General features: G+C 51.8%; 1 pseudogene across 1 annotated transcript; it reads right to left on the reverse strand.

Annotated features, from left to right (window-relative positions):
* Positions 1 to 35,855: 35,855 nt before the first annotated feature.
* On the reverse strand, positions 35,856 to 39,164 carry LOC308566295 (protein Daple pseudogene; annotated as a pseudogene). The gene is made up of 2 exons: positions 38,904 to 39,164; positions 35,856 to 36,584 (listed from the first exon to the last, which is right to left on the reverse strand). The product of its transcript is annotated as a protein Daple pseudogene (transcript).
* Between the last annotated feature and the right edge of the window lie 32,259 nt (positions 39,165 to 71,423).

Here is a 71,423-nt window from a genome sequence, read left to right on the forward strand (position 1 = left end):
GGCACCCACTTTTCTCACCACCCTGGCGGGGTCCTGGGCTGTGGCCGAGCATTTCACCTTGGAGCTTCTGTCACACTCCTCCGTCCCCCAGAATGCACTTATCTTATCCTTGAGGCCGCAACTCCGGCCTCACCAGCCCCACCACCATCCTGTGCTATGAAGAACTGAGTTTTCCCTGATAACCTGTAGTCAACATGTGTGAGGACATTTGGAGAGACTGCCTTTTAAAATCGCTCCCTGGTCATCTTCAACAATGGAGGATTAGATCTCTTTTTGGGCTTTTTGTTTTGTTCGTTGCCTCCATCAGAAATCAAGTGTCTTTTTGAGCTGACCTGATAAAGCTGCTTGGAGATGACGCACCTGAGAGGCACCTGCAGGGCGTTGGTGAGGGAGGCCCCAAATTACACCATTTTATCCATTTGTTCTTAAAAAGAAGTCCATAAAGTGAATTTCACAAAATGAAACATGCTCACGGTAGCATTTATTATGAGAGCTATTTTTAATTTTTGTACTATGTTTTTAAGAACTATGAAATATTCTAGGTGCTGTTTCCTGCATTCTTAACATACCTTAAAACACCTAATTAGAAACTGTGTATGACTCGTGTACCTGAGAATTCACAAGCTGTATAAATTGTGTTTCCTTCACAGACCATCACATAACTGATCTTCAGTTAGTCTACAGAGCAAATCCAGACAAAAAGAGATTAATAATATTTGTAATGTTTTACTTTTACAAAGACAAGGCAAGAAACGGGCCGGAATGTCCACGGGGAAGAAAGTCTCAGTTCACTGCGGTGTGACGAGTTCAGGCATCACCTGAGGCATCTGTCAGTGTCCTCGGATAACGAGAGGACACGGGAGTCATCAGTGTTCTATTTCTGAGCATTTTTCTGAATGAAGCCAAAAACACGAGATGAGATGTGTTTGTTTAGCTACCTCAACAATCATTTAGCTACTTCTTTGTCCCCTACTACAGTGCTGTGAGGTTCAAAGGTGCCGATGCCACTGAGATGTGAAGTGTCCTGTTTTGGGGGACTTATGAAAACTTTCCCTTAACTCTTGCTCCAGTGCTGCAGAAATGCACCTGAAATGCACACACATGTGCACACAACACAAGTGCACATTCACACACACACCCACCTGGGCACATTCAAACACACACAAACACTTTCCCTACTGCAAAAAGTATCCCCCCCCCCCATAGAAATGAGCAGGAGTATATTAGAAACAGGGAATTTCATCTACCCTCTTGGTGCCTGCAGCCAAACCCTCCTGAACAGAGGGAGATGTGAGTGTAAATAATGCCTTAGTGTTAGATTAAGTTTAAATCATGAGGAGAACCCACTGAAGGAAACCAAGCCTAAGAGTGCCCAAGTCAGCGTCCAGAGAACTGATCAGACAGAGGAGGAGACGGCTCTAATTCCACCTTGCATAAGTTAAGTTACTTTTGTCATTGAAAATCATATCAAACCACAATTTCATGACAAAAAAATAAACAGCCACAACAGTAACTTCGTGAATGCCCGAGGCGCACTGCTTCTGACATCTTTCTGGAGAAATTGATGCCTGAGCCTTGCTCAGCACTTTCTTACCAAAACAACCAGTTGCTTTTTGAACCCAGACCCAAGACTCCTGTTATGTAGAAGGACTTTCCTTCTTATCAGACTTTCGTATTAACCACCCACTCGGTAAATGACCTCCTTCTAGAACAGGCTGCCCAGGAGCCCACAGAGCTGAAGCTGAAGCACAGGGCGGTCAGGCACCCTAAAGGCAGGCAGGAGAGGAAGGGAGACGAAAGAGGGATGGGTGGGGACAGGCGGGGCAGGGAGTCAGGGACTAGCAGGCAAAGCTCCCTAGAACACATTTGGCTGCTCCGCATTTTAGAAATCCAGAGAGGTGTGTTGACCTTCCTCTCAGGTCACCAGTTGCCTAACCTCTGGGCCCACTTTGCTTTCCATGTGGCTGCCCATTTCTCTTAAGCCAAAAAAGGGTACCAAGCATGCTCAGCACAGCAGTCACATGCCTTCACTCCAATTCACCTTAAAATGTGTTTGCAAATTGCAAAAGAAAGTGCAATTAGCACGAGTATGATAGGAATTTCTAAACCCAGTGCCATTCAAATGTGGAAGAAATTACTAGTTCTATAAGAGGTGAGTCATTCTACTGGATTCCCTGGCCCAGCGTCCCAAAGGAAGTAAAGCGACTACAATGGGGACAGGCACTCGAGATTTCAGATTTAAAATGTTCAATAATGCAGTGAAACTATGATGCAAAGATTCAAACAATTCAGAGTCCTTTATCAAAATATTTCTTTTCCAGAAAATAGCTTTTAGGTCACTTTTTCTGATGTGAAATGCCAAGAATAATCATTTCTGGATGAAGAATTTTAAATCTATTTTGCTATTTGCAAAAGTAAAATAAAGGGCCAAGTGGTCACCATGTACCCTCTGGCTTCCTGAAGTTAAACCCCACCTCACAGCAAGTGCGTAGTGACTAGGCCATCAGACTGCATCGTTGGTCTCTTCCCACAGAGCCAGCTCTCCCTAACCAAGCCCAGTTATGGTACATTGAAGAAACTTTCAGTCTTCTTAGAAAAATGTTTTAGAATACTTGATGGTTGTATTAACATGTTCTAGAAATGATGTTGGACATTGTCATATAGTAAGTCATTTTATTATGAACTACTGCGGAAATAGGACTTCTCAGGTTACCGAAACCTAAACAATCTTTGCCTAATAAGAGAAATTTTAAATGTTTTCCTAAAACATTCATTATAATGGAAAGCACAAAAATCCAATGAAAATCTCACCTTTATTTTTTTGACTGTCATTTCTCCACTTAATTCCAATCTATCGCCCTAGGCAATAACACAAAGAGTTTGACTGCGATCATATATTATAAATTTTTCTCTACTTTGAGACATTTTATGGTAGGTTTTCTACCCCTCAACTCTTCTAGCTCAATATTTAATTTACCATTACTTGGGATTTCACTCACCCTCTAGACTACATTTTTAATGTTAATTCTCTCTTTTAACCTTCACCCTTCTAGTAATTCATCATTTTCACTGTATACAGTATGGTCCACATATTTTTTAAAAATCATCTCCAATATGAACGAGAATTTTTTATTTAATTTTTATTTTTTTAATTTATTTTTTAAAATTGATTTTGAGAGAGAGAGGAAGGGAGAGGGAGAGAGAGAGAAACATAGATGTGAGAGCAAAACATTAATCGGCTGCCTCCTGCTTGCCCCCCACCAGGGATTGAGCCTGAAACCAGGGCGTGTGCCCTGACCAGGAGGAATTGAACTGGAGACCTTTCTGTGGATGAGATGATGCCCAACCACTGAGCCACAGCAGCCAGGGCATGGCCCATAGTTTTTATACCTTTCTGTATTCCATGAGTTCCTTACACCTCTCCTAGAGATAAGACTAGGTGAGTGAGTCAAAAAATCTTCCATAAAACATTTCCACCTCTGTACTTTGGGGGTACCTGACTAGGAGACAATTTATAATTTTCATGCCAGTTTTCTAATTCAACCCACTACTCAACCAGTTCAGTGAAAGTAATAGCTTATTCTTCAGCAGTAGGTAGGCAAACCACTGGGCAGGTCCCCTTACCTTGCAGGTGTGGATTTAAGGGTGAGCCTGCGTATGTAACCTACCAAGGAAGGCTCTGTCACGTGTGACCGTAACAGTCATTCTGACTTACAGGCATTGCCTTGTGATCAGGCCTCCACACCTAAAGAACAGCCATGCCTGCCCTTTCCCTGCCTTGCCCTCCCCCCTGCATTGGGATTGGGATTGGGATGGAAGGCCTCCACGTGGGCCCTGGACCTCTCTGGGGCAGCCCCCCCACCGATAGAACCACATTTGATGGCTCTGCGTCTCTTGATGGGAAACACAGGATGTGCCTCTGGAAGGCCAGGCCTTCGCATACTTTACACAGTAGTTTAGTCTAATGGTTTCCTGAGACCTGATTCTTGACAAACTCAAAGGACCCCTGAGGCATCTGAGTGAGAAATCTCAAAAGAGAAAAGGGCATGGCCCATCCTTCTGAACTGGCCTGACTCCACTACCCTGTTTTGGAGGGAAACAGCAAGATGTGATGACTTCTTTGTAAAGTTTTCTTTACACTAAATCCAAGAATTCCACACTGAACTTCCCAAGTCTTCCTCAACACAAGGAAAATCCATATGACCAAACAGAACTACGACATGGAACCTGATGCCTTTGGAAATCAGAACAAGCTATAAACATTGTCAGTGTTATGCAGTTTCCCCGTTAAAATCTAAGGTTGGTCGGTTAATGACTACTCACTGTCAATGACTAATGGGATAAATGGGGTAGATTTTGTTACTTGAGGTAACTTAGCTGTCTTAAAACTCTCTCAAGCAGCAAAATAGATCCAGAGACATGGAAGCAGGAATTCAGGAGAAGACAACTTGGTTCTCTTTGACAGAACCAATGGTCCTATTTCAGAATCTCCCAGGTCGGTATACTTAACTATAGACAGGCTTTCCAGATTATGATGGAAAAGTCTGATGATCCCTTTGAAGCTATTCACAAAGTACATTCAGGTACAAATTTAAATTTAAGTCAGAAATAGATTGCTGTAGGTACACAATATACAGTCCAATTTGTGTCTAAGTTCCAATTGTTTTCTTAAATAAGACAATGCAATTTTATATTTGGAGCAATATTGCGATTCCCAGCACATTTTCTGATGCATTATCTCATGTCATCCTCATAAGAACCTGAAGGGCTAGACAGGCAGATACTGCCAACCCTTTTCTTATTTAAGTGGAGATAGAGGTTCAAAGAGACACAGGGTCTTGCCAAGGTGCCCAGATCAACTGCCAGCTTTCGGATGACTGCTGCCACCTCTGGTACTGAGAAGAGTCTGTAACTGATCTAACATATTTAACTTCAGGTTCTTTCATTTGGGTGTTGAATATGTTTAATTTTTCTGATGGCTGCTCCTTCAGAGACAACCCAATCTATTCATTGAAAGAACACGGGTAACTACTATACAAAGGATGTGAACTCGCACGATCTCCAATCTCAAAGAGTTTCCAGTCAAGGCAAAGGACAGACGTGTTTAGGACCTACTGTAACACAAGGCACCGGGTGCTGTGGGACAGAGCAGGAGGCAATCTGCCGAGAACACGGGGAGGAGGCTGCATCTGGAGGGTTTATTGCGGGAGAGGCGGGCATCCAGCTCACGGAGAAGGCCTGGGAGCCTCCCAGGGGGTGCAGAAGAGGAGAAAGGCACCTATGTCCTAACTGGTGGTGGGGCGGAGGTGTGGCTTTAATGCAGAGAGCACGTTAGGGAGGGGACCACAGCAGCAAGAGAGGAGGGAAATACGGCTGCACCAGCACATGGGCCTCAGGGGGGGTCACTGCGCACAAGCGGGCCACCGGCAGGGCTCAGTGAGGACACCTCTTACTTGCAAGGCAGCAGCGGGTCATCCTGAAGGCGTGTCATACATTTTAGAGTGAAAGCAGCACGTGGAAGTGATCTGGGTCATAGGAAGATAATATGAAAATAAGGGAGGAAGTCCTTAAAGACTCACAATCGCAGAGTTTTAAGAAGGAAATTCTTGGAAGCCTATAAACCATTCTCTAACTCATAGCATGAAATAGTTTGTGAACCAGAAAAACCACCACAATTTGAAGAGATTTAAAGAAGTAATTTCTAAGCGATTACGTGAACATCTATTTGGTTATTCGAATCATCCCTCCAGGTTGGATTATTTCATTATTCATATTATAGCAGACTTCAGTAACTGGTGGGGAATATATATATATTCATCTGGTTCAATAGGTCTTTTCCCATCACCTCTGGCCTGTTGACCTCTCTGTCAAACAGAGAAGTTAAAGATGTCCACTGAAAACCACATCTTAGTAACCTCTCCTCATCTGACTGACTTCTGCAAGCAGCTTTCCCTGTACAATCAGGATGTCCCTGTAACAGCCTCCCCAGCCCCCTAGGGTCCATGGCCCACCAGCTCCTTTCTGGGATGCAGACCTGAAGTCCCAACCTGTGTGCTGGGGCCTTTTCAGCTGCCACCAGACAGCTGCCCCTGGCCTTGGGACCCGCTCCCCCAGTCTCTGCTTGTGGCTGTGGGTAAGTTACTAACAGACTGAGGAGCAGTTTGTTCATCTGTAAAATGGGGACAAATGCACCCGCCACATAAAGAACTGTAACAATAACTGAGCTGTGAGCTGCACAGCACTAACCCCTGTGCCCGCAATGCCACAGATGCTCCCAAATGCTGGTTTTCTTGTACATAAAAAATCAAGAGGAAACAGTTTTAAAGAAATGCAAAGCCCTGGCTGGTGTCGCTCAGTGGTTAGAGCATAGGACTGCAGACTGAAGGGTCTCGGTTTGATTCTGGCCAAGGGCACATACCTCAGTTGCAGGCTTGATTCCTGGTCCTGGTTGGGGCATATGTGGGAAGGCAACCAGTCGATGTGTGTCTCTCACATCGATGTTTCTCTCTCTCTGTCTCTCCCTTCCACTCTCTCTGAAAAGCAATGGAAAAAGTATCCTTGACTGAAGATTAAAAAGAGAAATGCACAGAAGCCAGGAACAGGATGCTCTGCAGGCAAACTGGGAAGTGGGGGAGGCCTGTTCTTTGGTTGGTCCTACTTTCCCTTTTCCTGCGTGCAGCCTCAGGAACCCAGTGCTCTCGTGTTGGGGTGCCATCTGTCCCTGTGTTGAAAGGAGACCCTGATTCCTAAGAATAGAGGGTGGGAAACCAGGGAGACAGAAGAAAGGAGCAGAGACTGCTTTGTTGCATCATATAGGCCAACACCTGCCATGCTCAGGTGCATCGCTGAGGCTGACCAGGAGCCCAGGCGAGCAGGACACACCAGGGAGGAGCGAGTGGCCTGCAGCATCATCAATGCGGGATGCGGTGACACAGAGGGGCACGAGGAAGAGGCCTGGAGGGGGCATGAGGAAGTGAGGCAGAGAAAATCGGGGAATAGCAAAGAGCAGGCAAACAGCAGAAAGAAAACAGTTAAGAAAGCATATGCTTGTATTTTAAAATGCTGCTCTCCTTTCCTTCAGGAATGCACAGGCCACTCACATTGGTCTGAGTGCCCCTTGCTTGACTTGGACAGCAGTCTGAATCTGCCCAGCTGCTCCACAGGCAAGAAGGGATTGAATGAAGGCAGTCACAGGGGAGCCTCGCTCGGGGCTTTTGGGGGAGCAGAGCAGACAGTGAGTTTTATAACGCTCTCTGCTGGCACAAACAGCTTTGCGCATGAGGGTCTGTACTTTTATGAATGAAAAGCATCACATCAGCAAGATAATTATTCAAAACAAACCAAGACAGGCTTCTTAAATTTAATTGTTCACAGAATAAACAGAAAAGGACATTTATAAGTAGGTATGCATTCATGGGCCTGCCCCACCCCACCAAGTACTCCTTGAAAAGGAAATGAACTTGAATAGACAGAATTTGCTTTTCCTGGGTCATTATTCCAACTAATATTATCGAGAAGTATATCAGTTATGGGGGAAAATCAAATAAAGTTTTTCATGATTTTTCAAGGCTGCATATGAGCCACTACAGGCACCACCTGTCGTTTCATCCAGGGCCAGCGGCTGTTTTCTGGAAAGACACAGGTAACACGTGTGTTCAGCCCGCAGGCCGTCCTCTGCTCTGCTGTGAGTGAGCAAGGCTGTGCTCCAATAAACGTTACTTATGGGCATGGAACTAGAATACAGTTTTATGTCACAAAATATCACTCTTCTTCAAAATTTGTTTAACCATTTAAAAATATTTTAAAAGCCATTCTTGACCCACAGGCCATCAGAACCAGGCTGGGGCCATATTTGGCCCTCAGGCTCTGGTTCACCCGTCGCAGATGTAATCTGTTCTTTGTATTTCCTGCTAACTTCTATTTATAATGTTTGGAGAATTTTACTTTTGTCATTCACTTCTGGCTACTAATACATTAAGTCTATGAGAATGGATGCTTTAAAATTTATTTTATTTTAATTGCAATAGAAATTCACTTGTAGGGAGGGAAAAACTATTAAAGGTCTCTTGTACAAAATTCATAGTTAAGGCATTCCTCTCTTGGAGTGAATCTATTTTAATTTCTCTCTGCATATATTTCTGAAATTAAATGAGCTGAAAATCTAAAGATCTAGCCCTGGCCAGTGTTGCTCAATGGTTAGAGTGTGGGCCCTCTCACCAAAGGATCCCTCAGGTTTGATTCCCAGTCAAGGGCACGTACCTGGGTTGCAGCTTTGTCCCCAGCAACTCCAGGCCCCAGTTTGGTCCTTGTGGGAGGCAACTGATCTATGTGTCTCTTTCACATATCTGTCTCTCTGTCTCTCTCTCCCCTCCCTCGCTTTGTTCTAGAAAATCAACTGAAAAAATATCCTCAGGTGAGGGTTAGCAAGAGAGAGAGATCACTGGAAGGTTTTAAGACAGTGAATGACAATGTCTGAATTTCCTGTCATTTCAGCCTCTTAAAGGTGCAAACTTGAAAGTGAGGCCAAAGTGGGCAGTGACTTCCCCAAGACCACACGCTGGACCCAGGCCTGATTTGCAGGAGGTTCCTGCCACGTCCCCTCATTCTTGTCCCTCTTCCACCTCTACACTGTGCAGCAGGTTCATGGGAGGCCAGGTGTTAGGGACATTGTGTCATCCACACCTGATGGTGTCCTTGGGAAATGGTGTTTAGCGTCAACCTCATTGCGTGGGTTGGCAGACTGGGGAGGCCCTGAGAGGCACAGAGGCTTCCCCAGGACACGGAACTGGGGGGCAAGGGGCTGTGAGCTCAGCTTTCCCCTCCCAGCGGGGCCCTGGCCCATCCCCAGGGAGCTGTGGGAGGGCTGGGTAGCTGCTGGGGTGCAGGTGTGGACAGGTCCTGTCAAGGAGGGTGAGCTGGCAGAAGCCCAGAGGGGCTCTGGGTGGCTCTGATTGGAGGAGGGGGCCCAGGTCACGGAACCTTGAGGGGCGACCTCACTTCCTTGGTGACAGATCCCCAGTAGAAATTAGAACTCCGGTAACCGGGTACCCACATTCTAGAGAAAACCGCCTTTCCTGCTCACTTGACTGGAGTCGGTCAGGAGACTAGGATGTCTCTCTGTTGCTACACTTGCTTCCAAGGCTCTGGGCACAAAAAAGCCCAGAGTGAGAGATGTTTCTCTTTCTGTAGAAATCGGCGCAAGGGCCACAGCAGACACTCCTCGCCCTCTGGCCCGAGGCACCCTCAGGTAGCCAGGGGCAGCCCAGGGCAGGCCCATCCAGGCCAGGCCCCAAGTGGGATCCCACCTGGGGGGCCCCACACATCTTACCCCTCATCCTGGGTATGTGTGTGTGTGTGTGTCGGGGGTGGTAAGTGGTGCTCATCCTGGGCAGGAGCAGGTTGTTAGGTGTCAGAAGCCTCGAGGGTCTGTCATGTTCATGGCCCAGGTCATGGCTGACAGGAAGAGAAGCTGAGGGCTGGGGACCAAGCTCCTTTACCTACTTGTTACTCAGGAGTCCTCCAGGGGCCATCCTGTTCCCTCCCTGCCTGGAGGTCTCTGCAGATGCCCCTCTGTGCCTGATCTGGGGAGTAGCATTTGTGGTCCATCTCCCCCACTGACAGTGCCCAGGGAGGCCTCTGACTCTCCTGGCCCAGGACTGGGCCCTGTCTTTGCAGAGCTCCAAGGAGGGTGTCACAGAGGAGCTGGCTGACGGGTTCACTTATGCCATCAACCGGTACCAGGTGCAAGGGCACCAGGCCAGGAAAAGCGTCCAGTTCCAGTGCCAGTGCCGGTCTGAGGTGAGAGGTGGCCCACACCCAGGGCCCCCAGGTGACTGGGGTGGGACCAGAACCCAGGCTCAAATCAGGGGCCTCAGTATTTTCAAAGGCCCACTCCCAAAGACATCTGTACCTCCAGCCCTCCCGACCAGGTCCCTGGTAGGGTAGAAATCCAGTCTTGATGTATCTGCTGGAATAGTGTAGAAAATATTCTTGCTGTCCTTGCGTTTTGCTCCTTTCATTGTTTAACTCTCTGCCCCAGGGATCCTGAGGAGCAGTCAGCTCGACTGTCCTTGGAGACCTTCTCCGAGACTCACACATCATCACACTTGACTGGGTGGTTTTAAATAAATGGGAAGGGATGAAGGTACTGGACACATTTCTTTGCCACTTGTCCTCTCAGAGAGCATGGCCAACCAGTGTAGGAGTCAGGTCAGGAGCTGTGGCCTCACTCACCGCCCTCTATTCCCATAAAGGAGCAAGTTTTATTCAGTGACCCAGCCTTTCACTGTGGTTGGACTGTGACATGGTTCAGTTGTGCTGCTAGCTCAGCAGGGCTGCTGGGGACATCCTCACTGTGTGCTAATTGACAGCATGCTAGTTTGCTAGGCCCCTCATAAGATAGAACCGCAGGCGGGGTGGAGGGTTCCTGATGCCTCCTCGCTCAGTACCCACTCTGTGTTTGCAGAGCTCCCAGGAGGACATCATTGAGATGCTGGTCCAAGGGCCCCACTACGCCACCTACCGGGTCAGGATGCAGGTGCACCTGGCCGAAAACCCCATCCAGCGCTGGTCTGAGGTGAGAGCTGGCCCAGGGTGGTCTCCTCACCCAGGACCCCAAAATGACTGGGGAGGGCCAAGAACCCAGACTCATATCTAGGGACTCCCCCAGGTCTCTCCCAGGGCTTTCCCATTCAGTGTCCACAGTCCCATGACAAAGGAATCCCACCAGCTACCCAGGAGAGTAAAAAAATCACTCCTCACATGCTTGTAGAAATATTAGAGAGAGAAAATCTGTCGTTTCACTTGCCAGGAGGCCACGAGCACATTTACATTTGCTGTTTTCTTGTTTGAACTCCCTGCCCGGGTATCCTGGGGAGCAGTCAGCTCCACTGTCCTTGGAGACCTTCTCTGAGCCTCACACATCATCACACTCAACTGGGTGGTTTGTCAAAAAGATGGGAGGATCAAAGTATTGGATACCTTTCTCTGCAACTTGTCATCTCCCAGAGCTCAGCAAAGCTTTGTAGGCCAGCTGGTCTGGAGCGTGGCCTCACTCATCTCCCTATCACCCCGTAAAGGACGTAGTTTTCCTCAGCGACCCAGCCTTTCGGGGCTGTTGACTGTGACATGGTTCAACGGTGCTGCTAGTTCAGCAGGGCTGAGGGGAGCCTCCTCACTGTGTCCTAATGGACTGTATCAGTTTGCCAGGGCTGCCCTGAGATAGACCCACAGAGGGGGTGGAGGGTTCCTGACGCCTCCTGGCCCGGTGCCGGGCTCTGTCTCTGTAGGGCTCCAACAAGGACATTGTCGAAGAGCTGGTCGGTGGGTTCAACTACTCCACCTCCCTAGACCAGGGGAAGGTGCATCTGGCCACAGACACCATCCAGTGCCGGACTGAGGTGAGAGCTGGCCTCCAGGGTCTCGGCACCCACAACCCCGAGACGACCTGGCAGTGCCCAGAACCCAGACTCAAATCTGGGGGCTCCCTGGGGCCTCCAAGGGCTCTCCCTAGAGTGTCCACAGTCCCATGCAAAGGAATCCGGACCTCCACTCCTCCCTCCAGCTACGCGGGAGGCTAGAAAGACACTCCTCACGCATTTGTAGGAATATTAGAGAAAAAAGTATATTGTTTCACTTCACAGTAGACCACGAGCGCATTTGCATTTTGCTGACTGTGTTGTATAAACTACCCGCCCAATATTCCTTGGAGCAGTCAGCTCCACTGTCCTTGCTGACCTTGTCCTGTCACGGAGGTCATTTGTCACAGCGATGCGGCCTTTCAGTGCTGTGGACATCGCCCTAATTCAGTTCAGCTGCCAAGTCAGCAGTGCTGCTGGGAACACTTCAGTGTGTCCCTGTGGACTGTGCTAGGTGCTCGGGCTGCCAGGACACAGGACCACACTGGGTGGTGTGAACAGACATTCATTTTCTCACAATTGTAGAGGTTAGAAATTAGGGCTGAGGGCATCAGCAGGGCTGTTTCTCCTGAGGGGTCTCTCCCTGGCTTGTAACTGGCCGTCTTCTCTCTCTGTCACATGGACTCCCCTCTGTGCTTCCGTGTGCCCCCCTCCTCTTCTAAGGACACTGGTCATATTGGATTAAGACCCACACCACTGAACCCACTTAACCTTAACTATGTGCTCACATACAGGCACATTCTGAAGTTCCAAGGGTTCCAAAGTCATGGAATTTGGGGGACACAATTCAGGCCACATTGTGTAGTATCTCCCGCTGGAGACAGACCCCCCTGCTGGTGGTAGGACATGGACATATAAATTTTTTTTTGTTAATCGTCACCGAATATATTTATTTCATTGATTTTTAGAGTGGAAGGGAGGGAGTGAGAGAGAGAGGGACAAACATCAATGTGAGAGAGACACCTCGATTGGTTGCCTCCCACACATGCCCTGACCAGGGCCAGGGATCGAACTTGTAACCTAGATACGTGCCCTTTATTGGGATTTGAACCCACAACCCCTTGGCTGGTGCTCCAACCACTGAGCGCACCAGCCAGGGCTCACATGTAAAATGTTAAGATCTGCAGCCAGATTCCAAATGAAAAAGGCTGTAGCCGTGAGATTGACAACGGCAGTCTCTGATGGTGGCAGCCGCCTTGCTCCTGGCCTAGCCTGGGGGTTTCTCACTCACGGAAGGTTTTACCTATCCGATGTCAAGTTGCCCAAGCCCATCGCAGTGTTCCCCATTGGCAGTTGCCTCTCGGGGACTTTGGCTCACCTGGCAGCTTTGCACAGGCCGCCTGGATTTGCTCCGTCCTGAGTCATCCGCTCAGATTCCTGCCTGGTGATCCGCTTCCTCCAGTCCGGGGTCTCCAGGCATTTGCCCCTTTGCAGAATCTGAGGTCTCCATAGTGAGGGTCTCACAATGCCCTTTAGTGTAAAAGGAACAAACATAAGTGTCTTTTTTGAGGTCAATGCTTTTCATAGGCTATGTCTACCCTGTACACTGTCCAAAACTGGGGAGGGACAAGGTTCCCAGACCCTTTCCATCCATGTCAGGAGCAGGGAAGTGCCAGGTAGCTGAGAGGGAATGTCATGGAGCCCTAGCTCTGGACAGTTCTCAGTTCTCACCTGCATGACCTTGAGCAGACATTTGACATCCCTAAGCCTCTGTGTTCTCATGTCTATAATGGGGATGTTTCTTGAGGACTCATGGGGACAATGCTCTCTTCATAGGGACTATTAATACAAGGAAGTCTGATGTTCCTCAGCTAAAAAAAGAAAACATGCCCAGAATGTTAACAATTGTATGAACATCCCCCCTCCACCCACCAAACTTAAATGATAATTTTATTTTTTTTCCAAAAATTTTTATTTTTTGATTTGAGAGAGAGAGAGAAAGACTGATTTGTTGTTCCACTTATTTATGCATTTGTTGGTTGATTCTTGTATGTGCCCTGACTGGAGACTGAACCTGCAACCTTGGCATATTGGGACAATGCTCTAACCAACTGAGCTGCCAGGCTAGGGCTTTAAATGGAACTTTTAAAACCTAGAACTTCTTTCGGCCTGGGCACTGCTGTCCCTCCCCTTGCACACGCCCCTGAGGGGCAGGGACTTCCTGGGTGGGCTCCAGAATCCTCCTGGGATTCACGGTGGTGCCACTGACTGAATGTCCCTCCTTGTCCCACCCAGTGTGCGGCTGAGCTAACTTTTAACCTACGTGAGGCCTGCAGGATGCGGGCCCTCCAGGAAGGCTGCCTGGGGAAGGTGGCGGTGTCCATGGTACCAGCTTTCCCCGCTGGAAACATCTCCCACATCTGCAGCTTCATGCCCGTGCACCCGGCCTTCTCCAGAGCCCAGCAGGTCCTGGACCAGCTGTTTACTAGGTGAGCACATGCCCCCTCTTCTGCACACTGGTGACTCAAAGACCACTTGAGTGCTGTCCAACACAATCACAGCATTACTTGATTGTCAATTGTTTCAGGAGGACTTTGAATCCCCTGGCAGCTTTTCACCGGCCACATGGGTTGGCTCCTTCCCGAGTCATCTTCTCAGATTCCTCCTGGTGATAGCCTTTCTCCACTGTTAGCTGTGTATCCTGAAAATATCACCACATCTGTCTGAGCCTCAGTTTGTTCCTCTGACAAGTGGGGTGGTAGAGGAGAAATCTCATAGGGTTCTTGTAGGGACTACCGTGGGGACAAGCCATGGCTGGTCTTACCTGCTGCCTGGCTCTGCAGAAAGGGCTGCTGGACATGCTGCGATTGTTTGTGTCAATTATTTCTCTCTGTCCCATGAATAGTCCCCTGACTCACCCATCAGGCATCTGAGTTTGGAAAAGCACAGGGAAAACAGCCTGTCAAGCAGTTTGAGATTTCACCTAGCTGGTCCCAGTCCTGGTCCTTGGTGTAACCAGATTAGAGACCTCTGGGGACAGATAGCAGGGGGGGCCAGGCCCAGTCAGGTATCTGGGATGGCTCTGGTTGGAGTTCATTTACAATCCCTGGGCCTCAGTTCTAGTCAGAGAGTCAGACAGTCACATTGCATATCATTCTCAGGTCCTGTCCACCATCCATCAGGTCTGATGCCATCCAGGTCTTCTCCACATCTGGAGGCATGCCTCCTTATAATGACCAGGAGAACACACCGCAGAACCAAATCAAAAAGTGAGTGGCCTTTGCATCCAGAGAGAGAGAGCCTCCTGTGTCAGCAGAGTGGGCACTGTGGGTTAGAAGAGCCTGGCAGAGCCCTGATCTTACACATGTGCTAATTCCCAAGAGAGGCCTGAGCTCTGGTGGCTTCTCTCCAGGAGGAGAGGAATCAAAGAGGACTGTGGATGGGGTCCCTGCCCTCGCAGAACCAAAGGGGAGGTTGGGCTGACTTGTCCGCTAGAATCCCAAACCCACCGCAGTCCCACTGTGCTGTTCCTGCCCCGCTCCACAGTCATCTCTCCTGACCACCATCACCAGGGTAAACAAAAGCTGTGCTTGCTCCCAGCCCAGCCAAGGGATATCTCACTCATTTACATTTATACCAATCTATGTCAAGCTGTCCAAAGGCAATCACAGAGTTCCCTCATTGGCAATTGCCTCTCGGGGACTTTGACTCACCTGGCAGCTTTCCACAGGCCACATGGATTGGCTCCGTCCCAAGTCATCTGCTCAGTTTCCTGCCTGGTGATCGCCTTCCTCCAGTCCGGGGTCTCCAGGCATTTGCCCCTTTGTGGAATCTGGAGTCTCCATAGTGAGGGTGTCACAACACCCTTTAATGTAAAAGGAAGAAACATAAAAGTGTCGTTTTGGAAGTCAGTGGTTTACATAGACTGTGTCAACCTGTACACTGTCCCCAAATTGGGGAGGGACAAGGTCCCAAACCCAACACAGTCCCGTCCCGCTCTGCCTGCCCCCCTCCACATGCATCTCTCCTGAGGGCCATGGCCAGGCTCAGAACAGGACTGTGGTGCGCAGGCTGCTCACATGCCGGTCTCAGTCCTCAGCCAGATGCCCAGGGGCACGGAGGGCTGGGCTGGGCAGTGTACAGGGCCTTCAGCAGCGATGTCAGTGGGAGGGAGAGACTCACACAAACTCCGTGTTAAACCTGCTGGATCATCACGCCTGCTACTCCCAGGATAGCCACACAGGGGTCGGGGGTGTCATGGGCTGGCCCCTGGATGGGCAGGGGCATGCACAGTGCCTCAGTCACAAAAAAGGGTGCCATGGGAAGGCAGTGAGCAAGGAAAGACCAGGACTCTAACTCTACTGCCCACCTGACTCTCCCCAGGGCCATCACTTCTATGATGGGAACCTGCCCAGACCAGGTGCAGGGCTTCGGCCAGGCCCTCAGCTTCCCCTGGTTCGAGCTGAAGCAGGCCCTGGTGCAGGTCCGCCTCTCTGCCTCACAAGAGGTGGGCCACACTCACCTCCTTTGGGTAGAGCTGGAGCGTCTAGAGCCCACTGAGGCAGTGCCACAAGGTGAGGGGACCCCAGTCTGGGATAATAACCTGGGAGAGGAGGCTCATGAGCCGGAGTTCCCTTAAAGACAGTGGCATCTCTCCTGTCTCTGGGAAGGCACAGGAAAGGGAAGCATGTGGTTGAATCTGTCTCTTTCTCCTGCTCCAGATCCACCTGCAGAGCTCCAGGGCCCTCTGGAGCTAGAAGAAAGACCTGCTTGTGTGCCAGTGAGAGGCCTCGCCCTGGCCTGGCCTGGCCTGAAACACTACCTGATGCCACTCTGGAGGTGGCTGCATTCTGCCCTCCAAACCTCCTCTCTTGCTGTCCTAAGAGTTCTAGGCAATTACCCTAAATAAATAAGAGGAATACACCCCAGCAATATATTTATAATAGCAAAGTATGATAATCTCTGTTTATATAAACTATAATTCATTAAGTACTCTGGAACAAATAGAAATAAAGTTGTGCATTAAAAATATGTGTAGCCCTAGCCAGTTTGGCTCAGTGGTGAGAGTGTCAGCCTGAAGACTGACGGGTCCCAGGCTCGATTCTGGCCAAGGGCATGTACCTCGGTTGCAGGCTTGGCCCCAGTTGGGGTGCTTGCTGGAGGCAACCAATAGGTTTGTGTCTCTCACATCGATGTCTCTCTCTCTCTCTCTCCCTCTCTCTCTCTCCACTCTCTCTGAAAAGCAATGGAAAAATATCCTCAGGTGAAGATTTTAAAAAGTTATAATAACAATATATGTAGACAATACTTACTCATGTACAAATACAAAATATAATTTTATACATATATATGGTAGATATGGAAGGATGCTCACTATACAATACATTTTTAAATAACTTCTAAAACATTTAACATTTCTGGTAATTAAATATCAAGTGATAAAATGGAGAAATAAAATTTGGAAATGGGTTCGCCAGCATGTTAGTGTTAGCAAACTCCAGCAGTGGGCCTCCTAGAAGGGACGGCTGCTTCTCTTTTTACTTAATCTAGGTTCTGGGTTTTGTAGAACGATCATATATTCATCACAAGACCTTCGAAAAACTAAATACTTTTATATAGTACACTTTGAGTCTTTCAAGTTCAATAATCTCGACATTATTAATGTCTTTCTAAACTTTCCCAAGCACCATTTTATATCTTGAAATGGTCTCACTAAAAGCAAAAATTACTTGATGGGCTACATTCTGCTTCCCTCAATGTTTAGTTTGTTATTTGAGCAGCGATAACCACTGGAGTAGCTATTAACAATATTTAAAGTTACCAGAGATAGAAAGAGCATCGCTTTGGTTGCAACTAAAATAATTCCAAGGACTCCCTCCACTAAACAGTTATTCACCCTTTTCCTTCCTCACTGAGCCCAATTTTAACAGATGGTTTAACTCAGCTCAGGAACAGATGATGGTTCCACTGGCCCAGGGCGGGATGGAAACGAGGTCACATTCCCAGTCCTACGGGAAGGGCCCTCATTCACTGGCACAACTGGAACCATCTATAATTAAAATTAAAACCAACATGTCAAAAAATTTGAAGCAGAAATATATATTGGAATGCAACCTGCAGTTGAGTATACTTCCAAAGAAGGCTGCTTGAGAGGGATCTTGCAAAGGTGTGGCCGAGTCACCCAGAGGGGCCACTCTCCTGTTACACTCTGGCTCTGGGGGGAGACACTTCCTTCCCTTCATGTCACATTTGTGTAGAATGAAAACCAGCTGTTCTATACCAAGCCAACACTCCCCAGGTATCCAGAAAAAGTAACCTAAAGCTCTAAGTGACTTTTAAATTTTACTTAAAGTAAATTTAATTTTCAAAGCTATATGTGGATAACGGTGACCATAGTGGACAGAGTGACTCAAGACACTAGCAAATAGATTTGGAACAGTCATCCCTGAATTTCAGGAACCTTCCCTCCACAAGTCCATACGGAAGAAACGGCATGGCCATCAGTGCTCACAGTAGACACGGGAAGGTCACGGTCAGCGCCCCCGACGGCCACTCCCCTCACCGCCCCTCGTGGGCAGAGCAGCCGCCTGCAGCAGCGGTTTGATGCCAAACTGCCCATGTCCCTCGCAGTTGGGACAGTTCTGGCCAAGGGCTCATGAAAGAGTCTCATAGATGATTTCTGAGGTAATATTTTCCTTCCTGATGAAAAGCACAATAGTGAAGACTTTTTTCCTTTTAAAAAACCACACGTGTTTTTGTTTATTTCAGAGAGAGGAAGGGAGAGAGAGAGAGAAACATCAGTGATGAGAGTCATTGACCGGCTGCCTCCTGCACACCCCCGACTGGGGATCGAGCCCGCAACCCGGGCATGTGCCCTGGCCGGGAATCGAACATCGACCACTTGGTTCATAGGTCAACGTTCAACCGCTGAGCCTCACTGGCTGGGTTCTTCTCTTTTTGATGCTGGGAGCTGTTGCCACCTCTTGTTGCTCGCAGCCATCTTGTGACCTTGAGGGAAGAGTGAAAAGAGAGAAGCCGACCCTGACATCACGGAGCGGCTGATCAATCCTGGATCCACCTACCTGTGGCTCTGTTCTTTTGGGAGAAAACAAATCCCTATTGTTAAAGCCCCGTTTCATCAGTATTGTGTTGCTTACAATCCTCAGCTTCACACTGAGTGAGATCCTTAGAACTCCTGAGGGTGTGATACCCTAGTAATAGCCCAGTTATGAATGAAGGAAAGGAGCCAAAGGAAGGCCAAATAACATAGGCATTCAGTTGTGCAGCTTTGCCGGGAAGCTGCAACTTACCACGGCCCAGGGAGCCACTGGTCTGGGGAAGGGACTGGACAGGGGAAGAAGAGGCGCGTGCCCGGGAAAGTCCGGATGACACAGAGAAGCACTTGCCCGTCAGTCACACCTGGGAACAGGTCCCTGGCTAGAGTGGGTGTGGCCCCTGCTAGCAGGGGAAGATTTGAGGTACTTAATCTCCTGAACAAAGGAGTCAGCTCTCTTGGTTCCTGTGGGACTCTTAAGACTCTTGTTGCAGGGGGTTCACTCTCCTGGCTCCCCTGCATTTGCCCACATGGGCCCCACACGATGCACTGATGGACTGCAACCAGCCTGGTGTTACACCGGACTCAATCCACCATGGATTGGAAACTCTGGCCTCTGATTCTGCTTCTAGCTCTACTAAATGCCCAGCTGCACATCTCCTAGGACTGGATTAAGGGAAATGGGACTTTGGAAAGCCAAGGATGTAATCCCACGGCAAATAAAGCTTTCTACCACTCTCATCCTCCAGTAGGAGCCTCTGGAAATGATTATTCCAATGGCACCCAAAGAACCCCACTCCCACTAGCAATGGAGAAAAGCTACCATGCATTTCTTCGATAACAGGTGTGCAAGGTTGCGTCATTTCATAGTATTTCAGGAAATGTTGAAGTGTGGGAGCAGAGAGCACAGAGGAAAATGGGAGATGCTTGAAAGAAGGTCTGCAGTCTTCCAGCTATTCCACAGGGCAACTTTGGGTCACAAGGCATGTCACAGCCCTAAGCTGAAGGGGAGGATGATGCCAATGAGAGTCCCTAAGTGTGACCAGAGGAAAGGGGTGAGGGAGAGACAAGGCTGGAAAAATAAGCTAAGGTCAGATCATGGAGGGCCTGGAGGGACATGCCAAGGATTTTGGACTTATTTCTAAAGGTCATGGGATACCATTGTATGTTTTCAATAAAAGGCATGATCATATTTACATTTTCAAGAGATCCTTCAGGCTGCAGGTCGAGAATGTTTGGAATGGGGCAATACTAGAGGATGACAGATCACAGAGAACACGCCTATCAAGAGCCCATGATGTCAATATGGCTTAGTGCTCTCAGTGCCAACCTTGGTCCCTTCAAACGAGAATCATTTTGTCAGGACAGTCAATGTTGAAATCTCTGACACACGGGGTTCCCCATGGAGCTGGCAGGTTAAATCTAGCAGTTACAATAAAGTAGCAAAATATGCCCTTCTTTTCTCAGACCAAGATACTCTAAGAACAAAGTGAGAGAGCTTGCCAAATACCAAGATTTACTAAAGTGATAAGGAGAAGGGTGTGGAGTCAGCTTAGAGATAGAAACATGGGTCAGTGGCACATAACAGGCTCCAGAAACAAACTCACCCACATCTAAAAACTTAGAAAACAACAGGTGGTATTGCCGACTACTGCTGCAGACTAGGGCAGTCACTGTGGAAAACAGTGTGGAGGGTCCTCAAAAAATTAAAAATGAACTGCTGCTTTGGATTTAAAATTAAAAATGGATCTGCAATCCCACTCCTAGGAATATATCCAAAGAAACTCAAAACACCAATCAGAAAGAATCTATGCACCCCTATGTTCACTGCAGCATTATTTACAATAGCTAAGATCTGGGAGCAGCCCAAGCGCCCATCAGTAGGTGAGTGGATAAGAAAACTGTGGGACATTCACACCATGGAATACTATGCAGCTGTAAAGAAGAAGGGGCTCGTACCCTTTGGGACAGCATGGAGGGAGATGGAGAGTATTATGCTGAGTGAGATAAGCCCGGCAGACAAAGACAAAGACCATATGATTTCACTTATATGCGGATCTAGTGGACAAAATGAACTAACAAGGAAATAGAGACAGACTCAGAGATAGAGACAGGCCGACAGCTGTTGAGGACGGGGTGTGGGGGTTGGAGGCTCAGGAGGTGGAAAGACTGAACAAAAAAAGAGAAAAAAAGAGAAAAAATTCATGGACACGGTCAACAGTGTGGTGGTTGCGGGGGGTGGGGGGAGGGATAAATGGTGATGGACGGAGACTTGACTTGGGGTGGTGAGTAGACCATGGTGTACATGTGCTTTGTGGAATTGTGCGCCTGAAACCTGTACAGTTTTGTTAACCAGTGTCACCCCAATACATTCAATAAAAAGGGGAAACAAGAGTAATAGGTTCTGAGCAAGGAGAAAGGGCTCTCATCCCTTAATCAACTCATGTTTATTGAGAACTTGCAGCATGTTAACCATGTGGATTCTTTAGAAAAATACCAAGAAGTATGTTATAATACCAAGCCAACATTATTTGTAGAAAAATTGAGAAGATTAAGTTGATTATTTCACCCTTCATTTATCCATCCATCTTGGTCCATTTGGGCTGCTATAACTTAATACCAGAGACTTCGTGGCTTATAACCAACCAAGATTTATTTCTCTGAGTTCTGGAAGCTGGAAGGCCAGGTTCAGGCGCCAGGGAGGTGAGGGCCCTCTCCCTGGTCCACAGCCGGTATTTTCTCCCTGTGTCCTCACAGGGTGGAAGGGCTGAGTGTTAATCCCATTCAGGAGGCTCCACTGTCATGACCTGTCCACCTCCCAAGGTCCCGCCTCCAAATACCATCACCTTGGGGGTTAGATTTCAGCAGATGAGTTTGGGGGAGCACATTCAGTCTATAGTGCCTCCTTCACTCCACACACCCCCATCCTTTCCCCCTCCATCCCCCACTCCTGCCTTAGTCTAAAGTATATTTTTATATCATTATTTTCTGAATCGCATTTGTCTTACTGGGATGCTTGACTGTGGGACTACGCACTTCGTCAGGAAAACGCCACTGGAATATGGTTTTATCCTATGGCCCCAGCAAGACAAATAAATCACATTGGGACAATATAGCCCAACTTCAGCGTGGGCTTTTAACATTTTAACTCCAACACTCCCTCTCACACTACTTGTTATTCTTGTCTATGTTGTGTTCTTGATTTTACACTCCCACAGTTTCTGTTTTAAAATTTTATATCTGATGCTTGCTTAGATTTTTCTGTGGTTTGAAAGAATTAGGTGGGACCCAACAAATAGCATCTGCGTGCCCAGAAAGTCAGCCAAGACTTTGTGGCGGCCATTAGAGTTCACTACAGATAAGCCGGTGTTGGAGACTGTGCTTGAACAAAGGGATCCCAAACACCCACCTGATCGCACCCCTGCAACCCGGCACCAGCCTCCCATGGGGGCCTTCTCTGAGTCACCTGCAGGAGGACCAGAGAGCCTGGGGCCAAAAGCTCAAGGAGGCAGGAGCCCGGAGGTTCGGCTGCACAGGACGAGTCTCTTTTCAAGCCCCCAGTCAGGTCCATCCCCAAGGGAGCGACTGGAGTGTGAAGGGAGGCCTGGTCTCTCTCCCATGTGGCTGGGCTCGGCAGTGCCCCAGTTCTTCTGGGAAGGGGGGGTTCCTCGGGCAACAGACTTTGAGTTCTAAAACCCAGACAGTCCAGGACAAATGGGGACAAGTCTGTCACCAAGGCTTCAGAGCTCCCTCCCTGTGCAGGGGGGCATCAGAGATGGGAGAGAGCGTGCCTGTCCTAGCTACCCCTGCATTTCGTCTTCTAACTTAGGCTTCTGGAGCCTTAGCTGCACCCTCATCCCCTGGGAGCTCCTGAAAACACCGCCGGGGTGGCCCACTCAGAGGATCTGAATAAATTGGCCTGGGCTGGGGTCTGGGGGTCCGCATGTCTAACAGGTTTCCGGGGATGTGCTCCCTCTGGCCTGGGCTGCGCTCTGAGGACCACTGCTCCAACATAGCGAGAGGTGACACTAACGTCCCCACTGTCCCTGCTCAGGAGCTCTTCAGGGCAGCCCCCCATCCTCGTGAAGCTGATCCCCAACTCTTGCTCATTTTTTTTCCTCCTGGACCTGCAATTTTACCCCTCAGAATGTTCTAGAAGTGTCGGCAGAGTTCAATAATTAAATTTATGGACTAGATATGAAATAATAAAATATAGTAGTAGAAACTGACTTTTGATTTTATTTCCTGCCCCAGATTATGACGTCAGATCTCGGGAATGTGATTAAATAGCAACAGTGGTTTTCCGATAATGCATGCTCAAAGCTATTCCAATACTAACATTCCAAAGGCAGAGAAGCCTGCAATTCAAATATGTTCATTCCCAGAGACAAGGAATGAAATTGCTGCAGATCCACATTATAAAGTTCAAACTCAAACCCTCTTCCCTGTGAGCTGTCTGAAGGCATCGGGGTGAAAAGGCATCGTCTTCATTTCTCATTTGGCTCCATCTCAGCCAAGGGTCTGTGACGCTGTGAAATTGGGTCCAAGGGGCTCCCAGCACCTGCTGCCTGGACTGCTTCTTGAACTGCCTTCAGGGCCTTCGAGAGGGATTAGTTCAGCCCCTAGGCTCTGATGTCTTCACTTTTGAGAGGGTCAAGGAGCCCCTGGGACTCAGGAAGCACAGCACTGGCCTCGCTCAGCACCTACAAAAGAGGATCCAATTTCCATCCTGTCTCGGTTCGTTCGGGCCGTTGTGACACATGCCACAGGTTGGGTGGCTTTTGAACAACAAAAATGTGTTTCTCATGGTTCTGGTGGCTAGAAGTCCAAGGTCAGGCAGAGGAGTGGTCGGGTGAGGCCCCAATTCCAGGCCGCAGACCTTCCTGGGGTCATTTTTATAAGAGCACTAACCCCATTCATGAGGCTCCACTGTCTTGACCTGCTGGCCTTCCAAAGGCCCCACCTCCTAATGCCATTGCTTTGGTCATCAGCACTTCAACACAGGAATCTGGGGGGCACCAATGTGCAGACCGCAGCACATTCCCCAAGCAGTTAATTCAGGAAAAATTTTTTACTTAGATTTGCAGACCCCTGCAGAGACCCAGTGATGTTTGGGTGAGAGTGACGTCTGGCTCCTAGCTCTTCTCAATCTCAGGCTCTCCACTAGTGCTTGGAGCCCGTGGTTTAGGAAGACACTGTGTGGTGCACACAGGAACTAGAGACACACACCATGGCTTAAAGTTCTGCTATCACTCTCTTAAAAATCCTGACTTTTAAACCAAGGGTCTGATCTTTACATGGACTGGGCCACATAGTGGTGTAGTCTGTCGACAGATCACTGAGTGAGCAGGCCAAAAAGAGGGTGACCATGCTGGCCATGGTGGCTGGTCTTGATTACCAAGGAGGATATTTTTTTTGCCATGACACAGTGCAGGCAGAGTGTTCCTGGAACTCAAGGATCATCAGCATGGCTCTCAGTACAGCAAGTCCACTGACCAAAGCTAATAAAAAATTATAGCAACCCCAGTGAGTGCTCGCACCCTTGAGGATGAAGACCAGCCCTGGGACCACTGCGCTCTCATACCCTTGAGAATGAAGAGCAGCGCTTGGACCACAGGGTTGTAACACCCTTGAGAATGAAGTCCAGCCCTTGTGGGTGAAGATCAGCCCTGAGCCCACTGGGCTCTCACACCTTTGAAACTGAAGACCAGCCCTGGAACTAGTAGGCACTCACACACTTGAGAATGAAGACCAGCCCTGGGGCCACTGGGTTCCCACAAACTGGAGAATGAAGACCACCTGGAGGACCACTGGGCTCTCACGCCCTTGATAATGAAGACCAGCCCTGGGACCATCGAGCTCTCACACCCTTGAGAATGAAGGTTTCGGTCATGCCACCTGATCGACAAGTCTTGGCAGCTGAGATGCTTTCAAGAAAATGGAACTGGAATGAGAAGGAAGATAATGAATAAGCCAGGCCTTGCTGCTAGTAGGACGGTCATAGTCACTGCTGAACTAAAAATACAGGCCTTGCAAAGTAAGAAGAAAAAAAAAGAATAGCTCTTAGGCAATCACTGCGTCCCAGTTAGGAGACAGAGGCAGTGGGTATTTAGGAGGAAGGGAACGGAGCCATGGCATCAGTGAAGGAAGACGCCTCTCCCGGGCAGGTAACATTCACACTGATGCTGATTCTAAACGACGTCTTTAATCTTCAGTCCAGTGGTCTTCGGTCCAGTAGTCACAATGCCGCTTTCTTATCTTTGCAAAGAGTTCTTTGGGACACAATGTGGCCCTAGGCCCAGTCCAAAGGTGAGTTTGCCCTGTTTTAACATTCAGGGTTTTAGGTGTAAGACAGGCAAGGGGATGGCAGCCTTGAAACCATTTGAAAGCATCGGAAATAAGTGACAGCACAGAGGGAAACCCCTGAACCAGAGGAGAGGCGAGGACACTAGCCTTGAACAGTCAGAAACCTGAGGGACGGTTTCAGTTTCCACAGGCCTTGAAATGAGGTATTTAGCCAATTTAACATACATTTCAAGTAACAGAGCCTCTACCTAATACCAAAGGGTCAAGCAGCAGAATTTGCTCTGTAGCTCAGACCAGGGGAGCTTTGTGGGCCGTCCAGAAAGCGATTTCGTTCATGACACCCCCGTAGGGCAGGTAAGTGCTGAGTGTGCTCCATGGCGGGGATCCGAGTGAAGCCTCTGGCTTTGGCTTTGGGAGATATTTCAGTAGGCCTCGCCTTCTGGAGCTTTAGAAGCTGAACTGGGGTGTGCCTCTATTTCTGTTGTAGTTATCGTTTCTCCTGTAACACACAGGGAGCTAATCAAAGCTTCTAAAGGGACCTGCCGTTCCCTGCTCTCAGGGCCCAAGCCATGAGATTGCTGTGGGGGGGACCAGTGTGGTGGTGTAGGCAGGGCCTCTGGGCTGGTGCAGGCCCCTGAGGTCTGGGTGGGGCGTGGAGGGAGTCGTACGTCCCTCACTGTCAGATTCCTCCTCCTCCTCACCCTCGGTGGTTACTGATGCCACCCCCAGTGCCTCGTCTCTTCCCTGCCATCTGAAACCCCCTCAGTGGCCTGCCCCCAACCCCCCACCCGCAATCAACCAGCCCAGTGAGAACACCCAGTTCAGATCCTTGAAAATACTTGGCACTGACTGTCGAGGCTGACTGAACGGGAATGGGAAAAACACTCACGGGAGTGTCCTGATGGAAACCCTAAAACAGGCTGAGAAAAGAGAGCATGTGTCCTATTCCTTAGTGATGTGTGGGAGGAAAGTCAACTTTTGGGATCTGTTCTTTATGTACATGATAATTTGTGTGTCATTTATGCCTGAGTCAAAGCTGCCCTCTGCCCAAACGAATCAGAGTTACTTTAAATTATTCCATGATTCCCTTTTCTTCCCAGTCCCATGACTAAGCAGTGCTCTAACCTCAGTCCCTGCCTCACAGTCACCCCGGTTGCTGAGCGTGGTTCCAGTGCTTTAGTTATGTGGACATTGTGACTTACTCACCCTGGAGCCCACTGGGTACAGCAGTGTCAGCTCCTTTGCAGCTTGAAAGTTTAAAGCACCACCAGCCTCAATGTGCTTGGGAATATAGGGTAGATCTTTCTTCCCAAAGTTTCAGCAGGTGCCTGGAGGGGAGATTAAAAATGAGCAGCCAGGCAACAGGCCACGATGGAGAGAAGAAAAGGAGAGATGTCTGGGCCACTGTCCAAGAAACTAGCTTTGATGGAAGCCAGGGTGGGGGACCTGGTCGTTGTTCCTTAGAGAACTGTGTAGGTTTACACATATCTCTGTCTCCAGGAGCTTCTGGCCCCTAGACAAAGGGGACCTGGAGGTGCAGAGCCAGATAATGGCTGTGCATTAACTCCTGACAAGCTCACCTGGGCTCCAGGGCAAAGTGGTACCTCGATCTAGGGAAGGAAGGAGGGAATCATCCTTTACATCTGGCTTAGGCTCTGGGAAGGATCTAGAAGGGCTAGTGACTCCAAACACAGTGGGGCATTTGCGAGGTTAGACCCACCCAGGAGTCTGGTGGAGACCTCACCAGTCAAGCATGGAGTATACCCAAGGATTTGGCAGGCAGAAGGCTTAAGGTCACCATGTGGGAGTGTTTCCAGGGTCCCAGCTTTGTTAGCTCTTCCATCCATCTGGTCTTTCACCTGGTCTCCATGCATACCCTGCTTTCAGCATGAAGCAGACATCCCTGAGTGGACGGCTGGTAAAACTCGCTCTCCTCGCTGAGGCACAGCCTCTGGGCTGGGTTAGCTAGGACTCTGGTGGGAAGAGTTTGCTGCTAATGTGTTTATAGAGTGAATGTACTTCATTCAAATCTGTGTTCCTCTAGGAAGGATTAAAATAAAAACTTAAAAAAAAAAAAAGCCAGCCTGGAGGGGCTCCGTTGGTTGAGCATCGCCCTGTAGTCCTGTGCACCCCAGGGCTGTGGGTTTCATGCCCAGTAAGGGCCCATATGAAGGCAACCGATCGATGTTTCTCTCTCACATCGATGTTCCTCTCTCTCTGTGTCTCTCTCTCCTACTCCCTCCCTCTCTCTTCCTTTCTCTCTAATCAAGTCCTTGGGTGAAAATTTAAAAAAAAAAAAGGTCAATCAGACTAAGACTGAATTCCAAATTTCTGGAGAATAGGCTCTGATTGGCCCACCAAAAAATAAAATAAAATACCCTGGCACTTCCCGCACCAATCTCTTCCTTAAGGCCTTGATGAAGGAGACTGTGGGGAGCAGAGAAGACTGGGGGATGTGGGCAGAGCAAACAAGTCCAGCCCAGTATTCTTGTCTCCCCCGCTGTTTGATTTCCTTCACTCCCATTATGGGAGAGGAAGCACGGCCTTTTGGCGTCAGTTCCTGTGGCCAGCTTGCCGTCCAGCTCTGGACTGGCCATCCCGTGAAGTGCTAGAGCTCTAGCCAGCTGTGCCCGCTGTCGACAGAACACAGCCTCTTTGGGAAATGCAGCCATGCCATATATTCAGCCCAATCGCAAATTATATTCCATACTCATTGACTGAGCACTCTCAAAATCCACTTCCACAACATTTCCCAGATTTGGGTGTGTGTGTAAAGAGCACATTTCTACATCTCCTTTTAGACGTTCTGTCCTTGGAGTTTGAATCCCAAAGGGCAGGTTTTCGTAGGAGGAAAGATTGCTGGAGCTGAGAAACCTGGTTCCTGGTCTCCCTGAACTTAATCCATAAGCGACACAGTCCCCTCCATAGACAGTCCTTTCTAGGAAGTTAGCCAGGATCCTAACGAATGCAGAAACCGGAGCTAGCAGGTAAGCTGCCTCCTGTAGACTCTCAGAGGAACAAATGTGAGTTTCTTGGAGTTGGGCCCAGATGGGAGGGACAGTGAGACTCAACCATTGTCTGAGATGTGAAGCCAGCGCACGTGGCCTGTAGTAGCAAAAACCACCCATCATCTGTGGCCCCGTGGGTGAGGAGCCCACTGAGGGTGAAACCCTGGGAGACCAGGAACTGTGGTGAAGACCAAGGGAATGGACTGAGCTGCCCCCGAGCAGGGCTCATGAAACGCCCAAGTCTCTGCTCAGGGAGCAGGATGACTCAGTCCCTCTGTGACCATGTTGGGGAAGCTCTCACTGTGCTGCTAGATGTGTTCAGGCCCTGGGCAGCGCTCCATATGGGAGTCAGCACAGGTTAGGACAGTGGAGTCCTCCCTGTTGTTTTCCTGGCCCGTCTTCCGCTGCTTTGCACATGAGAACAGCAATGTGAGCTCAGCTTGGCCAGGGCAGGAAGGGGGAGGGAGGGTGGCAGGGTGAGTAAGCCCAGTGCTGAACTGGTACGTGGGAAAGAAAACTAAAGCTGAAAAGGAAATGTAGGATTTTCTCTCATCCCAAATCTGATTGGCTTAGCGTGGGCCACAGTCCCACCCCAGCTCTGAAGGGGAATGGGTTCTGTGTTGGACAGCCCACCAGGGTCACCAAAGGAGAGAGAAGGGCAGTGCCCCAAGGGACAGTGTCTGGCAGACAACATAGACAGTGACCTCCTTGGGGAAAGAGCACTGGGGTATTTGCTCCAGGCGGCCATCGGGCAAGTGGCACCTGACCCTGAGGTAACCAGTCCCAGGCTTGCTTGGGACCCATACTTAAGACTAAGGAAGAATGGCTGATCTTCATTGAGCACTTACTATGTGCCCTCCCTCCTGCAGGTGCTTTGCATAAGTCACCATGTTTAATCTTCATCAGATTCTGGGATGTAGGTGCCCTTGAGAATCACAGCTGACAAGAGAGCATTTAGTGGTGGAGCAGCCCCGGGAGTGGGCGCCACGACGCCCAGTGCACGAGAGGGGAGGTGCTGCGTTAGCTGAGAGGGAGGCTCGGGGTCTCCAGTCTAGAACCCCACTGGAGCATCGGGAGAGACAGGGCAGTGCTGAGAGGGACAACACGGACATGCAGATATGAGCAGGGAGACAGGCACCAGCTGCCCGCGGGAGCATTAAAAGGGTCCTAGAATCACACTCTAGTCCCCCTATAGCCTTGAAATAAATTGGCCAGCAGAGAGAAAGACAAGTGACATAAAAATAAAAAATAAATAGTCTCTAATCGAAGGTGACTTAATAGAATTCTGTTCATTGTAACAGAAAAAGTAAATGAGGGGAGAATGCATGTGCTTCCTGCCCCAGGAGAGGGACTCAATGTGGCCCTGATGGTGAAGTTGACAGCAGAGAGCAGGTCCTCGGTGGCCCACAGGGGGATCTTGGTCATCCAGGGCAGGCCCCACTCTTGCTATTTAATAACAGGAAGAGCAGCGGGGAGGCCGCCCGAGGCAGTATTGACCTCAGGGGCTAATGCTTCACTATTGGGAAGCCATGGGGACTGAGAGCTGACATGCGAAACACCTGGCGTACCATTTTAAAACCCAGAAACTTTCTGAGACATGTGGTCTTTTGCATCATGCCCGCAGAGAGCCTTTGTGAAAAGTGTTGATGTTCCCCTTCCTTTCCATTTGTGGCACTCGGGTGCCCAGACTCTCATTTGGGGACAATCACTTAGGGAGCGAGTCAGGCGTCAGAACACAACACATTGGAAACTCAAATTTTCAGGCTGACACACACCCCATCAAGCGGCCAGAACACGTAGGCTGTTTGCCGACGGCCAGGGTGTCCTCACCTTAGAGGAAAGATCGACAGACACAACATAGGGTTGAGGCTGACAGAGCGAGTCCACTTAGTAGTGAAGTCCTGCCTTCCCCAGGACACGCCAGCCAGAGGGCACCCTGGATCTCTCTGAATGGCAGCCCAGCCTAACAGGATGTGTTCACACAGGCGTCCATGCCTGAATAAACCACTGATGACACTGTGTCCCCTCCTCAAGACTCCCAAGCTGCCCAAGCTGCCCAGCCCCCGCTGCCAACAGTGTGCACTGCCTCGTCTGGAATGGGGAGCCTTCCTCTGTCCAGGGCCAGGGACTCCCTTTCCCTCCTCGCTGGGCCTTTGGGACTGCAGAAGCTGGCTTCAGGTTGACTCAAGTCACTGAGCCCATGTCCCCCATGAAATGCGTGCTCAGGGAGAGAAAGAACAGCCTGTGATCTACTCTGGTGCTAGGATTTCATCCTTGATCTAAAATGGGAAGGTAGGATGAGAAATGGTGATAACACCAAGCACCAAGCAGTTGCCCGAGGGGTGCTCAAGACCAATAATCTCCACCCCTGCCACACCCCACCCAACCTCTCCAAGAAAACCTGTAACTAAGTCAAAGCAGTGACTTTGTAATCAAAACATAGCCTCCAGAGAAGCCCCTGGGCCCTCACCCCATTCAAACTGATCTCCTTAAGCTTAAAGTGCCAGAACCTTGGGGCCCCCACGGAGCAGAGAAGGGCACTTAGTGAAGGGGAAAGGACCTCACGGGGCTGCCAGGACCACTTCTGTGGCTCCTTCCATCCTGCAAAGACCTAAGGGCCGAAATTGGGCCAAGCCCACCACCGGAATTCATTTCCCCACCTGTCTCTCAGCAGCAGTGACAGTGTCATGAAGCACTGCAGACCCCCTGGGATGACAGACCTGAAGGCTGCCTGAGCCCTTGGCGTCCCTGTCTGCACCCAGTGTAAACGTTTGCTCCAGGGACCTAAGCTCTGAGGGGCCGGTGCACTTTCCTGAACTGTTCTGGAGGCCACTTGAGGGTTACAGCCCCAGGCTACAAAGCCTTAGGGAACCCACAGGCCCCCAGAGGTCCAGGCAGCCTGGGTGACATCACAGGGTAGACTCTGGAGTCTTCCCTGAGCTGGTGGCACCACACAAGGCCTGGTCACATGGCTGCAACCCTGTGGTCACAGGATAGAGGTTAAAAGCAGAGGATGTGGGCCAGACTGAGGAGGCTATGTCCCTGAGCTGCCACAGGCTATGTGACCTTGAGAAATCGCGTTCCTGGAGGGCCAGGGCACTTCTGTGGGAATCAGAGAAATGAGGTCCAGCAAGTTCCTGGCACTTACTAGGTTCCGGATCAATGTTAGTGAGGACGCAGTGATGACAAGGATGGCGGTGGTCACCCAAACAGGCTCTGTGATTAGGCCCTAGGCAGGGATAGTTGTATGTCTGCTGGTCTTTGAGCAAAGATGACTTCATTTGTTACCATGGCACCCAGGAAAAAAGCAAAAAGCAAGGCTTTCAAGTTTTGGTAGATTCAAGATGGTTGGAAACTGATGCTCTTCTCACTGAGAGATTGTTCTAAGTCCCCTCCCCTTGAATCTAGGGGGCTCAGTGACTACTTGACCAGAAGAATAAAGTGGAAGCCACACCGTGCCAGCTTCAAGTCCAGGTCTGAAGAGATGGGCAGCTCCCACCTCCTGTCTCTTGGGATGTTGCTCCTAACACTAGGCGCCCTGCTGGGAGGAAGCCCAAGTGGCCTCTTAGAGAGGCCACACCAAGAGGAACCGAGACCCTGGCCAGCAGCCCCCGCTGAAGCCAGGATCAGGGCCTCGCCATGTGTGGTGTGACCCTGGAAGAAGACCGAAAGGCCCAGCTGGACCATCTCAGCTGATGCTGCAGGAGCAGAGAGAAGCCATCCCCACCAAACCCTGCCCACATCCCAGGCTCATGAGCGGAACAGACGAGTGCTTAGCCACCATCTTCGGAAGCAACTTGTTATGAGGCAACAGGTAACTGGGGCACAAGTATTATTTTTCTCCAAAGTTACTTAAGGGCTTGTCATGTGCTGCATTCATTCATAAGGTCATTTTATTTTATGTTTATAGCAACTTTCCCAGGTGGGTACAATGATTTCCATTTTTTTCCATGAGCTAGTCAGAGGTAAGGCACCTTGTTTGAGACCAGCCAGGTAGGAAGGATGAAACCTGTTTTCCACTCTGTGCTTCCTGTTAGCTGAGTCTTCTCTCCCTGGAGAGTGCACTGTACCCAGAAGGGTGCAGCAGGATCAAACATCAAGAACCCCACAGCTGACATTTAGGGGGCACTGCACGGCTTTCAAGGCAAGACTTTTACCTGCATGATCTCATAACCACCCTAGGAAGCAGGCTCCGCCATTATGCCCATTTCCCAGGTGACACTGAGGTTTCAAATGAGGGTAGGTGGTTATCTCAAGTTAATAGCTCTAATAAGTGGAAAAGCCAGGATTTGGAAATGGGGTTCACTTTCTTCAACATGCTTATAAGAGTTGCCTCCTAAGGGGCCCCTACTGCTTTGGCATGTGGATGCTGGGGGAGGAGAGGGTGAGTTTGTGGTACTCGGCATCCAGGACCTCCGCCTCGAGCCCCTACAGAGAACCCCTGGAGGCCACTGGAGTTTCCCTGGATAAGCGTGAGGCCTCTCCTGGGGTGTGGAGGTAGGATGGTGAGAAAGAACTGAGATGGGGGAGGCCTGGCAAAGCTCTGTGACCTGGACAGTGGCCTCACCTGGACGTCTTGGTGAATCCCCGCTCTGTGCTGGGCCTCAGACCTCGCCTGGCCTGCGCAAGGCTGTCAGCCGCTGTCTTGGGGCGAGAATGGTGCTGGAGAGCAGCGTAGCCTCGGAACCCAGACTGCCTGGGTTCTCGTCCCAGCCCCGCCACTTGCCAACCTGACTCAGCTCTCGGGACCTCACCTGCCAAGTAGAGCCGCGTGACATCCGCAGAACAGCTCCTCGCCCAGAGGCGGGCTCGGTCAGTGTCGGCTGTTGTTCATATGCCGCCGCGACGGTGCCCTCTGACTACGGGGACAGCTGTTGTGGTGGCCTGAATAGTGGCGCTCTCAAAGATGTTCAGGTCCTAATCCTGGAGCCTGTGAATATGTTGCCTGACATGGCAAAGGGCCATTGCAGGTGTGATTACGGATCTCAAGATTGGCAGATTGTTCTGGGTTATCCAGGTGGGCCCACTGTCATCACAAAGCTGACAGCAGCAGGCAGGAAAGGGAGAGAATCTGAGACTGAACCAGCCACTGCTGGCGTGAAAGATGGGAGTTGTCAAGTTTTATTGCAATGGCGTATCAGCTCCACTCCAGAAGATGAGCCAAGAAAGGCAGGCAGCTTCTAGAAGCTGGAAAGGCAATGAAATGGGTTCTCTCCTAGAGTCTCCATAAAAACTCAGCTGTACCAACACCCCAAGACCCACTTCTAAGCTCCAGAGTTGTAAGATAATAAAACTGGATTGTTTTAAGCCACTAAGTCTGTGGTAATTTGTTCCGAGCACAATGGGGAACTCACAGAGCTGCCAAGACCCAACACGGCTGCATCCTTGCAGGAAGAACCACAGTGAGTCACCCCACAGCAGTTATTGAGCCCGTCACGTCACCCACACTGCTCGCCCTGTGGACACGTAGGAGCGCACTAGACCACGGAACTGAATGTCCCCTGGGCACAGGCATGGCCAGAGCTGGGACATTCAGGGCAGGAGAGCTCAGGGTGGGCTCATGGGTGGAAAGAGGCCTCCTGGAGAAGCTGGGCCCTCGGCAGGGCTTTAAAGGGTGGAGGGTGTGGGGTTTGGACAGGGAGGAGGAGGGAAGAAAGGCATTGCTGGAAGGGGCCCAGCAGGATCACGTCCACCCTTGTGCTCCAGTCCCTGTGGGAAGCCCCTGCGCAGCGAATGGAGTAAGATAGAATGGGTGGTTTTCTCATGGAGCTGACACTCTGCAGTGGAGGCCAATACGCCATTGCAATAAAACTTGACAAGTGTTACAGCAGACGTATAGCTTGTTAAGGGGGCATGTCAGGATGGGCTTCCTGGAGGAAGTGGCCCTTCAGTTGATACAAGATAAACTGAGGGTTTGTTCTGTATCACTTTGGGCACCGGTGGTACTTTGCATTCAGTAGGTGCTGACAGGTAGTTTAGCCATATAGTCTGCTATTCTCTGTCCAATTCCTTCTTAATCCATCTTCTTACACTAAGGAGAAAGTCTCATTTGGGGGCTAGTATGTCCTGAGCGCCACGTTAATTCTTGTTAATCTTCCCTTGTAACCCAGAGTCTGTTCTGCAGGCAATTGGTGCTAATTAAAATTTAATAACACTCCTTGATTTTCTATGTAGTTGTTTTCATTTAAGTACCTTCCTTTTGGGGCAGGGGGTACTGATTTTCCACTCTGGAAGTGGAACAGAATTGCCTTTTAAATGTAAGTGAACTTGCCCTGGCCAGGTGGCTCAGTTGATTGGCCCATCCTGTACACCAAACGGTTGAGGGTTCCATCCCGTCAGGGTGTGTATGGGAGGCAACTGATGGATGTTTCTCTCTCACATCGATGTCTCCTTTCTCAAAATCATCAAAAAAACATGTCCTCAGGTGAGGATTATAAATGTGTGTGTGTGTGTGTGTGTGTGTGTGTGTGTGTGTGTGAACTTAAGTGTAATAGAACCAGGAGTGAGCATGTGTGGAAGAGGGGATTCCTCTTGCCCTGGAATTGCCCACTGTGTCCAGTTATGGACAAAGGGGCACTAAGCGCCAGCCCCTCAGCAATGGGCCTGATCACTCCCTTAGGGCTTCTACATCCTAATCTCCACCCCCAACACTCACACTCAATAGTGGGGGGGGGGCAGGGTGGGAACCGACAGGGGGAGTAGGGTGGGGTCAGCCCTGAAGGGGGCATGGAGGGAGCTGCCTGGAAAGTGGAACCCAGGAGTGAGCTCACAGGACTTTCAATGAATGTTTGTGGGAGGAAGGAGTGAATGGCTGAGCGACTGGCAAGTGTGAGCTCTGGAGAGCTGTTCCAGAGGGGTGAGAACCATGAGAAAGAGGCTGAGAGCTCCAAGGAGTGACTGGCCAGGGGTCAGATCCTGCAAAACCTGCATGGGACACAGCTTGCAGGTGCCGCTGCTCAGTTTGGCTCAAAGCATTCTCGGTGGCAGCTCCCGCTGAGCGGTCGGCTAGGACAGACTGCAGAACCTCGGGAAAGGGGAAAGGAGGCAGGAGGGGACACTTGTACAGAAGAGGTTTGGTGAGGAAGGAAGGGACATGGAGGCAGCAGCTGGACAGAAAACCATTAGAAGATTGGGCCCGGTGAGGATATTTACATGCCTTCCTCCCACCCTCACCTTTGAGCATCTATTCTGAGAGGCCTCCAAGGCCTAAACTCCAGATCTAGCTCTCCCTGGTGGAGGAGCCTTGGAAAAATCCAAAGGATGACTTTAAGCTGAGCTCCTGTTGTGATATAAATCCCGTATCAAAATGGTATTCGACTTACAGGAACTTAAAATAAACACAGGTCCAGAAAAAATCCGCTGCATGGTGAACAGGAAAACCTCACTTTCACATTCTCTGACCTTGTGGCAAAGGGAGCTGTGGATTCCAGGGGCCAGGAGACTGGGGGCTGACGCAGGGAGTCCCGAGAGCCCAGATAGCCCGGCACCCGTCAACACTGCCATGGATGAGCAGTGAGGACAACTAGGACTCAGTTCCACTCTTTCTCATATTATTACAACCCCACCCTTGTGTCCACCATGAGTAGCTATTTAATACAAACCCCAAAGCGCCCCTAAAATCGACCCCATTTCTTTCCCAGCATATGAACTCAAAAGGAAAAAATCTTTATAAAACCAAAACCACCAGGTTTAGTACGTTCAAGAAGAGCACCTTTAGTAAACAGGAAACTGTGTGTCAGGAAGCTGGCCAAATACACACGGGAGCAGGTGAGGCTCCCCGTGGCAAAGTTCAGTGGAACATAACTATAGGGTGTCCCCCCAAAAAGTTTCACAGGTGAGACTCCTGATGGGAGTCCTTTCAGGACACCGCGGGCAAACGGAAAGAAGGCCATCGTCAGAAGGCAGATGGGTGGTTTTAAGGCTCAGGAGCTGCTGGTCCAGGAGAGCGTGGTACACAGCCGTACTCCATGCTGTTCCACACTGTATGTTGGCCCACCCGGCTCTGGGGACACTGGCCTGGTGCTCTTTGACTTGTTCCCATGACTGAAGTCCTCAGGGACCCAGCTGGCATGGGGAGCCAAGTGGGGAGGCCTGCCCGGGCTCCTGGCAGGGAGCCCCTCCATGGCCCTGTCATGGACCCATCGTGCCAGCTGTAGTAGGTAAAGTCCTGGAGCTGGGAGTTGCTGCCACCACCGCCAGTGGCAATGGCTGAGACTGTGGTGGACGCTGCGGGGGAGCCAGCCTCTCCTCCTTTGGGGGAGCCAACAAGAAGCACCTCGTGTTCAGTGGTCGGCTTCAGGGCCCTGGGCCCTGACAGGAGCCAGCAGTCTCTCCCACAAGTGGGGTTCTCTCCTGGGCTAGGCTGTGGGAGCTGGGGGTGTGGGGCTTTGTGGGTGTGGCTGCTTGTTTCCTTGTGCCCTGAGGTCTCAGAATCCCTGGATTTTCAGGGGGCTCCAGTTTGCAAGCCTCTGGCCCACTGGCCAGAAGTAGGGTGGCTGAGGCCTGACAGAAGGCCCAGCTCAGCGACACACTCTGGCCGGCAGGCATGTGGGAGGTTGGGGGCACTGTGGCCTGCTGGGGTCTGCCCAGAGACAGGCTCTGGCAGGCTGGGCCTGCCTCAGGGGGCACTGGGTGGGGCCTCAGACTCAGCAGGTCTCAAGTTGGGCTTCACATGCTGCTCCAGTTCCAGTAGCTTCCTCTTGGAGGTGCTGGCAACCATCTTGATGGTGGGGCTACAGAGCTCGCGGGCATCCCAGCCCCTTCCCTCCTGGCAGGTGGCCCGGGCTGGCCTCGGATGGTTGGGTGATCGGCCTTTCTGAAGAGGTAACATAGCAGGTCATCCCGGCAGCTGAGAGTGTCCTACAGAGAAGAGAGGAAGAACTGAGAGGCTGGAGAAAGGCCAGGAGAGTCCTGGTAGAGGCTCATTCACCCAGGACACCCCTGTGCAGGCCATGTGGCCAGGACTGAAGTTTCTGGCTCCTGCTTGGCCTTTCCACACACACTACCCATGGTCAGGATGGTGGGGCTGGGGCCATACACGGATCAGGAAGAAAAGCCAGGCAGCCCCCTAACTTCACCAGCAAGAAAACAGACCCAGAGAGGGAGAGGACTTTCCACAGACGCTTTCACTGGATGGGACGGTCAGGGCTGGAGGCCTGAGCACAGCAATGGTTTTCATCTGTTCCTCATTCCCACCAAGCAGAGCCTGGAGGAGCCTGGTGGAGGTGTCTCCTGAGGCAGATGGACACCATGAGAAGAGGAAAGACAGTGAGTGCATGCAGAAGAGGAGTTGGGGTTCACCAAGGATGGAGTCAGACCCCGGCCCGCTGGACCCATGTCAGGGAGCGTCCGTCTGTGGGACGGCTCAGCAGCCCAGAACCACCTGCACCTACCAGCAACTCCTGGCCCAGGAAGACATCTGGACGCTCAACTTGACAGAGACACAGTCTGCTGTTTTGCGTGCAGGTTGGGAGTCACATATCCAGGGTTTTTGTACAGTGAGACCTGTGGTCATTAATATCAACAGGTAGCACGTATCAGCTGCTTCCCATGTGCCAGGCCCTATGCTAGAAACCACAGGTGTAATCGTAAGAGAATGAAACCATCCCCCCTCCCTCCCCCAAAACCTCATTCAGTTCTCAAAGCACCCTTGCAAGGCTGTACTAGGACAACCTGTAATAGGTAAGGCAATGGAGGTCCCAAAGGTCAAGCAGGTCCCACATTGAGAAAGGGACAGATTGAGGACTGGAACCCACAGCTGTCTGACTCTGCAGCCGTCTTCCCACCACCCAGCCCCTCTCTGCACATTTCTAAACCTTTGACACCCAGCTTCATGAGTCTGCCCTCTCTGACCACCCAGAGGGCCCATCTCCTCACCCCCCTCCCAGCATCAACACTCACGGAGTGGAGGCCTGGCACGGGCACCATTGTGACTTCCACGTCTTCAGGCCTGTTCAGAAAGGGGAGGGCGACAGGTTAGTGGGGTGAGCACAGTGGGGAGATGCAGGGAGGTGGGGGCGGCTCTCAGGAGAGGAGCATCCGCTTCCACAACCAGCTCCTGCAGGGAGGATGCTTTGGTCTCATTTAGGCTGAAAAGGACAAGCCATCATCTGGGCACTTGGCAGGAATGCAGATTCTCAGGGAGCCCCCCTCAGCGCTCCTGACTCAGAAACTGCAGGCCGGCCTGGGTCCAGGCAGCCCAGGGGAGTGTGGCTCAGGCCTGCGTGTGGGAGCCACGGCTTCAGACCGAGACCTTCCTGAGGGCAGGGCTTTGGTTTTTCTGCAGCTCCGGGCACAGAGTGCTTTGTAGACAGAAACAAATGGAGAGCAGAGACCAGGATACATATTTCCTTTCAGCCGATACAGGACCAGGCACAGGGCGAGTCTGTGATAAAACTTGCTGACGAGCCGGTTTACTCTGTTGTTTTGAGAGCAGGCATCACATAGGACACGCTCCAGAAATACCGACTGAACAGATACTTTGAACTCGCTGTGTCACTGGGCTCCACTAACGCAGGCCACAGAACTTACAGTGTGGCCAGAGAGAGTCCCACTGTGTGTGTTTAAGGGAATGAGACTGTAAGGCACGCATTTCATCCATGGGGTGACCCAGAAGCGGTGACCCCACAGCTCCTGGCCAGAACTGTGTGAGGTGCCCCTGCGGCTGCAGGAAGCTGCCCTGAGCCGGGAGGGTGTCCCCACAGCTGACGGCCGGGGGCAGAGCTGCAGCACAGACCTCAGGGCGCTCGAGCTGCGGCCACCTCTGGCTTGCGCCTTGTTTTTGTATGGCCTGTGAGCTAAGAACAGTTTTACATTTTAAATGATTAAAATATTTACTATCTGGCCCTTTACAGAAAAAATCTGCCAAACTCTGCTGGTGAAGGTTCAGAATAGGTAGGTGTTCAGGGCTCTGCCGCACACCTAGTGGGAGATGCTAACTCTCAAGTGGGTGCTGACCACATCCTCAGGGGAGCTCCGGGGGTGGGCGCACACCCTCCCACCCCCATGTTGGCAACACAGTTCTGTCGCTCACTTCACAGGGGAGGAAACAGTCTCCTGGTCTGGGCTGGCTGACAGCACGCTGTGATTTTCTGGCTAGTGGTTCTGCTCCCCATCTGAGCCAGGCTGCACCACCCCCAGTCCCATCCCTCTCTGTGACTTTGTTGTCAAGGTCCCTACCTCTGGTTCTGGTCCATCTGAGGGAGTGAGGGAGGAGAATGCTCCCAGGCCTCTCACAGCAGTGGGGGAGCCCTGGTCACTGTCCTCCAGGAACTCCTCCAGGGTGAGCATCTCACTGCTCTGCTCAGGGAGGTACAGGGCTGCACCCAGGCCTGGGGCTGGGCCGCACCCCTCTTCTGGATGCCCTGCTGGAGGAGAGGTAAGTTCCGGGGTGGCAGTACTCATGGCAGCTGAGGGCAGTGCGTCCTGGGGTGCTGGCATCCCGGGGCAGGGTGGCTGTGTCCCTGCTGCGAGTCAGGTCTTCACTGCTGAAGCTCTTGGATCTGCAGTGGAGCTCATCGGAAGAAACTGGGTCAGGGGAGGGGACACAGAGGAACACACTTCAGTCTCCTAATCTCGCTTGCTGGCCTCCAGTGGGCTCTGTGCTGCCTCTGGCTCCCTGAGCACAGAGAGAGCCCTGCCTAGGAACCCAGAGCACACTTCTCCCACGCTGGCATTGTGGGCGTCCAGGGCATTCTGGAATTCTCTAGAATTTACACTGGCATTTAAAAACAAAATAACTTGGGATAAAAGTGGAAAGTTCCTTCTAAAGCTTAATTTATCAACAGCTGTAAGTACCACGCTCATTAGCCTGGGACAGTGCAGACCACTTTCTGCACCAATAAACAAACTTTAAACATCAAGAAGGAATCAAAGTCACTCACTGTGTCCTCTGCGCACCATGTACTGGAACTGCTGGCACTGTCCCCATCCCGAAGCTGAAGTGACTCAGACTCAGAGAATGGGTTGCTTTCCCAGGTGCACAGAGCTGGTCAGTGGAGAAGGGATTTGAACCCAAATCTGTTCAAACCCCCAGGCCTGAGCTTGAAGTTGCGTGATGTGGCCCTATGAATGCAAACGCAACGTGCTTTGAAAAACCTCACTAATTGTATTTTTTAAATCATACAAACAATATACACCCAGAACCAAAGATCCAGGTCCGCTGAAAAGCACACAGCAGGGAAGGTGGACTTACCCTCAGGCTAGGAGGGGAACTGTCACTGGTCCAATTCCAGCTGCTCTCTAGGCTACCTGGCCAGGGCACTGAAAGGAAATGACAACACTTAACCTACAGGGCTGATGCCAAGTACAGCCCACATTAAACCATCCAATCCGAAAACAACTAATGACCCTGCCCAAGTTCTGGCAAATGGCCTCAGGAAGGACAGACTTCGAGTTGCTCTCGACTCTCCCAGGAGGAGTCCAGCCTCACCTGAGTGCTGGGTACCACGCACAGTGGGCTCTCAGGAACAACAACTTCTATCTATGTGTGTGAGGTCTAGGGCTGTGGCCTCAAACAGTTTTGTTAATACAGAAAATCTCACACAGAACTCCAGTATAGACAAAAGGTCTGCCCTGGGGTTGGGGGTTGGGGGGAGCCCACCATTATTACCGCATGGAGCTTTCTGGAACACAGGTGGAGACACCCTGCCTAGACCAGGGCAGTGCCGCCTGGTGAGGGCAGGGGCCAGGACATGGCAGGTCATGCGTCCACGTGTGGACAATGTAGCCTGTGCCGTGCGCAGCCCACTTCCCCTCCGTGGTCCATGGGGGCGGGGACAGGGCCCTCAGGAGGAAAGAAGTCTGCACTCTTGGTTCGCTGCTCTTCAGCTCCTCTCTGTCCCACATTCACATCTGCCCCAGAGGGGAAAGAAATCAACCTTCACAGTGACGATTTGGGGGAACCAGGCTCACCCTCTGCTCCCTCAGGTCAGAGGGTGAGCACCAGCTGCAGGGAGGGGGCACCGCCCATGCCAGGGGCAGGCTGTCCCTTCCAGGCCTGCAGACCTCCCCTCCTGGCCCACTTCTCCAGCACACGCAGAATCAGGGGCCTGCCCCAGGTATCATCAGTGTCTGTCCTGCGGCACACGGACAGCTGGGGGACAGGGACACGCTTCATCATCCCTGCTCACATCTTGTGCAGAGCTGAGCTGCACTGAGAACCGGGGACTCACCAGGAGATGCTCTGCTTCCCGGCCCACCAAGCAGTCTGCTCTGGATTGACCGGGTCCTCAGCGCACCCAGGTCCAAAGTGCCGGTGGGCCCCGCATACAGCAGGCCTCTGGAAAACACCTGTCAGCAACGGCGCGTGGGGCTGAGCCCCAAATACTTGGTTTTCCTGAAGCGCATAGAAGCAGAGCAAGTCCCCTCTTTGAGAAGGGAAACTTTCAACTAAAAAATCCACCTTTCTCTTTGAAAAGGACATGTCACTGAAAGGCAACCGTGATACAAATCAACGGGATCCGAAAATGCCTGTTTCTCCGAGCCCTTGCTGCAAACCCCTCTGCTGCCTTCTCCTTTCCTCAGCTGATGAAGCATGAACCTGGCTGCTCAGGGAAGCTCACGAGAGGGGAGGCGACTCCTCCGTCCTGTTACCCTCCACCCAGGGCCAGGAGGGAGGGCTCCGTGGTGTCCCGCAGTTTCACCAGAGCCTGCCCTTGCCGGAAGCTGTAAGTGTCTATGTCTGAGTGATCAGTGCCAGCACCATTCACCGCTTCAGGCAATGGAGGGGGCAGGAGATGACGCTCGCTCCTAAGCTGCATGCTTAGGCCCATAGGAGGGCAGGGAAGGAGTGTTGAGGAACTGTGGGTCCCCTATTTCCACTTCAGCATAACAGCTCCACTTGCACCTATTTTTTGTGTGGACTTCCAGAGAGAACAGCTTGAAGGACAAATCCTATTGACGGAAACAGGTCTGAGAACCCAGGCTGAAGGGCACATGCACCAACTACTCACTGTGCTGCCTGTGGCTGGTGAACCTGAGCTCCAGGGACCACTCACAGAGCTGCCATCTGAATTCTAGCCTATGGTGAAAATAAGGCTGAGTCAGGGGACCTGGACCACCCATGGGGAAACTGGGGTCCTTTGTCAGAGGCCACCTCTGACTCCTGCCCAGCACCTGAGTGGTGGCTGTGTCCAGCGCCTGGAAGAGGGAGACGTGTGGACCCTTAGGACCTGCCTGTGCTCTCGTCTGTACTCTCCCTCCCCCATTGCTCCTGCTGGGACAGCCTTGCTCTCTGCCTGTGCAATGACTGGGACAGCAAATGGAAGCAGTGTCTGGCCTGAGGATACAGCAGCAGAAGGAGCTGATACTTAGTACCCTGGGAGCCCCACCAACCGGGAGGGGGGCTGCACCGAAAGCCGAGGCTGTGAAAGCAAAGCTCTCCTGGGGCCTTGTTCTCTTCAGGTGGCTGGAGGAAGCAGAAGGAAAGAATCCACCACCTGAGGGAGGATGCTGGGTCCCTAGAGAGGGAGCCCTGCACCAGCAGCTCCTGACCAGAACCAGACGGAACCCATAGGCCACCAGGCACTGCTCTTTCCCTGGGAAGGACTACACTGCCCTGTGCTGACAGCAGCCCCGGATTTCCTCCAAAATGACACCGGGGTCTCCCCCATTTTGCAGACAGTTCTGCATCCACCTGAGCATGAGAACCATGCTGCCAGGGAATCACAGTGGGCAGCGCTTTGTTTGCAGTGTGACAGGCCCTCGGACAGGCTCTGCAGGCATATGAACAAGTGTGGGCTCTGGCTCAGGGTGGGATCCCGGTGGAGACAGCCCCTGGGTGAGCCTGGAGGGCCAGGCCTGGAGTCCCACAAGCCGCTGCAAGTCTGAGGGGAGGTGGTGCTCCCAGCTCCTGCTCCAGCCAGGCAGGGTTTCTGAACCACAGAGCCTGGGAGACTGCGGCAGACTGCTGACTGCTGACAGTGGACACCTGAGCATGGCTGCCCAGCCATACATGGCACAGTTTCCTTGACACCCAACAGTAAGGGACTGCCATTCTCAGTGTCTGGTCAGGAGCGCAGGAGGACTGTCTGGTTGCCTGTGCTCACCCAACTCTTCTTCTCCCAGGGGTGCTTCTGATTTGTAAACAGCAGGGACCAGGTCCTGGAGCTAACCTAGGCTTGCCTTGGGGGCAGGGGCCCTATCTTTTCTTGGCTTGTCAAACCAGGGTTCTGCAGGCCATACTTCCAAGAGTCCAGTGGGTGATATCATTATGAAAACTAATATCCCTTCATGTTCTCATCAGTTTCTAACACCCCAGGGGCAATCATTTTCAGCTCTTCCTGCTGTCTTCAGATATTTTCATCTCTAAGTTATAAGCAGAGTGTCTCTTTCAGTTTTAACCTTTATTTTTCCCTTTCTGTTTGCATATTTTAAGTGCTTTTCCCTGACTGTTCCATTTAATAACATCCAGGTGGAGTTCCTGGGAGCATCAGGACAGCGCTGCTCTGCACAGTGTCCTGCTCCAGGCATCTTAAAGCTTTTGTCTCTGACCATGACTCTGTCACCTCTCACACTAGTTTCTCTCTGGTGTTGCAGATCCTCCTCAAGTGTCTGGGGTCTCTGAACCTTCATGGGCTTCACCTGGCAAGATGGGACTAGACTGTTCTGCTGGGAATTTCTCCACCTACTCAGGTGACTTGAGGAGCATTTGGCTATCACATCTAGAGGTGTGAATACGCATGGCTACGGCATCCTGGGAGACGTTCAAGTTGTAAACCCTTCCCTGAGTCCCCCCATTTTTCAGTTTAGGACACCTGCCCTCCACTCTATCAACTGACCTCCAGTTCAGAGATGCTGCTAGGTCTCTTCCCTGGAGAATAAACCTCCAGTGCTGCCTGAGTTTAGCCCAAACTCTGGCTTACCTCCGTTCTGGAGCTCCTTGGTGCCACCAATTCCTGCACGGCGGAGGTGGGTTCTGGGCTTTCCCACTAGGGGCTGAAGACTGGGCCTCCAGATGGCGATGTTATCTGTGCAAAGTCACACAGCTGCAGGCAGAGCTGAGGTCAGGACCTGTGTCTGTGTGACACCAAACCTGTCCACAGCTTAGCCCATCTGCTGACCACCCTTCAGTCTGAGAGACCCCTCCCGCCTCTGAGAGCTGGGGTCTCCAGGAATGACCTTGGGCCCAGATGCTCATGCATCTTGGTTCTGGAGGGACCTGTGACTCACCTGGGGTGTCGCCTGGTCCCGGGAGATGGGGGTGGAGCTGGAAGGGGTAGTAGTCATGGCTGAGGATGAGCAGGCCTGGGAGCCCAGCTCTGATGGCCGGGGCTTCATGGTGGGGTAGCCAAGGCCTCCGTGCGGTGAAGGCTGCCTCTGTGCAGGGCCACTGGCTTCGGTATTAGGTCCCTGGGGTCCGGAGCAGCGAAAGACAGTGATAACTGGGGTCGCAAGATCCCATGCCAAGGCGGGGCTGTCACACCGAGTCCTGAAAGCAGAGGCACCAGGGCACACGAGCCGCAGGGAGAGAAGCTGGGCTGCGCCTCGCGGGCTGTGGTCTGCACAGGAGGCTCAGGCTGCAGGCCTGTGCTGGGGTCCCCGGGAGGCCGGCCTTGGCTCTAAGGATAGATCCCGCTGTGAGCCCCACGCAGCTGGGAGAAAATAAAGGACAAACTCAAGAGGCTCAACAAAACAGTTAAAATCCAACACATTAACTATTGGGCACACCTGCTGTGTACCTGTGTGTCACTCAAATCCCTGGTTTAAAAGGACCTTGACAGGTAGGTGTCTGCTCAGGACCATGGTCAAGGCCCTCAAGGCCCAGGATGTGCACCCTGCCAACAGGCATCCGTTACGATCTGAGAGAGGAGTTTTTTGCCACCCAGTAACTTGTCTGAGGTGTCTCCATCTGTGCATGGTGACACCGATGTCTCCATCTCTGCATGGTGACACCACCTGCAAAAATGACATTTACCTTGTAGTTGTGCTTTTCTGCCATCTCTGAATTTCCTACTGTGAACACATACTCTCCTCAAAGTTAAATAAAACCCTATTTTAAAAAAAACATTGAGGGATAAACAAAAAGATCTTCACTACCTAATATCAGGGAAGGGGATGGGCTCTCCAAGTACAAGTCATAAGTTTCTGCAGGTGGAGTTCCTGGGAGCATCAGGACAGCGCTGTCTGCACAGTGTCCTGTTGCACGCGGCCCATGGGCTGTGGTCCCAGAGCCACGCCAAGGTCAGATTCCTGCCCCTCCCCACCCTCTCCCAGGGACCTGTCCCCGCCCCTCAGCCACTCAGTGTCTGGACTCACTGGGAAGTCTCAAGCACCCAAGTCTCACAACTTGAAATCAGGGGAAAGTTTGGATTTTGAAAGATAACCTTGATGGGAAGCAAGGCAACTCTGGTGGAGCGAGTCAGACAGGCGTCCACTGGGTGAAGGTGACACGAGGAGCAGAGGAGAGGCGGAGATGGGCAGAGGCAGCGATGGCAGAGAAACCGCGCACTTCCCACAGCTGCTGGGAGACAGGCGGACAGACAGGTGGATGGAGGACAGGACGCAGCAGCCCAGGAGTCAGAGCAGGTGCGTGAGGCCAAGTCAGCGCCACTCGACTGACTTCAACATGGTGTAAGTCATAAAATAAATTTAAGTGGCAGCGAAGAATCGATTGGAGGGAAAATATGTGAGTAATCACAGAGGTGATACAGACATGCCAGAAATCACGAGATGGCACAAGGATGGTGACAGGAAACACTGCTGGAGCTAGTGGCCCCTGTGGACCGTGTCCCGGCCCTGACGGTGACCATGTGCTGATGCTCTGTCTGTCCATTGCAGCTCTAACACCTGCATCCAAGATGTCACGGGACCTCACCAGGGTCATACAGTCTCACTCCGGGCTGATCAGTTCTGCATTGCACACGGCCGGGCAGGACATACAAGCCTGCCGGTGGGACAGAGGGTCAGCGCCTGGCCAGGGGAGTGCATGAGCACGGACATCCCGGCCCGAGGACCTGCAGGTGATGTCCCGAGGCTCCCCTAGCATTGTGCTGCGCTGGAGCACGATCCAGAGGGTGACAGCTCATCTTCTTTGAAATCGGAGTCCACACTGGCTGCTCTCAGCTTGGCTGGGAATTGGGGCCAGGAGGAGGGGTCCACTCTGTGTCATCTGGCCTTTAGGTACTGATTTGTCGGTTTTTTTGAATTTCAGAAATGAAGGAGGGGACATGAGAAGACACTGGTAGAGGGAAATATTGGAAATCTCCAGTGTCTGAGGAAGGGAGAGGCTATTTAGAGGAGGCTGGTAGGACAGAAGCCGACCAGAACCGCAGGCGTCTAGAGAAAGCCGGGCGAGCCGCTGGAGGCTTGTCTTTGTCCTTGGGTTTGCCTCTCAGAAAGGGACTCTTTTTGCGCCTTGTTCCCACATTGTCATCCCCTGGATAAGCCAAGAGAGGAAGGAAAAAATACACAAAACGGCAAATAAATGAAATGAATAACAGCAAATGCCACTACATTAGCTAAGTGTGCAGGGAAATCGGAATCCTGTCCAGCCCAAGAGAGAAGGAAACGCCACCCAGGGCAGAGCCAGAGCCAGGGCCCGGGAGCCACTGCTGCCCGGGCTCAGTTTAGTTAGTTCACTGGCGTCCCAGAGCCTGTGCTTCACTGAGCAGCGAGGAGAACTCCATGTTCCCCAAGGAGCTGACCCGTTAGGCTATTTCCAGTCCCAATGTGCTGAATTACTGAATGAGAAAGCATATAAATTTAGGACCTCGTTTTCCTTCTCATTTGTTTTAATGACAGACTCCCTGACAATTCAGCTCACACACAACTGGCTCCTGCTCCTGGTACAGACCTTGGAACACTTTGTGATATGTTTCTGGCCTGCTGCAATGAAAGAGTCCACCTGAACCTTTCTCTAAGAATTCTTTTTTTTTTTTTTTAATCCTTACCTGAGGAAATTTTGTTCTATTGACTTATAGAGAGAGTGGGAGGGGAGGGGAGGGGAGGGGAGGGGAGGGGAGGGGAGGGGAGGGGAGGGGAGGGGAGGGGAGGAGAGGAACATCAATGTGAGAGAGACACATCAATTGGGTGCTTCCGGCAAGCACCTTGCCCAGGGACGGAAAACCTGCAATGGTGCATGTGAACTTGACTGGGAATTGAACCCACGATCCTTTGGTCCAAGGGCCCGCACTCTAACCACTGAGCCAAACCTGCCAGAGCCACTAATAATTCTTGTACATTTAAAATAACCTCTCATGGCAAGATGAATTTGAAAATGATGAAAATACCTCCTTCTGATACCAAAACACCCTCAACATTTAGAACCCTACGCATCCTCTAATCCAAACCTACACTTTATGACCTTTCAATCAGTCTTATCAGAGCATACAATTGGTCTAACTTCCTGAACTTGGTCTCACTTTCTGAACATGCCCTACACATTCACATAACTGATTTATCCCATTTCTGATTTAGGATTAAAGTCCATGGTGGAACCTCTTGTTTCTTTCTCCACAGCACCCCTGGTGGCCACAGCTCACACCACAGGATAAGGGACAGACTTCAATGCTGGTGCCCAGGTCTGTTCAGCATCTTCAGGGACCAAAGCAGCTTTAGCTGCAGGCACTGCCCACAGTGGTTAAGAGTTCAGGCTCCGTAATCTGTCAGACCCATGTTCGGACCCCGGCTCCAGCACATATTCTCTGGGCAAGTGCTTAACCTTGTCAAGAAGGGGACAGTAAGCGTGCCTGCCTCACAGGGCAGTTAGGACTGGATAATAGATACAGCGCATAAACCAGCTAAAGGGGTGCTGAGCCCAGAGAAAACACCCATTCCATGGCTGCCGTTACTAATATTTACCACTAACCTGCTCACTCATGGATCCAAACAACAGTTTGGCTCAGTCAAGCATTTTTTTCTCTGAAAGTTTTGCTAGCTCAACTAGGCTGCTTTAGTTCACTAGCTCACCTTAGACAATACACAAGTTGAGGCGATAAACTTAAAAAAAATTAAGTAGCCAGCATGAAAACCTGAGGCCACAGAACCAGTCTAGATAAAACTAATGCTAGTAAGCTTCAACCTGCAGTGAGTGTTTTAACCAGTTCATCTCCTGTAAAGACCGGGAATGCAAGCATTAGTCCCCAAACTGTGTGTTTGTGTGCATGCTTCACTTTTGCATTTTGAGTGACACACCAGGACTTGAAGTGGTGAATGTCATCTAGCAAGGCGTGTGCACATGTCACACTCAAGAGGCAGCTTATCGTCCGCCTTTGGGCTGCAACGTCGGCCCCTGAAAGTGCACTAGTCTGAGGCATGGACCTGGTCTTCAGAAAGTCCTAGTGTCCTTCATAACATTTAAATTTCTCAGGGTGCACGTTTGGCAGGATTATAGGTAAATTATCTATAAAATGATATTTAAAAGCAAATTTCAAAATTAAACCATGTTTAAGGCAATGGCTTTGTTTAATCGATGATAAGATGCACATTGTTTCCCCAAGCCTTAGCCTCTCTGAAATCAGGACTTAGCTTCGAACATGTCCTGCAGTCACTGTCGGCAAGGTGGCAATTCTGACAAAACAGTCGCTGCCACGATCAACTTACTTTCTTCTCATGTGCGCACAATTGCACAGCTTATAACTGACAGCTTCTTAGATTTGGTGAAATACACCCAGCACATTTCAGAACCTCTGGCAGACTCCGAATGACACCCTCAATGACAAGGTGCCTGCACCCCATGGTGTCAGGACCAGAAGACAGATCAGGTGGGAGAAGAAAACCCGACCTGCTCTTCACTGTGACGACAAGGTCAGAGCCACACACGGCCTTGCTGAAGACCTTGCGTATGTCCATTACGTGTTAAATGCATCGGGATCTCCCTTCAGAAACGCTTATTCTAGGCCTGGCAGACACGAGGAAACCCAAAAACACACACTATGGAGCCTGTCCCTGCGGTAACTTGTGGGCACCAGCTCTGGGTACTCACGTCCCTACCACAGTGCACACCGTGCATGAGGCTTCTCATGCTAAAGTGACTACCTTGCTCTGGGACCGAACTGCCACAACACTGTGGTGGGTTTGTGTTTCCTACTTGGTTGTTAACATACCTAAGGAGCCAGATGTGCCTGCATGGAGCACACCCCCTTCAGGCTCCTATGCACACGTGTGCACCCCTAGCACGCTGTCCCGTTGGTTCTACCCTGCCCAGGAGGGAGGCCTGGCACCCCCCCTTCACTTCACCTGCAGCCGGGTCAGACCCTCCTACCTTTTCTCGCGGGCCCGCTGGGGGGGTCTTGCTCTTCTGCCCAGTGTGAGCACGATGGGGTGGCCTCGAGGGGCTCCTGCGGACACGCAGCACTGTCTGGGGGGGGCTTTGGTCCTTCTCTGGAACGCTTTTTCTTTGGCTTGATGAATTTGACAAAAGCTTTGGCTTTTGTCCAGCGGGTTTTCCTAGTTAGAAGTAGATTTTTAGGTCACAGCCAACCCTGGCCACCCCTCCAATGGTCACTGGGTGCCCTACAGCGAGCTGGGATTTCCATCACCCGCCTGGGAAGTTGGCTGTTAATTAGGGGTTCAGAATGAGGGCCCTCTTTGCCATCACCACAATGATCGTATCCGGGGCTCAGAGGTAGAACCTAATTTGCCGTTAATGAGCACAGACCCAGGATGGGGAGAAGCGTTCATCGTGGCAGAAACCCACACTAGCCTCTCGGGAGACAGAACTTCAAACACAGCCCCCAGCTCTTGGCTGCCTGTGCCGAGTACAGGACGTGGTTCTGCGCTAATCTAATCCATGTTTGCTCCAAGTTCCCAGCAAAATGCCACTTTCAGGAAGAGCCAGGGACCTTCTCATTTGCTGCCACGGTTAATAATAAGTGAAATAGGCTGGGATACTCTGCCCATTCCCGGCACTGAGGAATCTGGGTGGGGGCAGAGGCAGGGCAGATTGGGCCGTTTGAATTGAAAACAGTGCCCCTTGCCCATCCAGCGTGGCTCAGTGCTTAGAGTGTCAGCCTGTGCGCCAATGGGTAGTGGGTTCAATTCCCAGTCAAGGGCATGTACCTGGGTTGCAGGTTCAATACCGGGCCCTAGTCAGGGTGCATGGGAAGCAACCAATGGATGTGTCTTTCTCACATCGATGTTTCTCTCCCTCTCTCTCTCCTTCTCACTCTGCCTCCCTCCTTCCCTCCCTTCCACTCTCTCTAAATATCAATGAAAAAAAATCCTCGGGTGAGGATTAAAAATAAATAAAATAAATAAAAACAGTGAATTTAAGGGTAATACATTGCAGCTGACTGGAAATGGAGGTCCTCTGACCTAACAGAACAACCCCATCTGGGTTTAAATCCTGGCTCTGCATGAAACAGCACTGTGTGCACACAAATCACTCTATTTCCTCATCGGTGCCTCGATTCCTGTCAACAGAGGGGTTAGGCGGAGGCTCTGAAATTCTGTGGTTCTGTGACTTCCACAGAGAGGCCTTGCAGGACTCACGGGGATCCGACTTCAAAGTTGGGCTGGGGTAGGACCGTCTGAAGGACCAGCTCCTGGGGCTCAGGCCCGGGACCAGGGGAAGCCCTGCTGGACAGGGACCGAGCCAGCCCACAACCAGCCTACTGTTCTCTGGAGAAAGGAAGTGTTTGTGGAAATCCCTGGGGTCCCATGAATCCAGAAGAATTTAGGTTCAAGGCCAGGAGGTTCCTGTGCCTGAAGATCATGTGTGCTGGTTCAGGTGTCTGACCCAAGCTTCCTTCCCAAAACAGAAACATGGTTTTCTATGTCCTGAAATCTTGAGACAAAACCTGACGCTCCTGATTTAATGGCTCTAAAACAAGAGACCCCTTTCCCCCTTACACAGGCTCATGGCCAGCTGGCATTTGCCATACCCTGTAGGATAGCCATGAGTATGGAGGGTGGAACTGAAAGAAACCCTAAATCCTGTCTGTGCTGGAAGGGACCTGCACACAGGTGACCTGTCATACAGTGGAAGACACGGGCCCACCCACTGGCCACCGCTCCAGGTGGCTACAGCGTCCCCTCCTCGTGAGAGAGCAAGCCCTCTCTTCTGTTTAAGTCACTGGAACTTAAGTCAACTCACTGCTTTGGAGCCGGATCAGAGAACTGATGCTGAGCCATGAATTTATCTTCTAGGTTTTCCTTTTGTCTCTCTAAGGCATCTATTTCGTCTCTGTAAATAGAGGACAAAGAAAAAACAATCTGGCTTTTAAAATAAAACACATGAATTGACCCATCAGCCCAGCCTGGGACCTGGCCCAGAAGAGCCCGTAGTTTTCTGGGGTTCAGGCATCATGGTGCGCATGACCATCATGGTCGCAGAGGTGGGGATGTGTGAATGGAAGCATCAGACGTGGTCCAGGAACCCTGACACCTGGAGGAGACCTGCTGGAGCACCTAGGACCAGGCTGTATGTCATCTTAGGAGAGGCAACCCTGGATCACCTGAAACTTCAAGCTTGGAAACCCTGAGGACTCTCAGGCCAAGTCAATTCAGGAAATTGTGCACTCAGGGGCAGATACAGGGCTAAGCTGGCATTTGCAGGTGCAGACTTACAAGACCTTCCATGGTGGGCAGGGGTCTGCCCTCAGTCAGTTAGATGGGCATCAAGGTTACAAAAGTCAGCTTAGCAAAGTCAGACCTCTGACCTCGACCCATTCCAATGTTGGTTTCTGATAACACTCCCACGGAAGCAAACTCAGAGCCTCTCTGGGGCCAGACAGAGGAGGAGAGGAGCAAAGCGGGCCTGGAAGGACCAGGCAGAGTGGCTGGGCTGCCCTGGCTGAGCGCTCGGTGCTGCGTGGGACTGAACTCAGCCCCTGCAAAGGAGCGCTGCTCCCGAGGAGGCGGAACTTCTGGTCATTTTCCCAAAGGATCCAGAAACCCAGGGTGTGAAGCAAAATCTCTTAATATCTAAATGCTGGAAATCAGTTCACATTTTCAAAAACACAGAAAGGACAAAAGAGGGCACCCTGCTCATGGGGAGAGGGTGCCTGGCCTTCCTGAGGCAGATGGCCTGCTTTTGTTCCACCCAGTCCCCAAGTGGAGCACGTGGTGATATCCATACAATGCATCCCAGGGGGCTCCTGGCTCCTGTCCTACTCCTGCCTCTTGCAGCTGGTGTGGCCTTGGCAGCTCAGACCCCTGGTTTCCTCGCCTGAAAATGAGTCCTCTGGACCAAGGCAGCTGCTCAGGCTGCTCCAGTCATGAAGCTGCCACAGTCCTGCCTAAACCAAAGGCGTTCCCAGGAGTTCACTGTGGGTGAGCACCCTTGAAAGGTGGTAGCTCGCAAACCACAGGGCCCCCGACCATCGACCCTGCTCTGCTCCCAGCGCCCTTGGCTCCACATCTGCTATTCTCGTCTGTGTTATTCTGCTCCCACAGCCATGCTGCTTGGCCTTATGCTAGAGCGTTTTCCTGTCTGGGTTTGACGGCCTGCCCCCTGCCCCCCTGCCAGCTGCACAAACTCATGGAGGGCAGACACCGCAGCCCTCCCAGGGCTGGGGAACAGTCTGCTCAGAGCGGGCTCAGGAAGCCCTGGCCTCCTGCAGATACCCTCTAATGCAAAACCGTCGCCAGATCATCCCCTTGGGTACCAGGTTCCCTCATGAGTGCCCCCCCACTGGCTAGCCTTCCCCCATCCATGTCAGCAGCAGCACCCAGCTCCCACCACCACACTTCCTTCTACGCCCCCATGGAGCCCCTCAACACATGTCAGGTGTGTATGTAGCTCTGCTCACATCCCATCTCCCATTCTGGTTCCTGGCGACCAGGTAATTGGTCCTGTGCACCTTGTAGGGCCTCCGGCAAACCCAGGACCCTGTAGATATTGGCAGAGGGAGGACAGTCACAGCGCACCACAACCCATTCCCCAGCCCATGAAGAAAAAGCGGACATAGGAACGGCTCAGCCTTCGACCTGAATTCCTTCCCTGGGGGCCGCTCTTTGCTGCTGTCCTATTTTTTAAAGTGAACTTCATTCCAAAAGCAGATCACGAAGCGTCTGGCAGAGGGCAGTGTCTTTGAAAAGCAAAGGCCAATCACCCCACTTGCAGAAACCTAGGACCATCCCAGGGAAAATGAGAGGAGGATGCCGTGGTAGGATGGTCTGTCCCCTCACCCTTGGGATGTGATGCGCCCCAGGGGTTCTCTGCCCTGAACGTCAGGGTCTAGGCTGGAGCTGGAAAGCAGGACCCCTCTGTGGACAGGTCCCAGCCCGCCCACACCCCTTACATGTACTGCTGCTCCTCATGGTACTGAAGTTGATTATCCAACTTCTGCTCCAGAAGCCTCAGGTTCTGGTCCATCCTCTGGATCTTTTCCGAGAGGTAGTGATTTTCTTCCTCCAAGTCCCCCTTGAGATCAAACAGCATCTAAAACACAGATCGACAATGTCTCAAACGCCATGCACCCCATGACTCGTGCTGGGAATCTACTTCCAAAGAGGAAGAGAGCCACGTGCACAAAGATGGCCATTTCGGTATTTGCTAGGCCAGTCGGAATGACTAATACGGTCAATGATCTGGGGACGGCCAAGCCTTCTGTCACTGCACCATCCAATCAGGCAGCCGCTGGCCACGCGTGGAGGCCGAGCTCTGAAAATGCAGCCAGTCTGAGCTGAGATGTGCCATTAGGCAAAATATACAACAGATTCTGAGGACTTAACAATTTTAAAAAATAATGTTACATATCTCATCAATATGCTGGCGGCTGGTGTGGTCCAGTTGGACGAGGACTGTCCCACGCGCCAAGAGGTCTCAGTTTGATTCCCAAGTCAGGGCACACACCTGCATTGCAGGCTGGATCCTCAGTAGGGGGACGTGCAGAACTGAGTGAGAGGACCCGGGTCAGCACTGAGCAAAGTGCCCAGCTGGAAGACAGACATGAAACAGTACTGGGCTGTCTCCATGCACTGCCCGACCCTGCAAAGAGCCATGGCCTGATGAAAGGTGTTTCCTAACACATCCCTGCCAGTCATGGAGTTCGTCCCTTCAAATATTCCTGGCTTCCCCTCAGCCTCTGTGTGACATTCACACAGTCTCTGAGCACAGACCCCAATGAGGGCCCATTCCCACCTGGCCGAGACCAAGGCTGTCAGCCCAGGGAACTCAGCCCGGCGTCCCAAGGCCCACCAGCCCCAGGCCTCACCTCGCATTGTTTGCGGGACTTGGTGAGCGATGTTTCCATGTCCTGGTGCTGCTCCTTCAGCTCGTGGTACCGGGCCTGCCAGCGGTCCACCTCCAGCTCTGAGCTCTCCAGGGAGGCTTGCAGCTCTGTGTTGTGGGCACGCAGCTCCTCCTGCTCCCTCCTCTGCTCTTCATACTGAGCCTGCCAGAGGTCCACCTCCAGCTTGGAGCTGTACAGAGAGGCTTGCAGGTCCTTGTTGTGGGCGCTCAGCTCCTCCTGCTCCCTCCTCTGCTCTTCATACTGAGCCTGCCAGAGGTCCACCTCCAGCTTGGAGCTGTCCAGGGAGGCTTGCAGCTCCATGATGTGGGCGCTCAGCTCCTCCTGCTCCCTCCTCTTCTCTTCATACTGAGCCTGCCAGTGGTCCACCTCCAGCTTGGAGCTGTCCAGGGAGGCTTGCAGCTCTGTGCTGTGGGCACGCAGCTCCTCCTGCTCCCTCCTCTGCTCTTCATACTGAGCCTGCCAGCTGTCCACCTCCAGCTTGGAGCTGTCCAGAGAGGCTTGCAGGTCCTTGTTGTGGGCGCTCAGCTCCTCCTGCTCCCTCCTCTGCACTTCATACTGAGCCTGCCAGCGGTCCACCTCCAGCTCTGAGCTGTCCAGGGAGGCTTGCAGCTCTGTGCTGTGGGCACGCAGCTCCTCCTGCTCCCTCCTCTGCTCTTCATACTGAGCCTGCCAGCGGTCCACCTCCAGCTTGGAGCTGTCCAGGGAGGCTTGCAGGTCCTTGTTGTAGGAGCTCAGCTCCTCCTGCTCCCTCCTCTGCTCTTCATACTGAGCCTGCCAGAGGTCCACCTCCAGCTTGGAGCTGTCCAGGGAGGCTTGCAGGTCCTTGTTGTGGGCGCTCAGCTCCTCCTGCTCCCTCCTCTGCACTTCATACTGAGCCTGCCAGCGGTCCACCTCCAGCTCTGAGCTGTCCAGGGAGGCTTGCAGCTCTGTGCTGTGGGCACGCAGCTCCTCCTGCTCCCTCCTCTGCTCTTCATACTGAGCCTGCCAGCGGTCCACCTCCAGCTTGGAGCTGTCCAGGGAGGCTTGCAGGTCCTTGTTGTGGGCGCTCAGCTCCTCCTGCTCCTTCCTCTGCACTTCGTACTGAGCCTGCCAGCGGTCCACCTCCAGCTTGGAGCTGTCCAGGGAGGCTTGCAGGTCCTTGTTGTGGGCGCTCAGCTCCTCTTGCTCCCTCCTCTGCTCTTCGTACTGAGCCTGCCAGCGGTCCACCTCCAGCTCTGAGCTGTCCAGGGAGGCTTGCAGCTCTGTGCTGTGGGCACGCAGCTCCTCCTGCTCCCTCCTCTGCTCTTCATACTGAGCCTGCCAGCGGTCCACCTCCAGCTTGGAGCTGTCCAGGGAGGCTTGCAGGTCCTTGTTGTGGGCGCTCAGCTCCTCCTGCTCCCTCCTCTGCTCTTCATACTGAGCCTGCCAGCGGTCCACCTCCAGCTCTGAGCTGTCCAGGGAGGCTTGCAGCTCCATGTTATGGGCGCGCAGCTCCTCCTGTTCCTCCTTCAGCTCCTGGTAGTGGGCCTTCCAGTGCTTCGACTCCAGCTGGGAGCTCTCCAGTGAGGTTTGCAGCTCCTTGTTGTGGCTTTGCAGCTCCTCAAGCTCCTTCTTCAGCTGCTGGTGCCGGATATCAACCCTGGGGATGGAGAGACACAGGGCCAAGGGCTGAGGAGCACTCCCAGGCTCTGTCCCAGCTGTACAACCTTACTCAAAACCACAACCTCTATGGGCCTCAGTTTTTCTCATGTGTAGATGAAGGTTGAACAAAATCAGCAGTTTTCAAACTGTCTGTTGGGGTTCTATAAGACTGCCCCTGGTGTCCCACTGTTGGCTTGGGGGACAGGAGAGGCAGGCTCGGACACCACTTCAACAGAGCATCACTATTAGCACTCTTTATACTTAAGGCGTTGGCATCCCTGCCTACCTAGAAAAAGGGTTCTTCTATTAAAACACTTTTAAAAAACACTGAGCCAGAACAATTTTGCTCTAAAACTCTATGCCTATGCCCAGCTCTTCTCCCCAATTCCAAGTCCCTTTCTAATTTCAACTCCTGAGATAAATGTAATATGAGATTCTGGGTACTATGTAAACCCAGTGAAATTATGGTCATCATCATAATTACCCCACTGGGTTTCCAGGGGGAAGATTTATACCAGAAACTCCAATTACCAGAGGCTCATGGACTCAGTTTGAACACCGATGTGTCCAGTTTGGCCTACACAGTTGTTGTTTTTAATTAATTGGTTTATTAAGATTTTAAAATTTTTAAGTTTCACATCAACATTCAGATGTCTAGCTTCTTGGGGGAAAAAAAGCATAAACAAAAGCCCTTGGCCAGCCTCCCATTTGATGCCTTCATATGGTGTGTGCTCTCTACGAGGGTCTGGTCTGTCGCTGACACTTCTCCCCCATGCCCTAGACCTGCCTGGCCACCAGAGGCACCTGAGTGTGCAGCCCTTCAGGACATGCTAAAACAAGGCTGTGGGAAGGAAGGCTTCCTACAGTCATGACTCTGGATTGAGACAAGACCTGGACTCGAAACCTGACTGTGTCAACTAGGAGCACTGACCTTGAACAAGTGACTTAATCTCACTGAGCTGTTTCTTCACCTGTTCAAGAGCTCAGTCAATTCCCATGATTCCCAGTATAATGTTCTAGCATCACTGTGAACACAGAATCAGTGTCCACTGAACTTGTTCCCCATGCCCCTATAAGTCTCAGGGCACACTTGTGTCAACTGAACAAGACATAAAGATGCCTGTGTAACACACTCACAGCAACAGCACTGTGACTCCTGCCTGCAGGAGCCTTATCTACCACTCGTGTCCTCCCTGTGAGGCCCGGTGCAGCACTGCACATGGGAGCACTAGGCAGCACTCAGCACTCCATTTGGGGGCCATTTCAAACAGCAAAATTGCCACCCAAAAGCACAAAACGAGAAAATCATGGCACTAACTGGGCCATGAGCAGGACGCTCATTTGCAGTGTGAGCCCTGGCACAAGGCAGGAGTCAAAGGCCTTGTCGGCCTCAGCTGCAAATGTGCGCATCAGTCAACACCAGTGTCCTGCACTCTGGGCACATCCATGAAAGGCCACAGGTGCCAGTCTGGGGGTTACAAGGACATTTCAGCCAGTAGGTGATTCATACACAGGGATTTCGTGAATGAGGACTGGCTCTCCCTCCCTCCCTCACGGGACCGATCGCTGGAGTTAGAGGCTGAAGGTGCCCGGGCCCGATGCCATCATCACCATCACCAGTGTGGGAGGTGAGGCTGTCCAATCCCAGACAGGGCCCCATCCCAGGTGTCCCTAGTCCTTCCATCCCAGCCACCAGCTGGAGTCCCCTTTTACCTTCTTACCATCCAGCAGTTAACATGACAGGGTTGGTAAAAATACACCATCACCAGAGGACTTTCTGGAGCTTTGCTCAGCGGGTGCTGAGTGAGTTGGTCTGAATGAAACCCTGGCAGACGCCGCTGCGTGGGGCGGGGCGGTTACCTGTCCAGCTCTTCCCGCAGCCTCCGGTTCTCGTCTGTGACGTTGTCATTGACCCTCTGCTCCAGCTGCAGAGCCTCCCGCTCAGTGCTCAGCAGCTTCTCCAGCTGCCCCAGCGCCGCCCCGTGTCTCACCATGTCCTTAGGCCTGTGGAGGGAACATACCCACTAGGAACAGGCACCCCAGAAGACTGCAGAGCCTCCCAAAAGCAGCTTCTCTCTGCAGAGCTGAGGGGGATACGGATGGGCAGGGAGTGGGCCTGGGCAGCTGAGAAATGGGAGAATGGCAGTTGGGACAGCCTGGGGCCAGCTCTGGGGGATCTCCTCCAGCTGCGGAGCTGAGCTCTCGTCCTCCCACCTGAGGTGTCTCCGTGGTCCCTTCTAGTCCCCGTCACAGCAGCCTCCCTCTGCTAGTCTGCTGAGAACACCACGACTGACCGGAGGCTTGCCTGGTGGGGCCCAAGCAGCTGCCAGGGGCGAGTTGCACATACACATGCACACACACAGACACATCCTGCTCCTCAAGGCACTGCCAATCCAGCCCTTAACCTCCCCCATAACTTCCCCCTCAGTTTGGGGCTTCTATTTTCTTCCTGCCTCTATCTTCATTACAGAACAGTGTCTCTGGAGGGCAGTAGAGCACAAGAGGGAGGCCCTGACCAGCCCTTGGCCAATCCTCTAGTGTCCAGGGACAGCCTGATCCTCCTGCCTGCTGGAACCTCTCATGTCCAGGGAACCTCTTGTGTCCAGGGATGGCTCAGGAAGTTCCCCCCCAGGCCGACCTTCCTGTCTGCTGGAACCTTCCAAGTCCAGGGATGGCTTGGGAGCTCCCCACTTCCAAGGTGCTGACTGAGTCGTCTGCAGCCCTCCACCCACCCCCTATCAGCTGTCCTTGTACCATCTGCCTGGAGCCAACACTTGTGGAGACTCAAACTCGGAAACCTGCTCAGGCGGCTGTTTCAAGACAAATGTGCGTATGGCCTTTAGCCACGGGCAGAGGCTGCCCCGAGTGGGAAGTGAAAAGTGGGGGTGGGCTCTGCCTGACTTGCAGGGTGGTGATCTTTCTCATCCAGGCTAACCATTCTGGAAAAACTCATCCCCTTTTGACAAAGAGGGCCATGGACCATTAGGGTCCCGACTCCTGCCTCCCAGTTGTGTCTTGGACAAGCACACTGGTCAAGCATATTCCAACCATTAGTAATTGCCCTGCTGCAGGGAAGACACTGAGTGAGTCTTGCTCCCACTGAATCCCTAGTACGGGGTCTGACATCAGCCAGCGTGTGCTGGGGAACGAGTGAGTGTCCGTGTTGTGTCAAATGGAATGAATGCAGAGCCATCATCCCTGTCTTCCAGGCACCTGCACCACAAACCTGTAGCCCGGCTGCAGACATACCAAGGGGTCTCTAGCTATCTTTCCAACCAGAAAAACCTACAGAGTAGCACAGTAGGTCCGCATGTTTTATGGAGCAAGAAGCTACAGGAAAAACAGCAATGAACTCCTCCTTCAGAGCCAGTCAGATTCCACCTGCACAACCCTTCCCAGTCTGAACAGACATTAGGAACACATCATGACACTTACAAATATAACATTAGGTACATCATGACACTGTTATAAATATAACAGGACATTAGGTATATCATGACACTGTTATAAATATGACAGGACATTAAGGATGAGGCCTGTAAGCACCTGGTGAGGGGTGGGCACCACACCAGTTTCCCATCATTAGTCAGCTGGGTGCATTCCCGCCACATCTAGACACAGGACCCACATCCAGTAGATGTTCACTAAGCATCACGTGAACACAGTATGGGTGCGGGAGGAGGAGGAGATGGAGATGCCAAGAGGCTCATGACGCTCATTTTGGCTGGAAGGAGCAGGCCTAATAGGAGCAGACGTGCCAGCATCCCGAAGGATGGAGTCCTGGGTAGGAAAAGGGGGTGGAAGGCCCCAAAGACAGTCAACAGGAAGTGCTAGGTAAGTGAATAAATGAGTGTCATTACCCCCAGGCTCACGACATCATCAGATGCCCTCACCAGGCTTGGCTGGCTTAGCGGCCTCCCTGGATCCCTGCGAGGGAAACTCCTGCCCTTCAGCTGCTCCCACTAAAGACCCAGCATCTGCTTCGCGTCTTGTGAGGCAGAGTCACAGGAAACACCGTCAGCAGGGACGTCTCACAAGCACAATGTGTGGACAACAGCTCCCTCCTGCGCTGCTCCAGGTGTCTGAGAGGATCCCCCCTCTCCCGCCTTTGAGTCCCATGCACATCCACCTCCCCCAGGCTCTGGGTCCTGCTGCACCTGCCCGGGGGCCTGGCGCAATCAGGATCTGCCCGGCAGGAGCTCGGGTCATGTTGGCGGACTGCATGCACACAAAGCCCCCATTTGTCAGGAGCACAAAGTTAAGATTTATGCATTTCAACATACATCAGTTTTACCCCAAAGAAAAGGCGCATGGAGGTAGAGAGGAGGTCACGATGAAGCGAGAAAGGCAGTGTTGACAAGGACTGAAGCTGGTGATGGCACACAGCGCTTTCACTGCACTATTCTGTGTATTCCTATCTATTCAAAAGTTTTCAAAATTAAAAGTTAAAAAATAAAAAAGCCCAGACTTTGAGACTTTGACAGGGAAGAACAGGCCTGGGAAGCTAGGGAAGCACATCACTGCAGACAGGCAGCTCGGTGAACGTCCCCCGACATTCTTGGTTTGGAGACAAAAGGAAGAGGGAGTAGGAATCCTCAGGGGAGCCGGGCCCCCAAAGCTGACACGTGGTTTCCCTGAGCTGGGAGTAGTGTGCACACCCTTCCCCCTGGGGACCCTCCTGCCCCTGTCTCCAGCTGCACAAAAGCCACACCGCTGAAGGTGAAGCTCCATGTACTTCTATTCACTGTGAAGCAGCAGGTCCAGAGAAAACTCGAGGGGCCAGAGCGAAGGGGGGACAGGAGCCCAGGGGAGCCCGCCAGTCTGCCCGCCAGCAGCCGGCACGCACCTATGCTTTTGAGTCTTGTACACCAGCTCCAGGGTGCGATGCAGCAGCGTCTTCTGGCGGCTATACTCGTCCTTGAGGGCCTCGTACTTCCCTGACAGGTGCTCGTGGAGCGAGCCCAGGCTCGTGTGCTCCTGCAGCAGGGCCTCATAAGCTGCTGCCAGCTGCGCCTCCTCCTCGGGCCTCCCCAGCTGCTTGGTGGCGAGCTGCTGGGCCTCCGGGCCCTGCTGCGGGGCCTGGCTTTCTGCCTCCAGCTCCCCGAGCTCCTGCTCCTGGGCCTGTGACTTCTGGCTGCTGCTCTCCAGGGTCTGCTGCAGCCTCTGGTTCTCCAGTATCAGGCCCTGGTTCTCACACTCCAGGGCGTCGGTGGCTGTCTTCAGAGAGGAGACCTCCCTGGCCAGCTTCTCCTTCTCCTTCTCCAGCTCCGCCACCTGCTCCACCTGCTCGGTCATCTGCTCCAGGGCCCGGTACAGCTGCTGCTTCACCAACTGCAGCTTGTTGAGGCTGGTGCTAGTCTCTGCCACCGTCTGGTGGAGGTCTCTGCTCCCCTTCTTGATGTCCTTCATGCAGGCCTCACTGGTGACTTGTGACCTTTCCCGCAGAGACCGGACCAGTTCGTTGAGACAAACCCTTATTTGATCAAGATCATCGATCTGCAAGAAAACACAATGAAAAAGACACAGGCAGCTGTGTGAACATATTTCAGGGGTTTGGGTCCAAACTAGGGGACTAAAGTGTAGGCCTGGAAAGACCACCCCACCGTGGACCCAACAGAAGTCCTAACATTTCCCAGAGGCCTGATATGGACAAGAGGTGAAAGGCATGGAGATCCTCACTGAAACAGTTCAAGTCAAACACATGCACAAGAGCCAGGATGGTTTAGAAACATAAACTACATCTCCTCCTACTTAACACAGTGAAAGTGATGTCCCTTGGTCCTTTCTATCCTGGTCGACAGGGGCCCGAGGAGCTGGCCCACCACTGTGGCCTCTCCTTAAGCCACTCTCCCCGCAGACATTGCCCGTGACCTCTCTGCCTTGAACACACACCGCCCTCCAAGCTCCGGCCTTCAGCATCACGGGCTCCTCCTCACCCTCCAGGGCTCAGTGTGTGTCAGCTCCTAAGAGAAGCCCTGCACCACTATTTAAATGTCCTGCACCTAGCAAGGCTCTCCCAGGACTCACGCACATTCCCTCAATAGCACATGTCTGAAGTTACCTGGCTTGTCACCTGTCATTCTGACTTCTAAACCATAAGCCAGATCAGGGTGAGGACCGTGCCTGCCCTTGCATGATACACAGCACCTTCTCAGCACCCTCTTCAACTCCATGAGAGAGGCTGAAAGTCAAGTACTTGATACCGAGCCTCCCTTGCAGCTAGGGCTAGTCATGTGTCGGGTCTGGCCAATGAGATGTTGACAGAGGGTCCTGGGGAGAACTTCCCTCTGCACCTTCACTCTCTACCTTCTTCCTGCTCATTTTTTGGGGGAGGTACAATAGTCTCTGCCAAGACCAGCAGAGCACAGAGAGAGAAGCCTGGCTCCTGATGGCCTCACTGAGATGCTGTCCCACCACTGGACTGCCTACCCTGGGACTTCTTGTGGTCGGAGGCAAATCAGCCCTGGAGGTTTGCCAGCGTGCTCAGTGTGACACTGAGCATTTGGAGAAAGTTCATTCTTTGTCCTGTGGGGCTGACCCATAAGCTGCAGGACACTTAGCAGCATCCCTGGCCTCTACCCAGCATAGCCAGGAGCACCTCCTCCCTCCTCCAAGTCATGACTATCAAAAGGAAGATGGCCAGTGTCCCTGGGAGGCAACATCTGCCCCCATCCCCCTGCTGTGGCTGAGAATTGCTGTCTGAGCTGCAGCTGAGTGAGGAAACCAGAGACCCGTGGATCACTGATCAATTACCAGGACATGGCTATGATCCTGGACTCTCCTTCTTGCAGGCCGGGGATCCAGGGGGTTGTTCACTCTAGAGGACCTACCTGTCTGGCCTTGTCAGCCTTCAGAGTCTCCATGTGGCTATGCAGTTGTTCTCTGTCTTCCATCAGCTCCTCACTGAGGGCCTCCAAATCCTGGCTGCTCTGCTTTTCTTTCTGCAGCTCCATCCGCAGCTCTTCAATCTGCAGAGCCAAAGTCCCAGCCCATGCAAAAGTCAGTTTCATGAAGTGAACTGTGATTTAAAGCAAACCCCAAAGCAGTCACCCTATAGAATACTTTTTTATTATTTTTTAAATTTATCTTTATTGTTGAAAGTATTACAGATGTCCCCCTTTTTCCTCCATTGATCCCCTCCCCCCTGTACCTCTCCCCCCAGGCCTTCACCACACTATTGTCTGTGTCCATGGGTTATACATATATGCATTTGAGTTCTCAGATAAATCTCTCCCCACCCACCCCTGCCTTGCCTCTGAGATTCGGCAGCCTGTTTCATGTTTGTATGTCTCTGGATCTATTTTGTTCATTGGTTTATTCTGTTCACTAGAATCCACATATGAGTAAGACCATGTGAAATTGTATTTCCCTGACTGGCTTATTTCACTTAGCACAATACTCTCCAGGTCTCACCATGCTGTCTCATAGGGTAAGGTATCCTCCTTTTTTACAGCTGCATAGTATTCCATGGTATAAATGTCCAAGAAGGTGCTTGATATGATTTCAATATTCTTGAACTTGTAAAAACTTGTTTTGTGTCCTAACATGTTGTCTATCTTTGAGAATGTCCCATGTGCACCTGAGGAGAACGCGTATTCTGCATCTTTGGGGGGAAATGTTCTGTAAATGTCAAATCGACCTAATCTTGTGTCTCATTTAGAACCACTGTTTTCTTGTTGATTTTTTTGTCTGGAAGATCTATCCAGTATAGTTAGTGGGGTGTTAAAATCCCCTATATAACTGTATTGCTGTTGATCTCCTTTAAAGTTTCCAGAAGTTTTGGTTTTGTTTTTCTTCAGCCTGTATGAGTCCTTTGTTCTGAAGTGGGTCTCTTGTAGATAGCATATGTTTGGGTCTTGTTTTCTTGTCCATTCAGCTACCCTGTGTCCTTTGATTGGAACATTTAATACATGTATATTTAAGGTTATTATTAATAGGTACTTATCTATTGCCATTTTAATTCTTTATGCCTATGTTTCTCTCTCTCTATTTCTACTTCTCATTAAAGCAGTCCCTTTAACATTTCTTGCAATGCTGGTTTGGTGGTGATAAACTCCTTTAGCCTTTTTTTTTGATCTGGGGAGCTCTTTATTTCACCATCTATTTTGAATAATAGCCTTGCTGGATAGAGTAGTCTTGGTTTCAGATCCTTGTTTTACATTACCTTGAATACTTCATGCCATTCCCTTCTGGCCTGTAGAGTTTCTGATGAGAAGTCAGCTGACAGCTTTATGGGAGCTCCTTTGTAGGTGACAGATTGCTTTTCTCTTGCTGCCTTTAAGATTCCTTTTCTTGAATGTTTGGCATTTTAATTATGGTGTGTCTGGATGTGGGCCTCTTTAGGATCTTCTTGCTTGGGGCTCTTTGTGCCTCCTGAATTTGTGTGATATTTTCCTTCACCAGGTTCGAGAAGTTATCTGCCATTATTTCTTCAAACAGGTTCGCTAACCCTTGCTTACTTTCTGCATCTTCTGGCATTCCTATGATTCAAATATTATTATGTTTCATGGTTTCCCACAGCTCCTTTAACCTGTCCCCATTTTTGGTTGTTTTTTTTTTTTTTTAATATGTTTTTATTGATTTCAGACAGAGGAAGGGAAAGGGAGAGGGAGAGGGAGAGAGAGATAGAAATATCAATGACAGAGAGTCATTGATCGGCTGCCCCTTACATGCCCCCACTGGGGATCGAACCCACAACCCAGGCATGAGCCCTGACCAGGAATTGAACCCCGATCTCCTGGGTCATAGGTCAATGCTCAACAGCCGAGATATGCTGGCAGAACTGTCCTCCTGTGTTTTGACTGTTTTCTTTTTGGTTCTCTGAGTGATTTTTCCCTACACTGTCTTCTAATAAGCCTATCTTCAGCTTTCCCTAATTTGCTGTTTATTTCTTCCAATGATTTTAAAAAATTTCTATCTACTATGTCATTCTTAATTTCCTTCAGTATCCATTTATTTCTCATGCTGTTGAGCATCCTTATGATCAGTATTCTGAACTCTATATCTGATAGGTTGCTTATCTTCATTTCATTTAGTTCTTCTGGAGAATTCTTTTGTTCTGTCATTTGGGGCTTGTTTTTTTGTCTCCCCATTTTGGCTGACTGTTTGAATTTGTTTCTATATATATTAGGTAGACCTGCTAGGACTCCCAGTCTTTTTGGAGAGTCTCTGGTGCAGGCCAATGTCAGACGCTGTTTGTGACTGGCCTTGAGTACCATGATTGAAGTTTTCCACACTCCACAACTTGTTCCCGCTGCTGGGGCTGGCTGTGTTTGGACAGGACCAGGATGTGCATCAAGGCCTGCTTTTCCAAGCCCTGGGTCCAGAAGAAAATTTGGCAAAGACTCAAAGCACCCAGATGCTGATTGTTGTTAAGTATCTTAATGAGCCTCAGGCTGTAGAAACTTCACAGCTTGGGGTGGGAGGATTTCCAACAGAGTGGGGCAGTTGCTTCTCCCCCCTCCTCCAGGCAAAAGCTGCTTGGAAGGCAAATGTCTGCCTGAGAAAAATGTCCTCCACTGTATGGGGGAATGATTCAACCTAGGAATACAGATGGCTGCCCTCTGAGCTCTATCCTCCAAGCCAGCACCCCTCTATTCTCCTCACACAGGTCTAGTTCACTCTGTCCTCCCTCTGCCACAGCCCAAGGTGACTGGCTGCACAGGAAACTTTGTGTGTTGGCTCTTTAAGAGGTGCCTGCATTTCCAGCTGCTTCTCACTGGCAGACAGAAACCCTGCTGGTTTTCACAGCCAGATGATATGTGAGCATCTTTTTAGGTTCTTGTGCTCCAGGCTGGGAAGCCCATCCTAGGGTTTAGACCCCAGAGTTCTCAGTGGGAAACCCCTACAGCTGAAATATCCCTCCAGATCTTCAGCTGCTGCCTGTGGGATCCCAGCCATCCCTCTCACACCTCCCCACTTCCAACCAGTCTCTATGTGGTCTCCATTTTTTGTCCTTGGTTATGAGGGTGCTCTCCAACTAGTCTTCAGTTGCAGTTAATTATTCAGGATGGTTTTTCTATATTTTAGTTGTAATTCCAGTTTGGTCCTGGGAGAGTGTCAGTGCAGCTTCCACTCAATCTACCACCATCTTGGAATCTCCCCCAACGGACACTTTAACAGGCCTTTCTCAAGGAAAACCCTTCTTCCTGCCCATTTCTTGGGGAGGTACAATAGTCTCTGCCAAGATCAGCAGAGCACAGAGAGAGAAGCCTGGCTCCTGGTGGCCTCACTGAGATGCTGCCCCACCACTGGACTGCCTACCCTGGGACTCCTTGTGGTCGGAGGCAAATCAGCCCTGGAGGTTTGCCAGGGTGCTCAGTGTGACACTGGGCATTTGGAGAAAGTTCATTCTTTGTCCTGTGGGGCTGACCCATAAGCTGCAGGACACTTAGCAGCATCCCTGGCCTCTACCCAGCATAGCCAGGAGCACCTCCTCCCTCCTCCAAGTCATGACTATCAAAAGGAAGATGGCCAGTGTCCCTGGGAGGCAACATCTGCCCCCATCCCCCTGCTGTGGCTGAGAATTGCTGTCTGAGCTGCAGCTGAGTGAGGAAACCAGAGCCTTGTGGGTCACTGATCAATTACCAGGACATGGCTATGATCCTGGACTCACCCTCTTGCAGGCCGGGGATCCAGGGGAGTTGTTCACTCTAGAGGACCTACCTGTCTGGCCTTGTCAGCCTTCAGAGTCTCCATGTGGCTATGCAGTTGTTCTCTGTCTTCCATCAGCTCCTCACTGAGGGCCTCCAAATCCTGGCTGCTCTGCTTTTCTTTCTGCAGCTCCATCCGCAGCTCTTCAATCTGCAGAGCCAAAGACCAAGACCATTGAAGAGTTAGTTTTATGAAGTGAACTCTAATTTGTAGAAACCCCAAAGCTGTCAGCCCCACAGATACTTTAACAGGCCTTTTCTCAAGGAAAAACCTTGTTCCTGACCTTTGGGAGGTCCAACAGCCACTTCCAAGGCCAGCAGAGCAGGGAGAAACAAGCTGGCTCCTGATGGCATCACTGGACCGCCTCCCCGCATCAGGCCTTGTTCTGCAGTGACTACTTGTTCTACCCTTGACCACTAATTCTCAGCCCACAGATTGCACCTTCAGCTCATGGTAGAGAAAAAGTTCATGGCCCCCATCGGTCAGCCTCCCTCCTAGCTCACCACTTCTCCCTCTCTCTGCTTCCATCTTAGGCCTTGTCTACTACTATCCTTGGAGCCAGGTCACATGTCCTGGGGCCAGAAGCCACACCCACTGCATATCCTGCAGGAACTCCACCTGGTTGAGGACATTCCTATTCACCCAGCTTCCTGGAGTAGTCCTCTGCCATGCCTGTCCTTCCTCTCACCCTCCAAGTAAATGTGTTCCCAAGGCCTGTCCTCTTTCCCCATGTGGCTCCCCCCTCCACAGCCCACTGCCTGCCACAGGCCAAACCACCTTCCATCTTGCTTGTACAATGGCCCAATCACCAGCCCCACACTAAGTTCTTCTGCTGGGACACACCAGTGCCCAACCTCCCTGAACAGGAACGGCCAAGATCAGCACTTCTCTCACACTCTGTGCCTGACACCTGAACAACGTGATGGACACAGACTCAGACTCAGGAGGCTAGGGCGGGACCTAAGGTTCTGCTCCCAGGTGAGGCCCATGCTGCTGTCCTTCCCATTGACACCAAACTCATCACCAGCTGGGAGGTGGGAGAAAGGGTTGCTTCCTGCTACCAATGTGACCACAAGTGGGTTTCCATAACTGACACAGGGCCAGCAAGCAACAGGCATCATCAGGAGCCTCTGTCAGTGTGAAGTGTTTAGCACACAGCTCGCAGGTGGCAAGTAGGAGGAAACAGTTGATCCCTTGTGAGAGCCCTGCCCCCCCCCCACCAGAACTTCTGACATAGTCGATTGGGGCTGGAGCCCAAGAATCTGCATGTTGACTTGTGACCCTGATGCTGCTGGTTTGGGGTGACTGCTCTAAACAGTGGATCTCCAAGGTCAAAGATGGTTCTCAAAGCCTTTAAAGACCCTAGACCTCAGGACACCAATTAAACCCTAAGACCCCCAGTGACCCAGTGGGCAGCCAGGAACAAGAGCCTGCTCTTTTCACCTGTCTGGAGTGTGGATGGCACAGGTAGCTTTACAAAGCTCCCAGAAGGATGGCTGTTCTAATGTCAGCTCTGTCCTCTTGTCTGGGGGAGAGCTGCCCTGCCTTTATCTCACAGGTCTGGTTTCTGTCTCCAGACTCCTCTGGAAACAGCAGCCAGGCTTGCTTCTTCCCCATGAGTGGGGAGGGCCAGGCACATTGGGGCTCCCATTCATGTCCTCACATGCCCCTGTCAGCACACCAAGCCCCTGATGCAACTTGGGGACTCTCCAATGGGGGAGCCTCATCCAGCCAGAGCCAATAGCAACATGCGCTACAACACGCCACGTGCGTGTGTCTTTCTCAGAAGTAAGAATGTCTTTCTGGTCCTTCCTCATCACTGCCCCACTTCCAAGCACCAGGCCTGGGCTCAGCAGGGAACCAGGCATCTCCTCAGTGGCAGGGACCATACCTGAGAGTGGCTCTGAGGAGGAAGGCCCTGGACAATTGTCACCAGCCATCATTCAGGGAAGGGTACGGGCTCAGAGGAATCTAGAGCCTTGTCCAAGCCCCACAGTGAGGATGTGGCCGACCCCAGCCCTGCTCTCTTTCAGCCAGGGCCTGTGGAGTATCCCCAACTGCCACCTTGCTCAGCCCCCTTACTGTAGATACTTCACTCTGCTGCCCCTTCCCTCCCAGAGAAAGAACGTTACTCCAACCTTTGTGTATCTGACGTTGCTTCTGGTCTGAGATGTGACTGCCCCAAGTCACACCCACACTGCTAGACAACCCCACCTTTCTCTCTGTCTGATCCTTTCTGCCCTGGACTAGAGCCCTTGTTCCTGTCAGTCCCCAAAGGACTCCATTCCCCTAGGAGAGCTCGCTGGGCTGAGATGAGAGCTGTTCCCACAGGGTTTCTCATCCCTCCCAAAGCACCGGACTTGGACTCATGGGGTGAGGTTGTGGTCCCCAGAGCACGAAGGTGCCAGGGACCAGCCTATCAGCCCCTGTGCTGCCCTGCTGTTCCCATGACAGGCCCCTAAGGGGCTGCCTCTCTTCCTCTGACAACCAGGGATCCTGGTTGAAGAAATGAACTCTTGGGATATCAATGCAGTTAGATGCTGGAGAGGCACCTCCTCTAAGATCCAAAGAAGTGTCCTGAGTTACAGGGAAGGATGTTAACTTCGGGAACTGGGGTTTAGAGACATTCAAAGCAAAGTGAGCCTACAACCTGGGTGACACTCTGAGTGGTGGGAGACCAGAGCAGCACCAGGGGGCTGGAGACTCCAGAGCACAGGGTCCTGGCTGACCCCTTTCCCTCCTTCTTGGACACCTTCCAGAGTGGCCATGTTGTCTAGATTTGTCAGAGGCTGTGCCTTCCCTCACCCAGGAAGGTCAGTGTTGGGCCATGTGCCCTGTGGTACTTAGCTGATGGCTGAGAGGCACCATCCACTCCATGTTAAAGGGGACTGGTCACCTGCCAGGCTCAGGGAAGAAAGCACAGCCAGCCCTGCTGGGTCAGGACAGATGCAGCCAGGTCCCAAGTGGGCCAAACAGGAAGGGAAGCCCCCAGGATGGAAGGAGGAGCCCTCCACAGAGCAAAGGGCCACCTTCCCAGGGCTCCTGGCACCTGGCACAGGGCAGCTCTGGTCTGGGAACGGTGGCCCCTCTTTTCTACCAGGGACTCTGAGCCAAGACATGGCTCCCAAGGGCTGTGGCAGGAACACATGGTGTCCTACCAGGGAACTGATCCAGAGAGGAAGCATGTGTGGGACCCGATAGATGGGGGGATAAGGAGTTGTGCCAGGGTGATGGCACCCACCGCCAGCCCTGCTTGTGTAGAGGAGGGGCTGGAGTGGACCCCAAGGAAGGAGAAGCATCAGCGGCATCTCTTGGGCCTGCGGGCGCTGGGCCACAGGTCACATCGCAGGCCTTCTGCGGCAGACAGGGGAGGACCCGCCGAGTCAGAGGTCTCATCTTTCTAATGGAAAATTCTTATTATTTCAGCCGAGGTTGGTCTGCCATTTAGAGACATTTCCTGCGCAGGCCCACGTGAGCCTAAGAACCCCACACTGTCCAGTGGCTTTCCCAGTGCTGGCTGCACCGAGGGACATGGCATGAGGCAGGCTTCCTACTGTCCCACAGAGAAAGGACAAACTATTTGCCAGCTACTGTGCTGAAAGGCACACAATGCCTCAAGGGGACAAGGAGACTGAGTCATGGAACCCTGGATGTCCCACGGGAGGCCTGGGCAAACCACTCCACAGGAGGGGCTGCCCTGAGCCTCACCCAGAGATAAAGTGCCAGCAGAGCTGGACCCAGGTCTCCTGCCTGCAGCCCATGTCCTTCCTGCTGCCGATGCAGCTTCAGCAAATGACACTGGTGGGACTCATGGGTAGGTTGGGACAGACACCCAGACACCTGAAAGCACCAGTCCCACAAGGTGGTCAGCAAGAGTTCCCTTGCCCTTCCCTCATCCAGAATGTGGTCAAGCTGTGTGCAGAGCCCACAGTGCCGCCCTGCCATCCCCGGTGTGGCTGTAGGAACTGATCCCCTGACCCAGAGTGGCCAGCACAGGAGGCCATCCTAGCCTCTCCCAGCCCTCCTTGCTGTGGGAATGGGGTCCTCCTGACTGCAGGACGAAGCCTGGTTTGTGAGCCTGCCTGTCCCCCAGATGTCCGTGTACACTGTGCTGCTGGGGAGACCCAGGGGCTGTCCAGAAAGGAAATGCAATGCAGCCACCTCCCCCCTCATCCCACCGACGGGAAGGGGAGTGAGCACGGACCTTGTTCACCCGCAGCAGTGCCCCGAGATGGCCCATCAGCGATCCCACACTCAGGTGCGCGTCTCCCGTCACTGCTCCTCTCCCACGCCCACCTGGGGCTCTCCAACAGGGCGCTGCTCTCTTTCCATTAACAGCTTACCATGTGCTGGACCCTTCATCTACACTAACTCACATGACCCTCACACCACCTATTAGGTGGGTCCATCGTCAACCCCATTTCACAGATGAGGGCAACAATGCACACAGAGGTCGATCTTGTCTGGTCACTCGCTGCAGGGACACCTCACGCTGCCTCCTGACTCTTCTCAGTGATTAATTGCCCTTGTCCCTCTGCTACCCCTATGGCTGCCCTGGATTCTGCATTTCTCACAGCTGCGCAGCCTCACCAGAACCTGGGGGCTCCACCTGGCCTCCTGCTTGCCCGTGGGTTCCAGACACCACCCATGGTTACCTTCTGGCTGAGCTGCTCGTTCTCCCTCTCCGGCTCCTCGCACTTGAGGCTGCTCTTATGCAGTGCCAGGGACGTGTCCTGCAGCCCCTGGATGGTGCTCTGGAGGCTCTGGCTCTCCTCCAGCTTCAGGATGTTACTGGAGGTGCATTCCTTCAGCTCAAATTCAGACTTCCTGGAGGCTGAAGTTCAAAGTCGAGTCAGAACCCAGATTCCAGGGGCCTCCATTTCCCCTCTCTGCCCCCGGCCTCAAGATAGCCATCAGCCCGAGCCCGAGGCTTGAGGGGTTGGGATGGTCTCCCACAGGTCATCTGGGTACCCTCTCTTTTTCACAATGTGCTGTTGCAATCAGCACTTGAGGGTTCCTCAGACCACTATGGCCCCTGCTGGCTCAGCTGATATCTCCCAGGGGGGCGACCCAGAGCTGAGGAGGAAAGCAGGTGACAGTGAAGAAGCCAATGCAAAAGTTCAAGGCCATGGAACTGCTGGAACCACTTTTACCAAGTTCTAACCTGACTGTCAAGTCAAGGATTTCAGGGACTAACAGCGATGGCAAACAGATGTCGTTTTCTGTGCCAGCTCTGAGTGGTGGGAGTCTGGGTAGCTCAGCTGGGGCAAGGGGGGGCACAATAATT

This window comes from Miniopterus schreibersii (genome assembly GCF_964146895.1).
Source record: "Miniopterus schreibersii genome assembly, chromosome: 13".
NCBI classification, from domain to species: Eukaryota; Metazoa; Chordata; class Mammalia; order Chiroptera; family Miniopteridae; genus Miniopterus; species Miniopterus schreibersii.